At 39.6% G+C, this 60,948-nt stretch overlaps 3 protein-coding genes across 5 annotated transcripts; 2 read left to right on the top strand and 1 right to left on the bottom strand.

Annotated features, from left to right (window-relative positions):
• Positions 1-302: 302 nt before the first annotated feature.
• exo1 (exonuclease 1) lies at positions 303-24,325 on the bottom strand. 2 transcript variants are annotated; one of them, XM_042502349.2, is made up of 14 exons: positions 24,198-24,325; positions 20,030-20,226; positions 18,946-19,065; positions 16,771-16,894; positions 15,296-15,433; positions 14,256-14,468; positions 12,936-13,123; positions 12,675-12,777; positions 11,855-12,050; positions 10,865-11,051; positions 4,881-5,415; positions 4,652-4,741; positions 2,687-2,883; positions 303-556 (listed from the first exon to the last, which is right to left on the bottom strand). In XM_042502349.2, the coding sequence occupies exons 2-14, from the start codon at positions 20,188-20,190 to the stop codon at positions 445-447; spliced, it is 2,364 nt and encodes a 787-aa protein (XP_042358283.1). In that variant the 5' UTR covers positions 20,191-20,226; positions 24,198-24,325; the 3' UTR covers positions 303-444. The 2 variants fall into 2 exon arrangements, with proteins under 2 accessions (XP_042358283.1, XP_042358282.1); XM_042502348.2 differs by having other exon boundaries at positions 24,049-24,300.
• A 1,764-nt stretch (positions 24,326-26,089) lies between these two features.
• On the top strand, positions 26,090-40,057 carry tslig3a (tRNA splicing ligase complex subunit 3A). The gene is made up of 8 exons (XM_042502300.2): positions 26,090-26,244; positions 27,580-27,728; positions 31,112-31,246; positions 31,708-31,889; positions 33,214-33,294; positions 33,473-33,589; positions 36,180-36,347; positions 38,153-40,057. The coding sequence occupies exons 1-8, from the start codon at positions 26,207-26,209 to the stop codon at positions 38,795-38,797; spliced, it is 1,515 nt and encodes a 504-aa protein (XP_042358234.2). The 5' UTR covers positions 26,090-26,206; the 3' UTR covers positions 38,798-40,057.
• A 660-nt stretch (positions 40,058-40,717) lies between these two features.
• LOC121954487 (uncharacterized) lies at positions 40,718-59,186 on the top strand. 2 transcript variants are annotated; one of them, XM_042502003.2, is made up of 8 exons: positions 40,718-41,111; positions 49,109-49,254; positions 49,373-49,973; positions 51,342-51,981; positions 55,277-55,341; positions 55,452-55,548; positions 55,644-55,762; positions 57,313-59,186. In XM_042502003.2, the coding sequence occupies exons 1-8, from the start codon at positions 40,911-40,913 to the stop codon at positions 57,868-57,870; spliced, it is 2,427 nt and encodes an 808-aa protein (XP_042357937.2). In that variant the 5' UTR covers positions 40,718-40,910; the 3' UTR covers positions 57,871-59,186. The 2 variants fall into 2 exon arrangements, with proteins under 2 accessions (XP_042357937.2, XP_042357936.2); XM_042502002.2 differs by having other exon boundaries at positions 57,310-59,186.
• Positions 59,187-60,948: the final 1,762 nt, after the last annotated feature.

Here is a 60,948-nt window from a genome sequence, read left to right as displayed (position 1 = left end):
CATTTGTGAAGAGAGAAAACTAATTATACAAGTATTCTCTACACCCCAAAAGCCCATACTCAGGCTGACAGGTGAAGATACTTGATACTGTATGGAAGACATGCCGTAGGAAGCCAGCCACATTCCTCAACATGCATGTGGGGGTAGGGCATTTTCAGCAAACACTCTATGCATTTTTACTAGGCGACACATTCTTTGAGTGCTGTGGTGAAAGGTAAGACAATAGCAAGAAGATGTGATGCAACCCAGCTTCATACCACTTCCTAATATAGTTAGAAAACACAACATTAATCACAAGATATGCTTACATCACAAGACAGTTGCTTTATTTAAAACTATTCATTAAGAAATACAGGCTAATGAGAAATCATTCACATACGTGGTATGTTTAAAAGCTTCACTCCCACACAGCGCTCAGCACTGCGGGAAACATTCCCGTGTGCATCAGAAACTGCTGATTAAATTCATGTCCGTCTGAGGTGAGCCTGCCGGCAGGTTGTCTTTGACTGGAGACATGGGCTTTCCTTTCTTACTGGGAATCATCTTCTGGGTATCCCTGAAAAACACAAGAGGACTGCTTTAGAGTTGTTACAAACTATGTCACTCAAATGTTTACGCTAGTTGATCAATGCTATTGATAAAGCATTGGCTTTTTCCTTGTCAAAGTTTTATTGCACTCAGTATGCATGGGTGGTATCACAGTATTACAGTATACCAGGGTATTTAGAAATCCTGAAGGTTTGTTTTTGAACTCCACCATAAATATAGGCACCTCTCTTTCTGTTAAAGTCACTGTATTGTAACACAATCTCACTTTCTATTATGTCAATGGCAAAACTGCAAGTCATCTTTGATTATAAATGCTAATAAGTTGTTCCTGGCTGCAGCTGTATCCTGTGAACTGCATACTGTGGTATGACAACTGATGGTTATCATTCCGCCTACATTTGCTTTTTTGTGATGACAAAGACCTGAGTGGAGCAGGCTTGGCAATGCAGAATGTAAAATGAGAAGCAGTTATAGGGTACATCTTGATTGTATCTTAGAAACAAACAAATCCTCACACATGTCACAGTCATGACTGTTGATATCAGTCCCAACCAGGACTGTAACAGTGTATTTGCGGTGAGGGGCAGGACTGTGGCGCTGAAGAAATTTCCCCTGCAGCGACTGAGGTTGGTGCAACAGCATGATGCATGGTACTTGCCCTTTTTTTTGTTTTGTAAATGACTGCATTTATCCTGACTTAGTGTTTTGTAAACAAGTTTTACTGTTAGGCTTTTATAAGGTACATAGTAAAGAAATAAATTACAAAAGTGTTTTTTGTTAAATACAGAACACAGAGGGGTAACGTGTTGCAATGAGAGGTGCAGCCATTCTTTTTTGCAGAGACACTTTGGTGGTGTCTGGTTGTTATGAATCTGGTTTTAACAGACGGCGTCACATCACTCCAGTCCTCGCTTCCCTCCACTGACTCCCTGTTCGTTTTAGAATTGATTTTAAGATTTTACTAATCACTTTTAAAGCTCATTTGGGTCTGCCCCCAGTTACATAACAAAAATGTTAACCCCATATGAGCCAGTTTACAGCCTCAGATCTTTAGGTGGGGCCTCCTGGCTGTTCCAAAGTCGAGGCTTAAAACTAAAGGCAACGGTGTCTGCAATCAGTCATCCCCATGACCTTGAGATTTGAACTCCAAAATCTAATCAGGTCATCCTTGAGTCAAAGTGGATATTTGTACTAAATCTGAAGTAATTTTCTTAAGACATCATGATCACATGAATGGGATGGACAGACAGGCGTATGTGCAGAGAGATGGACAACCCAAAAACAGATTGCATCTGGCCTTGGCTATTGTTGCTGCTGCAGTGTTAAAAAACAAGTTGTGGTGTCAGCTTGCCATTCCCCGCAGTTGGTTTATCAATGGGAAGGTATTGTGATGCTGCAGTTATCACGCAAGCTCTACAGAACCTTCATGGCACGGAGGTCACTGTCCGGTGCACACAGCTGACTACTGTATGTACTGTGGATTGATTCACATAATGTGGACCCAAAGCTCACAAGCAAGAGTTCAGCCCCAAAAACATTTAGCTGAACGCTGTTTGCAACCTGCTGAGATTAGCACAACAAGCTGATTAGCGTGCGAGTCAGTCACACTAAGGCAAGCGCAAATGAAGTAGCAGAGCTGAAAGACCCACCTGCGGGTTCCTGTTTGGCTACAACAGCAACAGAGAGAGACAGCTGTGTGTAAGACGAGGGCAGTGTCTGTTGTAGGGGATGTGAATGAAAATGAGCAGCACACAAATGCAAAACCACAAGAGGACGAACAGAATGAACTGTGTGCCATTACACCCCGAGTCACGACTGGTTAACAAAGCTGTCATTCACCAATGCAGTAAGATGAATGTTTGTAAAGTTAAAAAATATACCGTACATGTCAATCATGTGTGCAGGCAGTGGGAGTGTAGGATGAGGCATCCAGTATGTATGGATACATCCCTGATAAGCATTCAGATGATGTGTTTTGAATTTTTGTTAGAACTATCAACTTTTATAATGTCCATCATGTTTACTTGGCAACTTTCGTTTTAAACAAGATTACTCAAACTATGTAAAGAAATGGAATAGAATCATATTCAAATATTCTCCTCATTTACAAAGAAACTTGAGTAAGTTTGTCTTTTACTTTTTGAAGCTGAAGTTCTTCCAGAGGCTGCTGATGGTGGCCTGGACACCAGGGTTGTTCTCGTTATTAGAGGAAAAGGTTTTTTTCCCTGAACCCAAAGATTTTTTCCTCAGTCCGCTGGCCCTGGCTGGGCCCAACTTTGGCACCTTCCCTGCAGGACTGTGGCTGCTGGACTGTGGCTTCAACAGACCTGAAACCTGGAGGGAGAAACACCATGCAGGAGAGATGAGATTAAAACAGGAAAACAAACACAATGTTTTACTGCTGAAAAAAATGACTTGAACTTCATTTTTTTCTTCACTGTGAACTGAATAACAAAATCCACAAGTGAGTGACAGTGAATAGCAGTCCCATGTCTGTATGAAGTACAGGGCCAGGACAATGTTAGCCAAGCTTAGCATAATCACCAGCAGCAGCTGCAAACAGCTAGCCTGGCTCTGTCCAGTGATATAAAGTACACATACTAGGGCTGGACCCAAATACTGGGGTATACGTTAATTGGGTAGGTATTGGTTTTTTAATTTAGGCATTAGGATATACTTTTCTCTTTTCACTGTTTGTGACTGTGAAAAGATTCTCTCCATACCCTTTCCCATGCCCAGATCCCCAAAAGCAGTCGCTGTCAGCCGGCCTGATTAGGTCACCTGCGCCTTAACAGCCTGAGTGAAGCTGTCAGGTGTTTAATCTCCACTGTTACCAGTGAATTGTCTCACAAAAATAGCATTTTTTTATAAACCAGGTTTTGTGTTTGTATTTTGTCACCTGGTTTATTGATAATAATACTGTTTAGCTCTTTGATCACCGGGGTCATAGTGACTGCTGGTAGCCTGAGCTAAGGAGAGGGGGATGGCTCAGCAGTCTGAACTCCTCTGACTGTTGCTGGGTGATCAGATACTGGTAACAAAGAAATGGAGGATTGGCAAGTATTAATTATCCTAGAGATAGGACTTAGGTAATTCTGGCACACCTCTATATATTTTGCCATGTAGATATTGATGTTGGCCTGAGGTTTAAGTGTAATTTCCCTCTCCTGGTTTTCCGTAACCCTATGCAGTGGATGAGTCTGATTAGGGAGGAGCGAGGAGGGGTTATCAGAGCCACCTAGACATTGACTGGACTGACTGAAACACTGGATAGGCTGTTGTACTGTGTAACTGTCAGAGTTAAGACACTAAAGTGTCTTGACTTTGTGTTTTTATGGGCCATGTGGTCATGGTGATGTACAGCCACTCACACTGCAGAAATTTAGCAGATTGGCCGCCTGCGATTACTGTCCAATGGTGTGCAGTCTCCGCCTACTCAGTGCACTGCAGGTGCACTGTAATAGTGCAGACCCACAACCTCCATTGCACCTCAGAGATGAGACAACTCTGTCCCTCTTGTCTGCGTATTGTACGTTACATACAGAACGGTGAGGCGGCATAACAGCGCCTCATCGTTCTGATGTAAGGCGCCGTTATGAACAGGCTGTGTGAAAGTGTCTATGGTTCTACAATCACAGAGCATGTAGACTAGTTGTTTGTAGAGTACGTATAGCTTTACTCAATTATTGTGGCAGTATATTAAATATATATTTATTTCCAGAATCAATCACTCTTTTTGACAGCATATTCATAACATGCTTTCCTTATTAAGAACATTACATGAAGAATTTATTAGTTGGATGATAATAGTAACATATCAAGCCCATACTAATGAAATTATTTTGGGGTTAACAGCTCTATAAGGTTGACACAACCCTCCTCCATCGCAAAGAAATTTTGGGAACACAATGGGCTTTTGCATTTCTTGATAGGACAGATTGAGTGTGAAAGGGGGAGAGAAAGGAGGGGATGACATGCAGCAAAGGGCTGAGGTCGGAACCAAACCTGCGGCTACTGTGGCGAGGACGTAGCCTCTGTACCTCTGCCCCCGCAGTTTGACAAATTTTACAAAATGTCAGATGTAACTCAGGCACGAACACACCTTTGATCCGAGCACACAGGCTTTCTTATCTGCTTCTGTTGAATGTGTGGGACTCTGCTCTGCCTCAAAATCTTTGCCTGAGCTCATTTCCTGAGGAAATACATGAAAGTCATGTAAGAACACAGAGACATGCAACCAAAATAGCCTTCTGCACTTTGCATACCCACTCATGGGCAAACAGGGGGTGGATAGAGATTTATAAAGGTAGTGGGGATTTCTATCAACATACACAGGCTGCATGGTTCTGGTGGGAGGAGGAAAAGCTGGAGATGAGGACTTCCTCTTTGTGGCAGATGAGGTTAGGCTGCGACTGGGAAAAGTAGGCGCTGTCCTGTGAGCAGGGGGGCTCTGGGTGATCATCCTTTTCCTCTGGGTTTCCATCGGTGGAGGAGTGACGTGTGGGTGACGTGTCCTCAGAGAGTCTGTGGTACTTTGTGGACGAGGAAAAACTCTCCTTCTTATAGTGAAACTGCTGCAGGGCACTCAGGCCTGAAGCGGACTTTGCCATTTTCGATGGTTCATTTGAGGAGGAGCTGCCAGACCAGTGAAACAGCCTGAGACCCTGACTGGCTGACCTGGGAGATGTGGTGCTCGGTGATGGAGGTGGGCTGGGGGTGTCTATGGATGGGACATCGGGACCATTGCTGTCTTTGGTCTGTGTGCTGAGAGAATTGTCCTGAGAGGGGCTCACAGCCTGAGGGGAATCCTCTTGAGCACACTCCTTAGAGCTGAGGCTGGCTGCTGAACTGACACGGCTGAAGAATCTAAACATGGGAATAAAAACAACCACATCAGGAGAATGTTCACTGTTAACCCTTCTGCAAGTTAAAGGGATAGTTCGGATTTTTTTTAAATGGAGTTGTATGAGGAACTTATCCATGGACAGCATGTTACAAACAGTATATGTCAGTCGGCACAACATCAGTTTGGAGAAGCAGACAGGGTTCTGACATGGAAGCTAAGCAATGTACTGCCTTGGACGGGTCAACCACAAAATGTATTTTAGCCACCTATAAAAATCAAGATCAGGTTAAATGTATGCTACATTGAGAGTATTTTCACTGCGTCACTTTAACACCAGACAGTGATTTCCAACAGGAAAAATGAAGCCTTTATATTGCTCCCTTCAGAGCCTGACTCCATTGAGAAAAACAGTAATTTAACCTCACTGAACATAGGAGCTGCTGGTCTGCCGCTGCTTTGATCAGTTAGTTAGTTTGTGTTATGGTGTGACTTTAGTGTTTTAAAGGGTTATTTCAGATTCACCAAAGGCAACAATAATACAAACTAACTAACTGATGGAAGCAGCAGAAGACCAGCAGCTGCTGTGTTCAATGAGCTAAAATTGCTTTTTTTTCTAAATGGGGTCTGGTTGCTTTGACGAAAGCATAGACGGCGATCTGTAGCAGTTATCAGCTTCCCTGTTGAAATGGGCCATCTGACAGAAAGGTAAGATGGTGAAAATACACTCAATATAGTGTACACTAGAGCCCATCTGATATATCAGATTACCTATATTAGCCTTTCACAGACATATCAGAGACTATCAGTATCGGCGTGTATTTTTACCGATATGCACCGATAAGAAAACTGTTTCTTATAGACCATATAACGCAGGAAACGATGCTTGGGTGGTTTAGAAATGGTTTCATTATATAGTTAGTCCAGCAGAGTGCACTCTGACTTCATTCTTTAGACTATTCTCAGCACTCTGACAGTGGAGCAGTCAGTCAAGATAGTTTTCACGGTAAGCCACATTGAAATATCTGTTCAGTTAATAAACAATGCCCTTTAAGGTAAAAAACAATGCAATTTTGCAAACTAACAAGACGGTCTAAGGTCCCAGGGTGACGGGAAGAGAAGACTACTAAAGTGCCGACTTTATTGCTATTTAGCGGCATTTCGGACCCTCTCGGCAGGTGTTATATTTAAAAAAGGACAAGAGACACATTTAACAACTTATTTAGATAATCAAGGAACAAGGAGGAAATATACTGTCATTTATTCCCATGCACGATGCACTCAGTAACTGCAGAACATTGCTGTAAGCGGTCAACAGGCCACCGTCTCCCCCCCTCTGTCCTCCTGAGCCGTGCGCGGGTGCGAGCGTGCATGCGTGTTCGTGAGAGACGGTGACAGGCGAATGAGAGGAGATGCTGCTCGCAATCGAATTCAGGTGTATTGAGTATTCAGCATGGTTATGTTGAAAGAATAAACTGATGTCTGATGTTTGATTGTTTCTAACTCCCAACAAGCAGAAAAACATGTTAATATGCAGAGATCACAACAAAGCCGTTAGGCCTACTTTGGGACTGTTCTGTAGCTGTGATGCTTCCTAACATTTTGGGGAATGTTTCACTCTGTAGTTCGACTATAACATTTGTGGAGGTCTAAACATGCTCAAAAACTCATGATTCTTGGTACGCACATCTGGACTGGTGAAAATTTTCATATTTTGGTGGATTTGGAAATGGGTATGGCAAAATGGCTCCAGAGCGCCCCCCTACGTGTAGCCCCAATGGCCTGTTTCACCTACAATTACAAAATCCAGTACACTTATGTATCGTGCCAAGCTGCACAAAAAAGCCTCTTGGACCTACCCCCCAAACCCAACAGAAAGTCTGCCATTTTGAATTTTGTGTGTGTGTTTTATGTGTCCATTCTCAACCCCTTGGTGAAGAAAACCTTCCCGACTGAAATTTCCCGTTATGTGGCGTACAATTTTGATGTTTTGCAAGAAAACAGGACATTATTGTAACTTTGGTGTACATTGTCCGATCTGCCTGAAACCTCATAGGCTTTATTAGGATTCCGCCTTGAACACATCTGTATGACAATATTGATTAGTCATAAAAGCGCCTCCTACTGGCAACAGGAAGTAAGCCTTAAGGGTCAATTATCATTGGATATACACAAGCCCCCAGGAAGTGTGCCATGCTCTGATGCAAACTTTTCATAGTGGCTGAAAGTGGAACTACAGCGTCACGTGATGCACACTGGCCCAGACAGACTTTTCCCCATTTGCTTAACATTGGGAAAGAGACGTCTTTAAATCACTGGATGATTTTTTTTTGAGACATGTTGACTTTTCAAAACGCATTTTTAAATAGTCATTATTCAAAACATAAAGTCCTAAAGACGTAAAATGCGCCATTTTCCGGATATAGAGATATTTCTCCAGACATAAAATGACCGCGCATCGGACCCGCGGGACTCCACCGTGTGCACGCGCATGTAACTCTTCTCGCTTCGTGCTGGGCGTAGTCATGGATATTTTTGAATAATAATTCATCATGTCAACCATCTTACAACACATCCACACACTGTTGGCTGTAAAGCCTGTAATATAGACGTCTTACCATGTCTGTACCATAGACTGTATATACGGTCTACGGTCTGTATTCAAACAACCGGTTACCAGTGAGCAGCGTGGAGCTCTGGTGACAGTTATTAAACGGTACTGAAGGGAGTATTTACTTAAAGTCGAGCTGTGTAATAATACATGGGACAATGTTACAAGGCACCATCTTTTATTATATTTTTGTGGGCACAACACTTTTAGATTCTGTTAATTTAATTTCGGTTGTGATTACAATATGATTCCCTGTTAAGTTGTATGTATATTTGTGTGTGTATAAAGAGATAGATATACCATTATCTGATCAGCACCGCTGTCGTTATACCGTTGATTAGTGGCTGTTGCTAAAAAGCTAAGCTACTATGAGAGGAATATTCTTGAACGAGTGCTGTTCGCTTCAAGCACTTGGGTCATCTGTGTGAGTGAGCCAGTGAGTTGGAGTCAGTGCTTGGGTACACTCGGCTGTCGTTAATCACTTCGACAGGGTCCAAACTCTTTGAGTATATTATATGACCTCCACAGAAATGAGAAACCTCTATAGCTTAAGTCCCACCAGTACCCCGACAAACGGGGGGGGGGTGTGTGCGACCCCTTAAAACGAGGGCTTTAATTTTTATTTATTCTTTTCTTTTTTATATCTGTGTGAAATGTCCAAGGGCATAGGGATGTTGAATGCTGTAAAGCCCTCTGAAGCAAACTATGTTTTGTGATAATAGGCTTTATAAATACAATTGAATTGAACTGAATTGAATTGTTAAACAAAAGTTGTTTGTTCAAGAAAGCAGCCTTCTTAGTACTTTTGCATCGTCATATTGGTGCAAAATCCACATAGAATTGATCTATTTTCATTCCAGCTCAAAAAAATTCTATATCAGTCACCATATCTGTGCATTTTTCCACCATAAAATCGGTTTCGGTCTCAAAAATCCCATATTGGTCAGGCTCTAGTGTACACTTAAACTTTTATTAAAAATTTTTAAGGTGGGACTTTTTTAGGCAGCTAAAACACATTTTGCTGCTGAGCCACTCCATAGCAGTACATTGTTTAGCTTTTGTGTCGGACTCCAATCTACTTCTCCAAACTGGAAGCGTGCTTACTGACATCTACTGTTTGTCATATATCAATTGGATGAGCACTCCAATATGGTTGTCAAGAAGTCAATACAGATACTAATCATAACTAAAAAATTCTATTGGATATGATACTCATTTGCAACAGTATTGATACCAACAGTGCCTTCTTCACCTCCTCACTTACACACAACTCCACACTCAGCAGCACTGCAGACAGGCAGGCTCACAGTCCCTCTCCTCACCAGCAGCTGAATACGTTAACTGTGGTCCACAACAGCGTCAGCTTGACTGTGGCATTAGGAGGAATTCTGAGAGGTTCGACTCGGCCATTCAACCCATTAATAAAACGTTGGATAAATATTGTTTTGCTGCTCACAGTTTTCCCTGTCACTGTGTGTGTGTGACAAGTGCCGCAGAAAAGGGGGGGGGGGGTCGATCAGAACATTGTGAAAACCTGGAGGGACTGACGAATGAGTCCGTCTGCAGTTCAATGAAGTAAGCACATCTTATCAATACCCCTCAAAGGTGAGGGACCAGAGCTGATTGCACATGCATCTTGCTGGCAGACTCCAGTTTTACATTATTGCATCCAACATGGAGAATGATGCTGCTTACGTTCATATTGGTGTGTGTCTGTAACCAGAAAGCAACTCGCAGTTACTCTATCCAGCAGTTTTCTCCAAGAAAAAGTTCCAATAACTTCCTCCCCCTAACGCCACAAAACGCCTCAGCTTGAAGCCCCATTACACAAGCATTTTTTCAAAAAAATTTTCATTTCCACTGAAATGCCTCAATCAGTGGATGTTTAAAGGGCAAAAGTCTTTTTTTTTTCATGTCAAGTTTCACTCTGACATGCAAAATCCTTTAAGGGAAAGGAGAACTGACAAGGACCAGAGAAAGCAATCGTATTGTTTCATCTATGTTGCACCACCCATCCTACTCTGCTGGAGCATATACTGCCACACAGTACAGGCAGAAAGTTTGCTGCTGAGACTCAGTCGCTGTAGCATGTTGCTGACTGGCTCAAGTAGCTCACCAGCAACAGAAGATTGGCAGCTAACTCTGCCAGAGGTCACAAATTTACCATTTTATGTGGTGGGGTTTCTACTTTGGACAGATCCAGGCTAGCTGTTTCTCCTTTACTAAGCTTAGCTCACCATATCCTGACTCAAGCTCTGGAGATGAAGCTCAAATATGAGACTAACCTCCTCCTCTCTTCTAATGTCATGCAGGGTTTCCCACACATTCATTCATTTACTGTTAAAGAATTTTCTTTAGACTTTTTCTTTTTGCCAGTAGAGCAGAGCCGTTTACACAGCTCTGCATCAGGCTAGCGACACTTTTTGTGTGTGGGTTATTTTTTTGGTGCGCCACGTTCAACGTCATGGAGAACAGGCAAATGGTAGAAAGCAGCATGGAAAGCTTTATGATGGTTTCTTTTCTTTATTTATCACTCAGTCAGTCTCTCTTTCAAACTCAGTGTAGAATAATGTGGATCATTGTTTTCGCGTTGCTTAGGAGAAGAAAGATGGTAATTAGTGGCGGCGTATCATTGCATCTTGCCAAGGAGCTGAAATTAGAGCACTCACCTAGGTGTTGTGTTTCCATCGATGCTGATCGGAAACAGAGGCAATAAATGCCCATGCAGATTGTACATGTTCCCATTGCATTAAAAAGCCATATGTTAGCAGGTGTGAGGTGTTTTTTGTGCAGAGGAAACTGGGCTAAACTATGTTTTGTTTTTTAGTTAATCAAGCTAGTTAGCCCTTATTGGGAGTCACCTGCTGCATGTGGTTTGGCCATCCTCCTCAGCTTCCTGGTTCCTCCTTTGAAGCAGGGTGGCAAAGCAGTTGCGTGGCCGGGGCGGACTGGTTAATGTTGGCTTGTCTGGATGCTGGTCTGACCTGGATCGCTTTTGACTGGAGCACGAGTACTGCTGCAGCACATCCTCGTCTGATACACTAGAGTCTATGGGAGGAAAAAGACAAGTACAGTTCAGAATTGTCTTCATTCCATCCATCCATCTTCATCAGCTTATCTGGGGCCAGGTCATGGCGGGAAGCAGGCTGAACAAGGCACTCCAGACATGCCTCTCCCCAGCAACACTCTCCAGCTCTATCTATCTATTTTTTGTAAATATTTTTAAATACTGTTTTTCTTAATAAGACAAACACTGAGACAATAATAAAACATTTAAAATGAAAAAAAGAAACAAAACAACATACAAAACTAGTCACTAATTCCTATGTGTACATGTCTATAACATAAAAACATAAGATTATTTAATTTTTTTAAGGAATTGCAGAAAAAATTAACACAAGCTGCAGTTCATGTTTAGTTAAGAAAATATGAAAAAATAGAGGTCTGCACTCTGAGGAAGAGCGTTTCTTAGCTCCGAACATCACTTATTTTCGCAGAATAAAATCCTTTACGGGGAGCTCCCTGGTGTGCGGACCTCTATTTTTTCACATTTTGGTTTATCTTGGATCCAGCACCCACTACTGGATGCATCTTTTTGATTCTCTGTGCGTAGTTAAGAAAATATCCCATTTTTAATTAATATACTGTAGCAACAAGTCACAAAAAACCCATTTATATCCTGTGGAGATGAGCAACTCTAAATCTATGCAGGTCAGTAAATTTTTCCACAACCTTACTTGTAATGATCATCAGCTATCATCACACTATCAGATGTTTGTGCAGCAGAGTATCTGTTTACACAGACTGTCAAATGAATACAGCAATCCAAACACTGCATGTATACAGCTTACCTCGAGGTCGTTTCACCTGCAGCTCTCTGCAGGACAGCCTGCGAGCATCCAGGCTGATGATTCTCTCCTTCCCCCTGGTGGACGGAGGCATGTCTGGGGAGGCAGCACATGTTGGCTTTAAGCCTGCTCCACCCCAGATACTGGGCCCAGTGGGGGCCGGTGAGCTGTTCCAGCTGCGACTGCAGGGTTTAGAGAGCTAAAAGGAAAATGTTCTAAATTAGAAGTTGTTCTAAATTAAATGTAACACTATTTGGATCATCAGGTCTCCTTTAAGCCTCTGAAACCTGGATTGAAATTAGTTTTCTTGGGGTGCTATTAGTTGCCTTTCACAAGCTATTTGGCCATTTGAAACCTAAGCAAACTGGTTTGATTTCTGTCATGGGGGAAAAAAGGCAATGACCTGCTGGGCTGGAAATGTCCCACAAATTGCAAGAAATTAGTAAAAGGTGACAAAAAAACTTACCTAAAGACTAGTTTTAAAAAAAAAAGAGGAGGATTAATCAAAAATGCATGACATAAAACAGAGGGAAATGTCCCAAAAACGAATTTAACATTTAAAGTTGTGTTACAGAAAAAATATATAACAAAATATTTAAAATAAATCTATTTTTGGGCACTTTTTGTAGGTCACTTTTATGTTTGTTTATTTTACTTTATTATGCTTATTTTCAGGTCATTCTCATGTAACTTTTTAAATATCCTTTTTGCTAATTTCTGGGCAGTGTCAGTGTTAAGTTGCTTGTTGCCTTATCCCTGTGGTTTTAAAAGAAGTCAAACCTATTTCCTCAGGTTTTATATGGTTAACTGACTGATTTGATACCTGTGGAATGGGCTTGTCTGGGCTGAAGTTGTCGATCTTCTCCATGGTGTTGATGTCGAGGTTTCCTAAGGCCATCTGGAGGCCCTTCTCATCTCCTAGATTACTGGATTCAACATCATCAAGGAAAAAATACTGTGCCAGTAATGAAGGAGAACTTACAAATTCCCATTTCTAAATAAAATATAACCAATGACACTTAACTGTTTCCAGTATTTTTCTAAAGGTGACACCATGGCAGGTGTGACTCAGGCAGAGGGATACAGTCCAGCGTAGCTGAGGATGGCCGGATCGATGTGCTCTGGGTAGGGGTTGAGCGGAACGACCTTCCTCCTCACGGGGTCAAACACCAGCTGGTAGAGGAAGGTGTTATTGGCTCTGATGAATCCCTCGATGTACTGCTCAGGAACAACTAGATTCATCTTGAGGTACTGGCCCATCTTTCTGATCACCTGACAGAGAAACCACAGCTCAATATAAACCACCCGCCACAAGCCTGAATTAGTACAATTACTGATTGACAACTTTTTAAAAATATTTTAGTTCTTTTCCTCCAGTCAACCAAGATTTTCTTTGGTTAACTATAGAGGCTGTGACACATCAGGCCCACAGTCGGCCATCCGCGCGTGTTGGGCCCGATGGTGTGAGTCCTTGGCCCTCGTCAACCTTTTTTCAGCTGATTCACCATGTTGAATTGGCGGCAGCAGCTGTGGAGTCTGTCGATAATGTCAATCACTCTGATTGGCTGTTCAGCTCAGAGCACAAGAGAAAGGGGAGTGAAAAATGTAAACAAATGGGGAAAATTAAGAAGGAGGGAGTGAGTGAGGTTGAAACAAAATTGTTATATGAGGACAGATTGTTTTTCCTTTAGCTATCAAGCAACAGAGACGTTTCCTGATGGGTTGTGTTGTTGTTCACCAGCGCACAGTAAATAAGCTTTGTTCTTTCAACATTGGGTTGTGTTGTTCATATGCTAACTATTACAGACTATTGCAGATGACCACTGTCTATTGGTATGGAGGGGTATTTCCTCCTCTCATGCAGGTGCAGAACACACTGTACACGCTTCTTGGCTATCAGTTTGGTGAGTTCCTGTGCAACTTTTTGGTCAAAATGGCGACGTGAGGGCAACACAGCGGTAGGCTTTTGTTGTCGCTAGTTCTCTTATTTTAGTTTTTTTGCACAAAGCTATAGATAAAATATTAAACAGTAAAATTGCAAAGTGAAGTTAACTGTGCAGGAGAGGAGAGAAGCACCCCATCAAATCAAAAATTGATTAAAACCCAGTAAAACAAAAAGCAGAACAAAAAGAACAAGAAAAAAATACATCAAAACAAAATAACATCAAATAGATTAAAAAAACATGTAGCAAAAAAGAAAAAAAAAAAGAAAAAATAAGAAAATACTTAGGACAAAATTTTGAATAATTTAAATGGGCAATAAATATACATATTATGCAGGTTTGGTGTGTCGGCACCTTAACTCTCCATGTCAGTCTATTCTTCTTAAAAGCGAGGAACATTTGGACACACTGCTTCAAATGAATGCATAATCCAACTTCACTCTCTCGCCGTCTGATCTCACCTTGAGGATATCAGGGTCTTTGGCCAGTCGCAGCAGTTTGCAGGCCTTGCCAAGGCCGATGCCATGTAGAGAGGCCAGGTAGTCACATCCAGAGAGGATGCACATGTAGCGAAACTTCTCCTCTGTGAAAACGTTCCCCAGAGAGCGACATCGGCCCATGTTGCTTTGGTCTATCTCCAGGCCGTTGCCTTGCTTGTCCATTTTAAGGATGACCTGCATGATGGTGAAAGGTGTTTGATTCAGAGGTCAGGGACAATGCAAGAGCAGCAGTGGTCTGAATAATAATATGGTATTTGCCAATATCACTATTTGTTCCACAGTATGATTACAATTCGTTTCAATTCAGGAGCCTGCGATCAACGAGACTACATCACATGCGCATTTAACACAATCTGCTGGAAGGAAGCTGCCACCCTTTCTGTTTTGCTTTTAACAGTAGGGTTCAATGTGTTAATTATGATGCAACTAAGGTCTGCACATAATGCGTTGTTTTTGTTTTTTAAATCACATTAATCACAGCCAACATTTCTGTCTTTTATAGGAGGCTCTGCCGAGCTGAGTTTTAAAGACAGAGTGATGATACTGGCATCACATGAAACTAAATGCTTTAAAGTTGTAAAATTCTCAGTGAGTCCTTTGACCTCTGACCTCCAGATATCTGAGAGAAAATGGGTTCTGTGGTTATTCATGAGTCTCCCCTTTACAGACATGCCCACTTTATGCTAGTCCCATGCAGTTTTTTTTTGCTCTCATTTGATTCGTAATCAAGAAATTCTGGTAAGGAGAGCTTTACCCTGTCAATGTCAAACTATTTTGGAATGCAAAATAATGTTATTAAAAACATTGTATCAAAAAATGCAATTATTGCAATTAACTATTGGAACTTTGCATTTTATTGCAATTTTAAAAATGTATCATTTGACATCCCCAGTTTTAACCATGGAAGATAAAAACAACATAAAGAACTGTAAATAACTGCAGCCTGTTCAGTGCAGTAAAGTTTAGTTTAAACTGGCACCTGTGGATCTGGTACTCGATACCTTTTTGCAGCCAAATGCCAGCAGGTCAGAGTCCTCTGTGATGACAGCCTGGGCCAAACCAGATTTAGAGAGGTACGCTAACTGAGCATCAGCTTCATACGGGGCCACAACACAGTCCACTCCTTTCGCCCTTGCAGCCTGTTTTGAAAAAAAAAGAAACAAAATTAAATATTTTCATAACCGAAGTTAACATGCAGCTTTGAAGAGAACTGTAGAGGGCTCTAATGGGTTTTGTGAACTTCTTCAAATGTATTCTGAGACTTCAAAATGATCAGGCAGTTTAGCCGAACTTTTAAATTATTACTGGATGGTAAATACTGCACAAGCCAAATTCAAAGAAAGTTGGGAGGTTGTTTGAAATATAAATAATGCTAATAAGGCTGTTGTAACAAGTCCTAGAATGTGTCTTGGCATTGTCTTGTTGGAATGAGCAGGGACGTCTCTGAAAAAGACATTATCTGGATGGCAGCATATGTTGCTCCAAACCTTATATGAAACTTTCAGCATTCATGGTGCCTTCACAGATGTACAACAAGTTACCCATGATGCCATGGGCTTACCATGTGGACACAAAGGTTGTCTCCCAAGGGGCCCCTCCCTGCAGCTCCTTACCATATGAAGAAAACATAATTCCGCATTCACTTTCTATGTACAGTATTCATCTATGGTTTGCTAATTTATTTATTTCTTAATGTATTTACTTATTTATTTACCAAGTTCAGCCTTGTACACCCAGGAGGAGTATCTCCTCTCTGACAGTCAAGTTGGTTCAAAGCCGGTCATCCTGAGGTGAGTCCTGTGGTTCTGTCAGGGGATGCAGTTTCAGCTAGAGAGCTGGTTGTTCTATCCAGGACTTTGACGGGTCTGGCTGGTACTTTGACCAACAGCAGGGCTAAGGTTTGCATCCTTGCCAGTGATGCCAATTTCATGTTGTGTGTGTCTAAAAAATGCAAATATTTTCGCCTGCTTTTCGGAAGTTGGGGTCAACGTTTTTTCTTTTAATGATTTACTTGGCTTTTACACTATTGGTCTTTGTCAGGTGGCTTATCACTCACAAAAGCTGCCGTGCTTTGGAATACACACACATAACGTGTAGAATCTTTTCTCTACTCCACTCTACAGTCTGTTTGACTATGTGGTGTGTGTTGTGTGTGCCAGGGCGAAGCCCTGCCCGAGCCGTCGAGAGTAGACCCAGACACAGTATGAAAAAAACATGATATGAATTACATATGCATATTTACTTTATTTTATTTATAAATAAAAAAACATGGCCCTGACTTTTTCTCTATGAAAAGTGACCTTAGATGACTGTTGTGATTTGGTGCTGTGTATAAAACAAAATTGGTCTGACTTTTCGGGGGTGTCTTATTTGGGGGGCAATATGATGGTAGAGGAAACATTGCATGTAGGGAGCAGCCGTCGAGTAAAGAAACTTATGATTTACTGTAGCCTGCCAGGAGATAAGAAGTTCTCACCTTAATAAGATTATGAGCCATGGCTGGGGTGATGTTTACACAGCGGGAAAAACAATCTCTGGCCTCGGACAGTTTGCCTTCACGTAGTAGCTGCCGGCCTCTCTGGAGGTTGCTTTCTCTGCGCCTAAAAGATGCATGAAGGAAACAGAATTAATAATGGAACACTTTGCACTGGGAGACGTTCTAACAGCACTTAAAACCAAATCTGAGTCGGATTTTCAAACAACATGAGAACTACAGAGAGATGATTAGTCCTAAAACAAAAAGCTATGTTTACAAAAAGACAACTGTGTGGAGGTAGTTATTCTGTGGTTCCACTGTGAGGAGCAAAGAGAAAAAGAGGACAAACTCTCTTAACTAGATTTTTAACACGTGGACCAAGCTTATCAAAAGTTATCAAAAGCTTGTTGATATCTCGCTGTCTTAAAGATAATGACGAATGAATTTCAGAAGAGCCGTGGCTCAGCACATGAATAGACTTCACTCTATCACCATGGGGCCAGGCATCATAACACTTGCAGGATATGTCCACAATCATACCTGAAACATACTCTGAATGTCCAACCATTAATATGTTTCATAACAATGTTGAACTATGTGTAGATTTAAAAAAAAAAAAAAAAAAAAAGCTCAATCGGGGACACCACCAATTTCAAACATAAGGATAATATTGTTACATTTTCTGAGACATTTTTCGTACCAAGAAAATCTCATACTGTTGCAACTCTAGTATGTGGCTCTGTGTAATGACCCATGTAGCCCTAACACCAGCAGGAAAGATGTCCACTCTCGTAAGCAACACAAATGCAAAAATGCGCCTATTTGGAGATTCTTTGGTTTTAAACCAAACGACAAAGTAGAGGGAAAGAATGTGAGGGAAGAGATTTGTAAGCTGCAGTGAGCAAGTCCAAACTAAAACCAAAGATCTCTGCTTCAATTTTTAAAACTCACCATACAACAGAATACATAAGACTGCTACTGACTGCATCCACAAAGCGCTGCCTGACCAAAACTCCTCCCACAGGGAACAATCCACCCTCATCATGTGGAAAAAAAACAGGCCTTTATCTGTCTTTTACCTATCATTCCATACATCAGTGTTATTAATTTTTGTTATTGAATTATAAGAAACATAAGCTGATTTGATCATATTACTGTAAAAATACCTCTTACTGCCTATACATTGTATCCACTTGTGGTTATTGCAACATATTGACTGTATATATATATATATATATATATATATATATATGCCTCACAGTGCTGGCAGACAGCAGTGAATGGTGGTTTTTTGTATGTGACTAAACTAATGCTGCTGATTTTGTTTGACATTTATCTATTTCATTTGCTGGTCTTACAGGGTGGTTTCCAGGCAAAGTCACCAACGCGTGCACACAGAGGGTAGAAAACAAATAAGAGAAACTGACAGCTTATGATGAAAACTACATTACTTGTTAAACTGCATGAACCACAGAAGTAACTGGTGAAAAATATTCATTATGTCAAAAGGGAACCAGTTAGCTCAAAGTGGATAATAATGATTTTCAGCACATTTCTGGATCATTTTCTGTTTTTTTTTTCATTTCTACTACTTCCTTTACTGCAGTAAAGGATCTGAGTACTTTCTCCACTATTGCCTGTTTGTTTAGTCACAGCAGCACACACTGCATCTCAGTGTACTGGCGTTATTGACAATCTCTCCTCCCCTCCTTAAGTGAGAAGCGCTGCTTCTGGGTAAATTTACGTTTTACCAAACATCTACCGCGCTATGTACCTTGGTTACGTGCAGTAGATATTTACAGATTTCTTTGCAGTAAACGTGAAATTCCCTGTGGTACCCGACCAGTGCCACTCATAACTCATTATCTGAGCCGAGCCGCAAGCTGGATAAAACAAGAATTGGTGGCCATCAAGGATCAATCAAAGAACAGAGTTATAATAACTGATGGTCATACGCTGCATTCCACGACACAACATACAGACCTGATGCAAAACGAAACGTGGTCAATCACTTTATGTGATGTAGTGACGGCAGTCTGTAGCACAGAAGGCATGTTTCAGCAGCCTGACCTCATTCAGAGGGTGCAGACCCCCCCCCTCCATTTCAAAAACAGATATACACCAATCACATAAATGATCTATCTTGGATATAAAACTGCTAACGACTGTACTCACTCTCTGCGAGCCTTTTCCACTTCCTGTTTTGAAGGCAGGTTACGTCCATCAAACACCAGAATTGGTTTGATACTAAAGGTCAGTAGCATGTCCACATATTTCATGCAGTACCACACATACCTGGGAATGGATACATTAAAAATTGTCAATATTGGTTTCCAGACAGTCAACTCTCATTACTAGATTACTGTTAGAGACATTTTTACAATAGAGGAAGTAGTTGTATATGGTTTAACTGTATTTGATTTGCTTGTTCAGTGCAGCATGCTGAACCCTGTAAAGCCTGAGCAAATTGGTTTGTTTCTTTCACAAAAAAGGGGAAGGGCAATGAGCAACTTATTAACAATATGGCCCAAGAATTAGAGGGAAATCTGTGAAAAAAAGTTACATGAAATAACCTGAAAATAAGCACAAAAAAGCCCCCCAAAAAAAGTGATTTTTAAAAAAAAATATGTATACTTTTTCTGTAACATAATTACGAATACAAAAATATAGTAAATATGAATATATTTTTGTTGCTTGTGTCACTTTTCTTAGGCTGTGTTCAGATGCCTTCCTTAAGCTGCTTAGCCTTTTGACCCTATGAAACCTATGAAACCTTGATTTCTTTGAAAATAAAAGAGAATGGATAAAAAAAGTAATGGCAAGTCTAGCAGGAAACATCCCAAAATTTCCAAGAAACCAGTAAAAGGTGACAAGAAAATCACCACAAAATCAGTGCACAAAAAGTATGGGGTGGGATGGGATATAAAAAAAATGTTCTACAACTATAGTTATAATTACTATAAGTTGAATTAAATAATATTATAGAAAAAAATGTTCATTTGACAAGTAATTATTTTAAGAACATTTCTGGGTCATTTTCTTTCTTTTTTTGTATATTTTCAGGTCATTTCATTGTTAGCTTTTTAATAATTTCTTGCTACTTTTGGCACCATGTCTTGTAAAGCTGCTCATTGCCTTCACCCCATGTTTTTGAAATAAATCGTACCAATTTTCACAGGTTTTAAAGGGTTAAAGGACATGTTAAAGCAGTTCTGAACATATTTAATTTTGCATTCAGCTCGAATAATTAAATGCTTACTGATCAGTGGGTTCCCCTTTAGCGAGTTTCTCTGCACATGAGAATGCTCCTTTGTGCAGCCAGCAGTACGTGTCCACAGCTACAGTCTGGCCTTTGTATTTCTTCACGCTGACGGGCTCTGCAGCATCTTTGATGAACTGCAGCAGTCCAGAGATTCCCATCCTCACCTGCTTATCTGAGCCACGCTGATTCAGAAACTGGAAGAGAAACAGGGAAATACTGATTAACACACATACTGTTAATCTTCTCACAATTTTGGTGAGGTAAAAGATTTACCCAAGACACAAAACAGCTGCACACAGGGGCTTCATATCCTCACATAGTAGCTATGTTGACATTGCAAAATTATCTTAATCTTTTTACATTTAGTAGGTCCTGCAGCTTACACTAAAAAGTTTGTACTATTGTGTAACAGTATGCCCTGAGCAGTTACTGCCACCGCGTGCTCCGTGGAATATCACGTTAACTGAATTTACAAGTTAGGAGCACATGCCAAAGTTGTGATTGTGCGTGGGACATTGGGTAATTTCGATGTTACCCGAGTTGCCCAGTTGTGATGTTTCCGTAACAATTTCAGGGCTGTAGAAATGGCAGAACGCATGGAAACAGTGTCAACAATTGCTGTAAAAAATGATATATTTTGTTCTTTTGTTCCTAATAGCTATCATTAACTTTAAGTAGTGTCACATTTTAGTATCTGCATCAATTAGCTGTAGCAAGCAAGCAAACTTTGAACTCTAAAGCATGACAGGCCAGTATACTAACACTGAAAACATTATTTTACAATACGAGTTGCTGACTTCGCGTCCTACATGCATAAACATGGCGGTCCAATCAATGTTTTGTCAGTGCTAAGAAACTTTTTAAATAATTTACATATTAAGTATCAATTTTTAATTGAATGTAAAGTGAAATATGGTATTAACATGAACTGCTGTCAATGTATAGAGACTTAGATTATGTTAGGGCTGCAACAACGAATCGATAAAATCGATTATTAAATGTGTTGGCAACAAATAAAATTATCGATTTGTTGTGTGTGCGATTATTACGTCACACGCTGACTGACTGTTTATAGCACATGCATGGCGGAGGCCGTTTCGTACAAAAACCAAAGGTTTGGGTGCACTTCACATTATGCAAAACAAGGAAGTGTGTGAGCTGCAAAATATGCAAAAGTGACACGGCATGGCACGCAAGCACGACGGTTACAATGCAGCATCTAAAATGAAAGAGAGGAGGAGGCGAGCTTAACCAGGTAAGTCTTGACAAAAAACCACAGGTATTTTCAGTTTTAAAGTAAGAAAACGTAACGGTTTGTTGTAAACACTGTTAACATTTAGTTTTGGAATTGTTTCATGTTTGATTTTGTTGTTATTTATTATTTATGATTTAATATTATTTTGACAGCTCAGGGATGTTAAAGCAACCGTCTGTTTATGCATCAATGATAATCTGTGTTTGAGCAAAGTGATGGCAGAAAATTGCTTATTTTATGATTATTTCTATTTTTTTTAAATCTGATTCGTCGATTAATCGAAAAAATAATCGACTGATTAACCGATTATCAAAATAATCATTAGTTGCAGCCCTAGATTTTATATAAAAAATAATGTAAAAAAAATAGAAAAAATATTTTTTTAAAAAATAATGTATATGACCGGAATAAACTGGATAAAACAACTATTAATCTCTTGTTTAAATGCTCTTCACATTAAAATACAACCCATCTTCTTTAGCTTCCATGCTGTGAAAAAAGCTCATGAACACAACAAAGTTGGACGAAAGACTTTCCAACTCAGAAACTACAATCCTCCGACATCAAATTTACACAGTATTTCACCCTCTTTGTCACATATCTGTTACCTTGGAGATAAATCACAATGCCAGTCACCGAACACACCAGAGAAGGAGATCAAACTCTGTGATGTACGTAGTTTTCAACCTTCTGAATGTTATTTTCATAGTTATGTCCTTTAGTTGTTTTCTAATTTTTATGATAATTTAGTTCATTTAACCATGTGAAACCTGGAGCGATATCACTTTGTCTGTCCTGCTTTCAGGTTGCTTCCATTGATTTTCAAAGAAATCGGGCTAATTTGCTCACGTTTCAAAGGGTTACCAATTCATTTAGTTTTCTGATTGCGATTTGACCGGTCATTAGTCACTTGAATGAGCTGCCATCAATCACTGTGGCTTCTGCCCGCTGTCAGTAACTTTCAATCAGCAGTCAGAGCAGTTCAGTTTTAGCGACCATACTGTCTATGGATGTGACATATTTTCCACAGTGCAGAGGATTGTGGGTCAGAATGACCAGAAAAGCATGCTGACTTGCAAACTACGAAATGCAACCAGATGTCGTAAAACATCCTGGTATTTTTGGCATACTGTATTTGATGTGCTCTATATCAGGACATACTAAATCTTTTTCTGGCATATTGAATAGCGTGGTGGTCTGGGTATTGGAGCGCAGAGTCAGACAGAAAATCTCAGGCAGCCAAAGGCACTGTCTCTCTCTTTTAATATTTTTGGGGGCAGTTTATGCCTTTATAAGACAGACACAATGGAGAGATAACAGGAAACGAAGATCCCCAGCCTGGCTTTTTCGACACTGATTGTAAGGTCTTGTAACTGTTTTAATTTTTATCTCATTTCATTACAAGTCTGAGGATTGTCTTTAGAAACATTTGATAAAATTAATACCATAACAACAGCATTTCCATTTTTCTGGTTGCTGAAACTATCCCATATTATCCTGTTGTCTGAAAAGAAACTGGGTTTGACAATTGATTTGTTACCCTGTTCACTTAATAATACATGGAATAACACAATCAACATTATATATATCAATATCTTCTGGTCATCTTCCTGCCACTTCTTTTTGGTTGGATACTTTTCAAAACATTTTGAAGAAGATGACACAGTAACAAAGTTATATATATTACTCATTTCTTACAATTCTAATTTCTTGGCTGATGAAAAGTATGTAATTTACTTTATTATTTTAACAAAATACGATATTTATAAAGTGCTTATAAGACTACCCTCCTTTTGTATATTAAAAGATACTAAAACTTTTGGAAACTTAAACTCAACAACTGTAAATCAGCAAAAACTATTACTACATTATTATAGCTACTGTTACTGCACTTTTGTTCTGTATATGAATAGTTATATTGTTGTTTTTTTACTTTACTTCTTTTTCTCCTCCTTTTCTTTCTGTAGTCTGTTGCCTTCCAAGGGATGTCAATTTGCAGTACTACTAACTCTGGCATATTTACATTTATTTTATACTGATGTCCATTAATATGTTGTGTCTCTTTTAAATAAACATTAAATTAAAATTAAATTAGATTATTTAGATATTTAAGCTTCTGTTTAGCAGAACCCAACGTTTTTTTTTTTAAATCGTCGCTCTTTATTTTCCTTAAATTGAATTTATTGTGCAATTAAATGTATTTTTATTTATTTTTTTATTATGAAATATAATTGAAATATAAGATAATGAAGTTCAAGAAAACAATCTGTATCTTGTGGTTCTGTTAACGGTCAGTTTAGACAAACTATATTGATAAAACCAAATTACATGCAGCCAACACATCAAATTCCTATTTTCGGGATAAACGTCTGTAAAGTAACGTCAGTTACCGGTTAACGTTAAGAAACTCTGCTGTCTTTATCCACCGAAACACAAGAGGGCTAAAGCTAGCTCACTATTTCAAATGGAGATCTCAGGTAACTGGAGACGCTCTTTGAGAATAAATGTGCGCCGAAAACCTTTAAAAGTATACATTCAATCTTACTGTGTTATAAAGCCGGTGTGTAACGTGTGTTAATAGGTCAGTAAATCTTAAATTTTGATATATAATGTAGAAATTCAACGTACAAGAAGAAAGTCTCCGTTCCGAGTGTAACACTGGTGTCATTATAGTTTCTTTTGAGTGCAGTGCACTTACAAACACAGCTGATTTTAATGATTAAAACTAAACGCGAAAATCAACTTATGTCAGGTAACTTACGTCAGTGTTAGCTGAACAAAGTGGACGGTTCCTTCGCTTTTTCAACCCTAACGGTGGTTTCAACCGGTGTCCGCGTGGGCTGCAGTCAGTCAAGGCGACACACACACAGAAGCGTTATAATGTCAACTTTAACGAATGCCTTAACTTACTTATTTTCTGTTATTTTTATCCGCACACCACGGCGGCTAGAGGACAGAAGCAGAGGCGAGTTTGGTTTTAGCGGCAAATGAGGACTCAGTATGAGCTGCGGCGATTGGCCAGATGGACAGAGAGGGCGGGACAAAGGAAGAAAGGGTGCGCTTAAAAACGTTACCGCCATACCGCGTTAACATGTTCTTGAATGAACGACCAGTTTCTTGTTTACCATGCTGTGGTACAACCATGGACGTATTATAGTGAAATCGTACAACTCAGACTCAACAATACCTATGATCTCACCAACTCATATGTGTCTATCACCTCATTAGGGTTAAATGACATACCCCCCCAACACACACACACACACACACACACACACACACACCTCCCACCCACCCCCGTGCCAAGCGCTATAGGTACAGCTAGTTCCCGCCCGCCCTCAACTCTACACCAAATGCAGGTGAGTATTCCGAGTTCAGCCTGCAGAGAGGCGTGTTTTTTTGTTTTTTTTCTCCTTTATTGAATACTACGACTGCTGCCACTACTACTACTACTACTGCTGCTGCTGCTGCTACAACAACTACTACTACTACAACTAATAATAATGTAATAGTAATAATAATAATAATAATAATAATAATAATAATAATAATAATAATAATAATAATAATAATAGAAATCAAAATAAATCTTATCTTACATTAAGAGATCAAGGAAGCACAGAAAAAAAGAAATAAGTAATTAGGAAGGGGAATATAGATATTTGTATCAAAAAGAATATTTCTTCTTTTGTATTCAAAAGAATATTTCAAGGCATTGTAAATATCACAGAGTGTAGATACAGACTTTATAATGACATTATATACAGTCTTTGGTAAATGCTCACTGTCCTCATGGCCTTCTGATTTGTCAGTTCTTTTAGTGTTTCAAAATACAGTTTCACATCAGGTTTGAACTAGTGAGTATTGGGAGGCCTCTTAGTCCACTCGCATTTATAGATATAAAACTCAGCTTATCATTTTTTTTTAAAATGCATGGCCTTTCTAGACCATTTTCTTCATAAAAGAAGATTTTTTTTCAAGTTAATCTTTGTCCCACATAATATTTCAAAAACATTTTAAACATCAGTCCAATTTTTTATTTTTTTTTTTACATAAATGCATTCATAGAATAGGCCTAGGTGTAGAATAGGTTCAGTGCCAGTATACAGAATACACAGGATTCAGAAATGGTTTATGATTACAATTGATGTTGGTTAAAAATTAAACTCAGTGAAAGCAGAAAATCATATTAATGTATAATATATTTCATAGCCTGATTTTGAAAAGCACATTTTGTGTGCAAAGCGGTATGAGTGTGAGTATTTGACACAATACTCGCAAAAAATAATATTGTATCAAAATCAATGTTGCTGCTAATCACTGACATATCCTAGGCTGTGATGGTTAAAAAAAGTGTGTAATAAAAAAAAAAAAAACACGTAGTATTTTGAAAATAATTCTCTTTTGAGTGTGTTTTTTTTCTTTCATCTAAAAACATAGTTGCATCATGACAAAAACCTGGCATTTTAGGGTTAAAATTCTGGAAATTAATAAATAGTTGATATTTATGATCAGGGCTGATGTTGGTTAAAACAAATAAACTCAATAAAAGTAGAAAATCACATTATTGTATAATTTTTTTTCGCTTGATTTTGAAAAGTGCATTTTGTGTAGAGAGTGATAAAATTGAATGTACTATTAAAGCAGGCCCTACTTAATATAGGTTTTTATTTATTTGTTTATTTATTTATTTATGTTGTTGTTTTTTGATAATCATTTGTTTTCTAAAAATAAGACAAAGTAGATCCTGTTTGTCACACTCCGGTACGGCAGGGGGCATTGTGCGCCTGAAAGCTGGTACTGCGTCCCACCAACAAAAACGCATCGAGGAAGAGTCAGAAGTAAAACGTGTATAAGCTGAGCTGGCTAATGTGAACACGGTAATACAAGTTTTTAGAGCCTAACTAGAGATTGTTGGGATGGAGAATGACATTCTTGTCTCTCTGGAAGATTTAGGGTAAGTTAAAAACTGTTTGCTGTATGGTGATAATGTGTGAAAGCTGACATTCCGATAAGCAGCCAGTCTTTCCTATTTTAGCCTGCGCTTTAACGTTCCAGTAACGTTAGCTTGTTTTTAGGAAAACGACGTACGTGCTATTGTTTCGGTTAACCAGACGTTGGTGGATTCTTTTTTTAATTGCTAGGCCTATTTCTGTGAGCCATATCCATATAAGTACCGGTATTCATAAAGCTGAGGGTGATTTTGCTTGTTGTGCCACAAGCTGCGTCAGCAGGCTGCTCCCTGATTCTGCTCATCAGGACGCCAACACATTCCTCTGTGTTAACCTGCTCACACCCACTTTATTAACATACACCATTATTCAATAAGTCTTTCTTGGTTGATGTCGTCGCTGAAATATCTTGTAGCTTCTCCCAAGTCAGTCACGGTCTTGAGCCCATTTCTGTGCTGCAAGAAATGCACGCTAACCACAGTTTCCTTTTGTTAAAGGGATAGTTCGGATTTTTTTGAAGTTTTTTTTTATGGGTTGCTTATCAATAGACATTCTATTACTAACAGTAGATGTCAGTCATCATGCCTCCAATTTGGAAAAACAGGCTGGACTCTGAGATGGAAGCTAAGCAATCTACTGTTGAGGAGGGGCCAGTTACAAAACGTATTAGCCACCTAAAAAAAAACCCTCCTAAAAATATCAATGTCAGCATGAGTGTATACTTTTTTGAGGGTGTTTTCACTGCTTTACCTATAATGTCAGACAGTGATTTCCAACAAGAAAATTAAGTTATTGTATTGCTCTCTGTCAAAGCAGACTCCATAGAGAAAAACACTGATTTAACATCACTGACCACAGGAGCTGCCGGTCTGCCGCTGCCTCAAACAGTTAGGTTGTTTTTGTTATTGTGTAACTTTGGCGTTTAAAAGGGTTAGTTCACGTTCACCAAAGTCACACAACAACGTAAACTAACTGAGACCAGCAGAACCTGTGTTCAGTGAGCTAAATGACTGTTTTTCTCAATAGAGTCTGGTGGTCTGGTGCTGACCCCTTCCACAGCTGTCCATTGCTTAGCTTCTGTGCCAGACGCTACCCTGCTTCTCCAAATTTGGGTCATGCCGAGTGACATCTGCTGTAGCTAACACACTGTCTGTGGATAAGTACTCCATACAATCAAGTTTAAAAAAATCCAAACTGTCTCTTAACATTTCCCTTTGTTAACTAACCAGTGAAGACTCTATTAAATAAGCAGATTTCATAGTGGGGTTTGATGGTGATGGGAGTCAAACAAAACCACAGTGCTTATGATGCCACTGTGGTTGGTGTGTGTGTCACTGCAGGTACCAAGGCCCTCTGTTGGAGGATGGAGCTCTGGATGGAGCTGTGAGCGGAGGGGCAGCTTCACCCGAGTTCACTAAGCTCTGTGCCTGGATAGTGTCAGAGCTGAGACTCTACTGCAAGCTGGAGGAGAATGTCCACGCCACTAACTGTAAGACATATCCATCACTGTCCAGTATGGTTGCAAAGTGAATACAACATATTGTTTGGTGACAAAAGAGTTGGACATCAAATGGTTCTACCGGTATCATTTCATTACCTTGCAAGCTGAAGGCTGATGATGATGGCAAAAAAATGAAAAATTACATATATACTCCAGTCTATAGTGCCATTGTTTGGTTAGATTGTCAAGTTTTTGATAAATAGACATTTGGACAGAGTGTGTTTATATTGACATGAATAACATGTTTATGAAATTTATCCTGGTTCTGACCAGATTCAGGATATGGTTTTTACACAAGCACAGAGAAATCAGGTCATTTATACTCCCACAGTTACGACAAATACTAGTAACCCTGTCACTGATTACTGCAGTCTGTGTGTGCAGACACCGTGAGCGTTACAAAAACAAACCGACAACGATCATTTCCTCTCTGCGTAGATCATCAACAGCTGTCTGCTCTGAGCCTGTCCACCATCATTCTCTCTCTGGCTGTGTCACACACACACACACACATAGCAGGGCTTTTTGCAGAGCTCCAGACCGTGACTGTTTAGATACGTTTTGCGACCATGAAGAAAAAGGCTACTGTCATAATAAAGAAGCTACTGTCACATAATTAAATTATATACACTGCTTTAATAATATTTAATAAAATATGATTATAAGGAAGTGAAAGTATTTTATAAAATGACATTTTTTGAAGTATTATAATTAAATAAATCAAAGCGGTGGTGCTTTTATTCTTAAGGACCACGCTCATCTCAGGCCAGAAGTGTTGATGTTTCTGTTGTGGACTAGAAGCTTCTGCTTAACAGTTGGATGTTAGCAGACAATTAAACAGATGCCACAGTGCCTTTAACTGTGAGGATTCATTCACTGTGAATGGGCATCAAACTAACAGCTCTCCAGTTCAGATATTACTAATATTTGCAAGTTGCTCTGGTCGCAAAATTTGACTAGTTACTGTTCCAGTAATCCCCAGCTAACATACAGATTAATAAAATGCGACTCTTTCAAACTCTATTTAAAATGTATTTAACTTTCCAGCGCTCCTGAGAGTGGTGGCCCTCGCTGCCGATGCTGTTAAGCTTCTTGCTTGCTTGTTTAATGTCTTGAAAACATACTAGGTCTGCCTAGTAGTTCTTACTTGGTGCATTTCTACAACTATTTGATTGTCTTGCCATGAGCTGAAAATGGAAAAATAAGTGATCTTGCTTAATTAACTCATATTGTGTGGCCGGTCATGTGACAAACAACTGGCCCTTAAAAATTTGTCTCAGGGCCACAACTGTCCCTCCAGCTAGACTTTGGACATACCTGACACAGGGGGATGAAGTGGATGAAGATCTGCAGCTTCTCTCATCACTGAAAGGCAAAACTGTGTTTCTTCTAGAGCCCGACTGATATATCGGTCAGCTGATTTTATCAGCCAATATTGACCCATCACAGACATATCAGTATCAGCTACGTTGTCTGATATGCATAAAATGAAAACTTTATTTTTAACACAATATAATGCACAAAAATATGCTTAGAGTAATTTAGCATTTAAAATTCCCAATTAAGTTTGCTGTTTCAGTGCAGTGATGTCATTTTAATTACACTGTTAGGGCCGTGTGAAACAATCGATTCATCAATGCATTGAAATATGATTTTGCCAATTCAATATTGATTCATAAAATCCGGAAATCGATTATTTCCGCCTTAATGACGCTCCCGTGGGGGCAGTGTGATTGGCGTTGTTCAGGGGTCAAGCAGGGCTGTTGTTTATTCATTAACTCATTGAGTGCCAGCCCTTTTATATAATGGACAGTGGCTTGTGCCAGATTTTCTGGCCATTCTGAGTCAACTTTCAAGACCCACAGAATATTTTTACAAAGACTCTGAAAACACTGAATAGCTTAAATGAAAGAAGAAACTCTCTTTTTCGTCATGGAAAAAACGTTGGTTTGCACCTTGTTCCATTCTTGATTTATCTGAAGTTGAATAGAGGCTAGTTTCATCAAAAAGATCACTTTTTTTCTAGAAAGCTGAGAAAAATGCATTTTTGCGAAAGGGAATCTGTCAAGCAAAACAGTGATTTGAATGCTATAATTTGCCTTCAATGAAATAAAAGACATCTGAAAATTGTATTACAAATGTTATTTTATTGTAAAAGAAATATGTACAGTACAATGCAACAAATCATGGCCCCAGTTCAGAGAGAGAAAACCCACAAAATAGAACCGGAGTCCTATTTCATTATTCCTATTATACCTCCATCTTTTGCACTACAACTACGAATCCCAGCAGCGCCACAATTACACACAGGTAGCGTGAGAGCGCCCCCCTGTGCCAGTCGCTAAAAATACACGTTGACATATATATCCCTCAATGGCACTCAAGCGTTGGCTTTTGAGTGACGTATATATACGTCAATGGCACTCAATGAGTTAAAATGGCGACAGTGGTGCGAGGTATCAGCGCAGACAACATTAAAAGCCGACGTTTGGATACACAAAGTTGATAGTAGTTACGTTGTGTGTGAGCCTTGTGAGTCAGTGTTAAAACACTGCAACAATACGATGAACCTACGTAACCATTTGATCCCCAGATGTTTTGCAACCCATTACTAACGCTAAAGCTGTGGATCACACACAAATACAGGTTGACAAATCCTGCATATATATATATATATATATATATATATATATATATATATATATATTACTTTTATTAAGTTTGGCTCAGGCAAAAATGTGCACTTTTCTGTACTTTAAATTTATTTTAGTTTTTAATTTTTGTTTAACGACTAATAATATCGAATCAGTATAATTTCGAATCGAATCGTGACCCAATGAATCGAAATTGAATTGAATTGTGAGGTTCTTGATAATACCCAGCTCTATAAACTGTAAAGTATTCTTTCTGCCTCCATTGCATATCCTGTCACAAGTATTTGATAATCATATCTAAGTTATGTGTGTGTGTATATATATATATATATATATATATGTGTGTGTGTGTGTGTGTGTATATATATATATATATATATATCTTAAAAAACTGGATAAGGTGTAAACATGCAACAGTATCTTGGCGTATTTTGGAGTACTCCAGCCAGCATGGTGGGCTTAGCCAGGTTTCTGGATAGGTTGTGTACATGTTCAAACACAAACAGGACACACAAAAACCAGATCATAAACAGGTTATTAATATGTAAACACACTGAATGTTGTCACAAATTGAGCAGTGAGTGTTTGAGGTCTGCCAAGCTGCGGCTAAAACAACTACTCTAACTGTTGATGGGGCTGGTTATGAGTGACACTCAACCAGCCTGTGTTTCTGTCTTGTGTCATTGTGTGTTGTGTGTGGCCTTGTTCCCCTTCCAGGTCCGAGCGAGGCGGAGGGTTTCCAACTGGAGATGAGCGGCCTGCTCTCAGAGCTCGCCTGTCCATACTCTGTCCTCACCAGCGGAGACATCACCCAGAGGTTCCTAAAGAGGACCGACTGTCTGCTGCTCCTTAGTAAGATCACAGCTCAGTGCAACATCTCAGTTTAAAAACCAACCTGAAATCTGTTATTGAGGAAAGCATTGTTTCCCACAGAATTAGCATCTTTGTGTGATGGGAACTGATGACAAATTTGGGCACTATTGTAGGTCTGTGAATGTAGCACAGGTGGAATTCATCATGGCTTTTTTTTTTCAATCCATCACCATGTTTAATACTAAATTCCATAAGGATTGGCCATGTCAGAACCTTGCAATCACATCCCTTTTCAGGGCTGAATGCAGGTCAGGTTTGTTGTAACTGTACTTTAAGGTCACAAAGTTGGGATCAACTCATCATAGCTGTACCCAACCTCCACCTGAGCAGATGTGTAATCAGATATATCTAAAAAAAAAAAACACCTGAGTAGACCAACTTCTGTTAGAAATTAAACTTTTCTTGTGATTCAAATGTAAGCAGTCCTCTTTTTCTCCCAGCTTTCCTGGTGTCAGAGCTGGAGGCATCAAGGATGATCCGGGTTCATAAGCCGGAAAAGAAAAGCCAAGAGTCAGGCAGCCCCATGTTCCAGGAGCTGAAGGGCATCTGCATGGCTCTGGGCATGTCCAAGCCTCCAGCCAACATCACCATGTTCCAGTTCTTCAGTGGAATTGAGAAGAAGGTCAGTTTGTCTGCTGCCACACAGACATCATGTACTCTGACAAGAAAATCTCAACAGGGACCTTACTTTCCTTGTGCTGCTGTTAAACGCCTTTCACACGTATTTCAACCTTTAAATCCTGAGCAAATTGGTGCAATTTCTTTCAAAAACATAGGGAAAAAGGCAACAGATAACCTGGTGAGAAATGTTGAACAAATTGCAAGAAACTGGTAGATTTAGACATTTAAAAAACAAATAAATAAAAGCTGGGGCAAAATGTCTAGAGGAAAAAAACAAAACAAAACAGGGAAATACTATATTCATAAGACCTTTTCCATGTCGTGCCCCCTTTTAAACTTTAAACCTGCACTTCAAGTTGCTTGACAATAGTTACACAAAAACACAACCTGGACAACCTCAGAGCAATAAGACTGTAATGTTTTCCCTACAGTAAACCTGTGGATTGTTTGAATAAACAGCTGCAAACACCTGCACTTTTTTTTTTAATGAAGCTGAAAACACATGGCTGTCACTACAGCAGCACATCATATTATATGTGCCAAGTGCCGCCCCAGCATCTAATTATTTATTTATTTATTTTTACAGTGTAAGATTAAATTGACAGTGCAAATTCATAAACAAATTCATCATCAAACTGTATAAGTGGCAGTTTAGCCAACTTGGCTGATTTTTTGAAACTGTGTTCACCTGATATGAGGTGTCGTGCTGCAGTGAGTCAACCGGAGACCACACGCAGTTATTTTAGGGATGCATGATAAAATCAGCATCGGCAGATATTGGCTTTAAAATAAAATACCAGAACCGGCCAAAATGCTTATTTCTACCAATATCACAAACCAATATGTTGTTTTTTTTTTTGTTTTTTTTTTTATTAACATCGACCCTAAGTTGAAGTATTTTCCTTATTTTGCACAATGAATGAATATTACATGCAGTGAAAAGCATTGTATTTTATGTCTCCATCTGCTGGTGGGCCATCATTACAACAGTATGCAGAATATGATGTTAATTCCACTACGGAAGAGACTTGATGATTACTACAGTTAGGTGGGATAAAAGTAGATATATTGATATCAGGTATTGCTTATGGACCAAATATTGGCAAAAAAACAATATTATGCATCCGTGGGTTATTTCTACTGTTGCTAAGAGATATGTACTTCTTTTACCTTGTATCAGCTTAAAATCTTGTGTGGACATTCACAAATGAAACTGATTTCTCATTGAAAGAGTCTTCAGAGCTGCGGAGCTCCTATTTCTAAATGTTTACGTATACACTTATAATACACACATTGTCGTATTTTGTCACAATTTTGTCCAACAGCTGAAAGAAGCCATCAGTAGAGCTCCGCCAAACCACGTAGGAGAGCCTCTGATGAAGAAGCCCCTGGGACCTGTGCACATGGTAAATACTGAACATTTCAATGGATCTGAATCATCTGTTTATGGATGTCTCCCAGCTCTGATCATATTCAGGATAAAGTCTTCCTGTACATGTTGCATACATGTTGACACACAATGTCACTGCATAAATGAATGACAGTAAATGAATTTTCTCTTTTCCATTTTCCTAATTTTACCAGGAAAAAATTGAAGCTATAAACCAAGCACTTGTAAATGAGTATGAAGTGAGAAGAAAAATGTTGTTGAAGCGTCTGGATGTGACAGTGCAGTCCTTTGGTTGGTCTGACAGAGCAAAGGTACGTGCAAACTTTGAGTCTTCCTGAATCTGAAAAGGCCATACTGCACTGATGAAGCTTTGTTAACAGTGGGGCCGGATCCCAAGTCTCTTATTTTTCATTTCCTCGCTGCTCAATCCTCGCGTGGATCGGAAGTCGGTCTTGATGTGCCATCTTGAAGGACGTACCAAAGCGTTTATTTGTGCCAAGGATCAAGGATCGAGAATCAAGGAGGGACCTCTGAGAAGCAATGAGCAAGGACACTCGAGAGCCGTCTTTACGGAAGTCTTTCATTGGTCAGCACACCCCAGTCAGTTATTGATTGACAGTTTCCCACTGGAGTGAAGACTCAAGTTTATCACTCCTGAGTTTGATATTTTTTGATATTTATTTATCAATATTTATCATTTATCTCCTGATTCCCTATCCAAAAACCAGAACAACAAAAGGGCCAAAAACAACTGTCTTCATTTATGTTTTCACGATCGATTTGCTCCATCTGTCTTAAAAATGGAGACAGTTAAAGTCTGAGAGTCTGTCTGTCAGCAGGAAACCCTTTTTACTCTCATTTATATTTAGTCACACGTGAGGCTGTTTATCCCTGATCATCGAGATTAACATTCTGGGTTATTAAATAAAGAATTTACAAACAGAAAATAAATAAAGAGCCTGCAGATGCCAATAATGAACAGCGTTCTGCGACCCTAAGCGGTACAGTATGAATACAGAGTGCAGATTATGTGCGGGTGTTTGTTAAACAGAGAAACTCTGCTGCTGTGCCACTGACAGGCTGAACTCTACCTGTATTATTAGGCTTTTATTATTTTATATTATTTATCTGTTAGTGTAGATGTGACATCAACTCTATCAAAAGTCTCTGCAGCGGTTGGCGACTGACAGCTGATCCAGTTGTGGTCAGCTGCAGTGCTGCTGCTATGCGTACGCCATTACACGCTGTGCGTATGGCACCAGTACCAGAGGGTGCACCATTACAGCCCTAACCCAATATCATCATCATCATCAACCGTAAAGTATTGCATTAAGTCTCTCAGTGAAGGCCCTTTCAGACACAGCACTGTCGCTGGTTCAGTGAAACAGCAGCTGCAGCACCAGCTCCATTTTTGGTTAATATTATTATAGTTGCTTCAGGCTATACAGTCTGTTGCCTCTGCAGAGCGACGTTTTTTTGACACTTAAGCTCATTGAAACATACCTGCGTTCATCAGTGAGACAGAAACATCAGTGGTTGCTGTCATTGGTACAGAACTCTTTCAGAATCTGTCATATAATCATATGATAACGTCATTAATGACCTGGCAGCAGGTGATGCAGTTTCTCTGCAGAGCAGCTGCTGAAAAATGCCTGTTCTACAGGCCAGCTGTAGTGGAACATATATGCAGAGTTTGTAAAGTTTTGTGGCTTTTCCTCTGTTCTATGTTAGCTTCACATTATGCTTAGTGCACCCAAACTTCCAGCAGCGGCCCAATCAGCTGATCAGCTGCTGCCATCATCAGAAACGGTCATTGCTTCACAAGAGGCTTCAAAGGAAACGTCTCATGTCTCTTAAAAGCGTCTGTGCTCATTTCCTCTCTCCTTTCGTGGTTTCCTTGCATCTCTCCATTCATCCCTGGTGGGTGGGGCTTAGACCCAAGGAAAATATGCAAGTGGGGAAGCATGGATACAATGATACATGATAACCCAACTTCAAGCATCTTCAAGCATCGTTTTCTTTAAAAATTGGCCCAGACACACCAGTATGACATTAACCCTTTGGGCCCATTTTAATATTACACACACTTGTATCGCTCTGCATACTCAATGCGCTTTTCAAAAACAGGCATTAAAAAATACTATACATTAATCTGATTTTCTGCTTGGATTGACTTACTTTTTAACCAGAATCAGCCCTAATCATAATTATCAAATATTCATTAATTTTCAGATTTTTAACCCTTTAAATGCCAGGTTTTGTCAGGATGTCCCTATGTTTTTAAATGAAAAAAGAAAAAAACACAAAAAAAGAATTATTTTCAATATACTAAATGCAAAATAGATTTTTTTTATGATGACAGCCTGGGATATGTCAATGATTAGCAGCAACATTGATCGTGGCAGAGCACCTAGTGAAAATAGTATGTATTTTCTCCATATGCCAAATATGGTAAAAATGATGTAATCTGGAGGAAAAAAGTAAAAATGACAAATTCCAAAGGAAAGCGCAGAATGACACCCAGAAATAATACAATGCATGGTTTTTATGCTTTGATGGCTTTGATTGTCCTCTCAGGCCTCTCAGCAGTTTTTGTTCAAATACATGTGTCGAGCATGATGGGAAAACTCCAGTAGCTGTGCCTCTGCTACCAGATGCTGCTGCAAAATAAATTAATGTTTTATTTTTGTGCAATACCATTAAAATCTTCCATCCAAAATGTACTACATGACACAATAGAACAAAAATAAATGCTCATGATGATTGACATTCATGTTTCAGGGGAAACCAATTATCTCTGCAAACCACACACTGTAAATATATACAATATCTGACTTTATCTGGCTTTTTTTACAGCTTTCTAAAAATGAACCGGACTTCCTCTTGTCTGTCTCGTTACAGACGCACACTGAAAAGTTGGCCAAAGTTTACCAGCCACTACGTTCTGCTCTTGGCACCCAAAGTAAAATCTCCGTCGCCCACCTCCTCGCTGCCCGACAAGACTTCTCCAAGATCCTGCGGACAAGTAGTGGCAAGATAAGAGAGAAGACTGCTTGTGCCATTAATAAGGTAGGTTGAACAGTGCAGTCACAACTGTTTTATCTTATATCAGAGATCATTCTTACACAGTGTTTATGCCTCTGCACCAGTGATGGCCATAGCCAGAGGTATTATGTTTATGGGTCGTCCATCAGTCCTATTCTAGTGAACCCGAAATCTTAAGAACACCTTGGAGACTTCGCTTTGACTTGGACTCTAGTATGAACTGAACAGATCTAGTGGTCAAAGGTCACCATCATTAGGCGGGTTTCCATCACAGATTTGTGCAAAACTTAAGCGATATTTTCTGTTACCACTGAGTGATGTTCTGTGACTTCCCCTCTGGTGATAACATTCCAAGATCATGGCAATGGATATTCAAAACATTAGCAGTTTTATTGCTAGCCGTCATTATTTCCAATCCAAGGCCACGTAGGCATGTTATGGAGTGATAACGGAAAGGCAAGTCCCCTTATGCGTGGAAGCGACAACGTAGTAGGGATTTCTTGGAGGTGATGGTGCACGATTTCATAGAGGAATTGTGGATTCAAAATTTCTGGATGATCCACTCAACTGATGAAGAGTTATGTGATGAATTAATGCTTCTTTCATAGCTGCTTTGAATCTAATATCACCATAATTTCTTTGTCTTGTGAAAGAATTAATTTTTTAATTGACGTGTTTCCATTAGGCACATTTTATATTCGCAGATTCAATTTGCATAATCTGAAGGACTTGAAAACCTTCCTATGTGACCATTCATTTGTCTTATTCTCATATTAACACAGTATTTCAAAAACAATTAAAGGGAATTTCCTTAAATTTGGCACAAACATCCACTTGGACTCAAAGATGAACTGATTAGATTTTAGAGGTCAAAGGTCAGGGTCATTGTGTGTGTCTGTCTCATTCTCATGAATGCAATATCTTTATCCAATTACATTTTATTTATAAAGCCGATCATCACAAATCACAGTTTGCCTCAGAGGGCTTTACAGCATACGACATCCCTCTGCCCCTTAGACCCTCACATCACCTAAAGAAAAACTCCAGGACGGACAGACGTGCAATAGATGTCGTAAATCATATATATATATATCTTATCGTACAATTAAATTACAGTAATGACAAAGAGGAAAGAGAATGAGAGAGATGCAAAGCAGTAATGGTAACAATAGCATACCATGTAACAATAGTGATGTAAAATTACTAAATGCACTCTGATAGCATGTGATGTTACATGCAAATATCGTAGGTGTTGATAAGAGTCCCATGTATATCTTAATAGTGGATGCATGATGCATAATAATGGCAGTAGAAGGTCACGTTGAGCAGGATCACAGCATCTGCGCAACCAAGGCCCATGACACAGGCGCAGCCTCTGACAGGACCATAGCACAACCAAGACTGTGATCCAGGCGAGCCAGAGGTACAGCATCAGTACAGCCACAGCACGAGCACAGCCAAAGGCAGGGTCACAGCATCAGTACAGCCATTACCACGATCCAGGCGCAGCCAAGATTGCAGCCAAGATCCTGGAAAACTACGAAACAAGGGAGCAGGAATGCTCTGGAGAGGCAAGCAAGTTGGTGTAATGCAGTAAAAAGACAAGAGCATTTGCAAAGACCACTTTGAGGGAATACTTCAAGTTTGGCACAAATGTCCTCTTAGACTCAACAATAAATTGGTAAGATTTTGGTGGTTAAAGGTCGATCTCATGAAAAGACTGATGGCCCTTGATACATTGTGTACTGTCACACTGCCAGTAACTGAAGCTCATCCAAACACCAGGATTCTTTTGAACATTTGTGTTTGATTGTTTGTCCTTTTTCCAGGTTCTAATGGGCCGAGTGCCAGACAGGGGAGGCCGACCCTGTGAGATCGAGCCTCCTCCTCCAGAGATGCCCTCCTGGCAGAAGCGTCAGGACGCTCCCCAAGGTGGAGGACACTATGGTGGGGGTGGGCACGGAGGTGGCAGGGGGGGCTACGATCACTACAACCAAGGTGGCCGAGGAGGATATGAGAGAGGAGGCGGACATGGGGACAGAGGAGGTAGAGGAGGCGGTGGCAGAGGGGGGAAGGTGCAGGGCAGCTGGGGAGAAGGAGGTGGAGGAGGGAGAGGTGGTTACAACCAGGGCCACTATCAAGATGCAGGAGGGAGAGGGGGCTATGGAGGAGGAGGGAACAACCAAGGAGTCTTTCAGGACCCTGGCTACCACGGAGGCGGAGGAGGCGGTTACCATGACAATTACCACCAAGATGGAGGCTGGCATTCAGAGAGAGGCGGGGGTCGAGGAGGTCGTGGGGGCAGAGGAAGAGGAGGCAGAGGAGGAGGAGGAGGAGGTGGACAAGGGGGAGGGTGGGGAGGAAGAGGGGGCCAGAATTTTAACCAAGGAGGACAGTTTGAACAGTTCTTCCAACATGGCGGGCAGCACTACAGCCAAGCTGGCTTTAATCAGGGCAGACACTACACTAGTTGAAGACACAGTGAAGGGCATCGCAGCAGAGTCCACTCAAACATCAACTCCTCCTCATGCGTGAACACATTTTAAATGCCTTATCATCAAAGTTAGAGTTTTTGTAATGATGCACAGATACCATATACACTCAGTACTAGGCTTGGGCAGTATACAATATTTCACACCTTAAAGGGATATATGGTGTATGACGTTATGAGTATGTGGCGAGTGTGCTACTTACTTTTAGCTTCTCATACTAATAAATACACAGTAGAAACCCAAAAATGTTAAGAAAATGAATATTCTCACAACTATCTTCCTTATTAAACAGAGAAATACAACTGTACACCTTCTGAGTTCAACTTTCTCTCAGTCACCGAAAGCTGATGAGGCTTAGTTTCCTTGTTAACATATCATAAAACATTTCATTCAAACTTAACAGAAACAAAATAAAACTCACCCAAACTGTCTTGGTTAGTTTTGCTAGTAATCTAGTGAGTAAGTTCACTGTTCCAGCAAGCATCGACTCCAGTTTGGTCCAAATAAATCCTTAATTTACCAAGTTTGCCGGCTGTTTACAGTTCTGTAACTTCTCCCCCCACATATAGGTGTCGCTGTGTCTTTCAGCTCAGCTGACTGTTCCACCAGTAGAGACGGGAGACTGAGCTCTGGTGGTGCGAGTGACTAATATAGAAAAAGGGGGGAACCTATATTTATGACGGCATTAAAGACATACCTTCAGGATATGTAAATACCCTGGTTTACCGTAATACTGTGATACCGCCCAAGCCTACTCAGTTCTACAAAGGCCAGGTCTAATATAGTCCTTTGCTTTTTCATTCTGGTTAGTCAATGTTTTCTCTGCATCTTCAGTACAAGTATTCAAGCCAACTGCTGTGCTTTAAAGGGTTCGTGGGTTAGTGGGACTCTGCTGTTTTGTCCTCATTTTGACACTTAATTAGCCTCATATTGGACATGTTTTTGAAAGACAGGAAAGGGTACTAAGATTTCAGTGTTAATGCACCCACTGTGTATCTGACATTAGAAGTGCACTCTTGAAATCCTAAATAGTTTCATTGAATTTGATGATGATTAAAAACAGCTTCATCTTTCCAGTCTTCATTTTTTTTCCATAGATTTGACTGGAATCTCCTTTGTTACTTATTTAAAATGTGTCATCTGATACTGCTCATGGAGGATTGTCTTCTTCATACAGATATGGATGTTGGAAGGTTTGCATGGGTGTGTGAGTGAGCAATAAAAATCTAAATGAGAACATCATCACTTTTTTATTCAGTGGTCTGTTTAAGTCAAGGAACTTTAAAATACAGGGTTCATACAAGGTGCTTAAATTACTTGAATTTGATGTTCAAAGACTTAAGTTTTTAAAGTTTTTAAAACTTGATCCTTGAAAAGGTACTTGAATCTAATTTAAAGGGGGACAGACTGTATATATATGTGTGTGTGTATATATATATATATATATATATATATATATATATATATATATATATATATATATATATATATATATATATATTGTATGTTACTGTTTATGAAGTGCTGCCGACCTCTTGGCCAGGTCACCCTTGTGAAAGAGATCCTGAGCTCAATGGGTTTTTTATGTTTATAAAGGATATATATATATATATATATATATATATATATATATATATATATATATATATATATATGTAAACTATATATATATATATATATATATATATATATATATATATATATATATATATGTGTGTATGTATGTATGTCTGTGTGTATATATATATATATATATATATATATATATATATATATATATATATATTCTTGACATGCCATGCCAGGTTGCTCACTCTCCCATGTTGTAGAAAGAAAAAAACACTTGCAGATTTCAAAGGGTTTAATGGATAGATGGCCGTGGACCAAACGTAGACCTTTATTCTGAAGTAATTCCTCCGGAAGTTGTCCTGTGTCGCTGTTGTGTTTCCGGTGGCGGCCACAGTCGCTGCAAATCTAAGAACCAGACTCGCAACTGTATGAAAAACAGCGCATAAATGTGGAGATAGTTTATTGTCTTTAATTTGGTGTCTTCGACCTGCGGTACGGGAGTCAGACGGCCCTGCTGAAGCCGAAGATGTACCGGCGTGGTAAACGTGCACACGGGCCGCCGCCGTTTGGACCTCCACCTCCCCATGTTCCTCCGTACAGACTCGGAGGGTCCTGCGGTGTGCCTTCTACTGGACACCTGCCACCTACATCTTGCGGACCATTTCCGACCTCAGCGCCGGATAGCCATTTCCTCCACAGCAGGCCACCGACAGGACACTTCATCAATGTACGTACCCGACAGGCTAACACAGCTAGCTCTGCTGGCTAAGCTAGCTAGCTACACATTTCATTTAAGGGGCTGCTAAAAGCTATATGCTAGCGAGGAGAGGAGGAGATAGACGTGATGAATTGCTGTAGAAGAGTCGCCTGAGTACACAGCATCATCCTGTTTACATTTCTGATCTCGAAATCGGTGACGTGACCGGCAGAGGTAGCCGAAATCTCGGTGGTTTCAGGTCATCTGAAAGTGTGTAGAAATACAGTTTTATTTATAGTCTGTGGTCTTCACTCTTAAATAATTGCGCACCCGTACCCCCCAGCTTTACACCTCGTCACTTAACCCTTGTTTTGTGCAATATTGGAATTTCTAGCTGAGCTTCTACAGTAAGTCTAAAATACAAGGTGGAAAGAAAGTTGTTACATTCATACTTTCAATTGCAAAAAATGCTCAATTGAAACCCATTCAAACTGCAATTTTCTGACCCCATAGCCAGCAACGTATAAAAACGTGCACTGTATTATTTCTGGGTGTAATTCTGGGCTTTGCATTTTTGTCATATTTGGCATGTGGAGAAAATAAATGCTATTTTCACTAGGTGCATTGTCACAATCAGTGTTGCTGTTAATCATTAGTATATCACAGACTGTGGTAAGTAAAAATATCTACTTAGCCTGTAGTATTTTTAAAATTACTCAATTTTGTGTTATTTTCATCTAAAACGTAATGGCATCATGACAAAAACCTGACATTTAAAGGGTTATATTTCTGCAAATTAGTGAATATTTGATATTTCTGATTAGGACTGATGCTGGTTAAAAGATTAGCGCAATGAAAGGAGAAAATAACATTAATGGATAATGTTGTATAAAAAGCTATTTATGTATTTGTTTTTTACGTGTTTTTCGGCTTTCATCAATAAGTTAGTAGCTCCGATCTTTTCCTAGGTACTACTGGCAGTGCTTGTGTAAATAAGGAACACATACAAGCATTGCTCGTCATTATTTACACACTATACTATACATAGCTAAGTAAAAATGAGATGTTTTAGTGTAAATCCTCAAACATTTTGTATCAGTACTCACTAGAGCTAGAATACTATTTCTTACTCCTGGTTTGATACTATCTTGATACTTGGGAACTGATTTGATATGTATTGCGATTAGTAGGTATTGCGATTCGATATTATACACTGAACAAAAATATAAACACAACACTTTTGTTTTTGCTCCCATTTTTCATGAGCTGAACTCAAAGATCCAAAACATTTTCTACATACACAAAAGACACATTTCTCTCAAATGTTGTTCACAAATCTGTCTAAATCTGTGTTAGTGAGCACTTCTCCTTTGCCGAGATAATCCATCCCACCTCACAGGTGTGACATATGAAGATGCTGACTAGACAGCATGATTATTGCACAGGTGTGCCTTTGGCTGGCCACAATACCAGGCCACTCTGAAATGTTCGGTTTTATCGCACAGCACAATGCCACAGATGTCGCAAGTTTTGAGGAAGCGTGCAATTGGCATGCTGACAGCAGAATGTCCACCAGAGCTGTTGCCTATGAATTGAATGTTCATTTCTTTACCATAAGCCGTCTCCAAAGGCATTTCAGACAATTTGGCAGTACATCCAACCAGCCTCACAACTGCCGACCCCGTGTAACCACACCAGCCCAGGACCTCCGCATCCAGCATGTTCACCTCCAGCATATTCACCTCCAGGATCGTCTGAGACCAGCCGCCCGGACAGCTGCTGCAACAATCAGTTTGCATAAGCAAAGAATTTCTGCACAAACTGTCAGAAACCATCTCAGGGTGTTCTGGAAATTTGTTGTTAAGTACAACACTGAGCCAACAGTTGTCTTTCTAATAGTTTTATTCAAGCATTTGCGAACGGACACCTGCTCTCTCCAGCATGAGACGACGCAAAAGGAAGGGCCCAGAGCAGAGGAGATGCAGGAATTAAAATACAGTGCATTATCTTGACCTGGTTGCAGTTTGTCCTTCAAACAGGACAAACATAAACAATGACATGATTTGTCACACAGTATACGTCATCATGCACAGTACAGAGAGAACAGGGATTTACACCAAACAGAGAGTGCTACTCAGTATGATGTGAAAGAGAGAGAGAGAGGGAGAGAGAGAGAGAGAGATGATGATGATGAGAAATGGGAACTCCCATTACAAGGGAAGCTAATCTGCATGCTCGTCGTCCTCATTGGGGTCCTGACCTGACTGCAGTTCATCATCGTAACCGACTTGAGCAAATGCACTTGGGCAAATGCTCACATTCGATGGTATCTGGCACGCTGGAGAGGTGTTCTCTTCAGCGTGTGTGGCGTCACGTGGGTGAGCGGTTTGCTGATGTCAATGTTGTGGATTGAGTGGCCCATGGTGGCAGTAGGGTTATGGTATAGAATAGAATAGAATAGAATAGAATAGAATAGAATATTCCTTTATTGATCCCCCCATTGGGGGAAATTCCAAATGTTACAGCAGCATGAAAAAAGAAAAGTGAAATGTAACAAAGAAAAATAACAATAACAATAACAATAAATAAGTAATAAAATAAGTATGTACATAGAGGAAATAAGGTATATACACATAATAATAATTAAGTAATAGAATAGTATGTACACAAAAGATGGGGCAGGCGTATGTTATGGACAACAAACACATGTGCATTTGATGGTATTTTAAATGCACAGAGATACCGTGACGAGATCCTGAGGCCCATTGTTGTGTCATTCATCCACGACCATCACCTCATGTTGCAGCATGATAATGCACGGCCCCATGTTGCAAGGATCTGTACACAATTCCTGGAAGCTGAAAACATCCCAGTTCTTGCATGGCCAGCATACTCACCAGACATGTCACCCACTGAGCATGTTTGGGATGCTCTGGATCGGCGTATACGACAGCGTGTTCCAGTTCCTGCCAATATCCAGCAACTTCACACAGCCATTGAAGAGGAGTGGACCAACATTCCTCAGGCCACAATCAACAACCTGATCAACTGTATGCGAATGAGATGTGTTGCACTGCGTGAGGCAAATGGTGGTCACACCAGATTCTGACTGGTTTTCTGACCCCCAGACCCCCCAGTAAAGCAAAACTGCACATTTCAGAGTGGCCTTTTATTGTGGCCAGCCAAAGGCACACCTGTGCAATAATCATGCTGTCTAATCAGCATCCTCATATGCCACACCTGTGAGGTGGGATGGATTATCTCGGCAAAGAAGTGCTCACGAACACAGATTTAGACAGATTTGTGAATAATATTTGAGAGAAATGTCTCTTGTGTATTTAGAAAATGTTTTAGATCTTTGAGCTCAGCTCATGAAAAATAGGAGCAAAAACAAAAGTGTTGAGTTTATATTTTTGTTCATTGTAATTTATTTAGGGCTGTCAAGCGATAAAAAAAATCTAATTAATTACATGCTTTGTGATTAATCTTAATTAATGCCATATGTCATTTTTTAAAAAAAAATAAAAGTATTTTTAAAAATTAATTAAATTTAAGTTTAAATTATTTTCTGTGCCATAAAGCTACTGGATTTTGGACACAATTGTGCTTCTCAATGGTGGCTTGTAAGCAGTGTCAGAGGTTGTTGCAAGTGAGTTAGTCACAGGTAGAATTACTCAGTTTGCGTGAGAACGCCTGGTTGAGTCTGGCCTGAAGAGGCTAGCTGCAAGAGCTAGCAGCTAGGCTGTGCTAGCTCAGACCTCCAGGTTCACTGCTAAATGCTTTGCTTTGTGGTGATATTTCAGGCTTGAAGTACTCTGATGATACGAAACTCCTTACTGCAGAAATTGCAGAGAACAGTGCTCCTATCAACAGTTCCATCTTAAGCGTTTTTTAAATGCAAATGTTCCATTCATGGGGCCAAGCAGCTTTGTGTCTTCTGCCTCCATCATGTCTCAAAGCCACTGTGGCCTTTACAGGTCAAAGGGCACCACAGAGCGTGAGTTATCAGAGTTAATGTTTCTTAACGCGTTATTTCTTCTGTGATTAACTAATCCAAATTAGGGAGTTATTTTGACAGCCCTAAATTTATTGTGAAAGATATTTACTTTTAAACACTAGACCAGGGGAAATATTCGATCATGCATAATCAAACCATACGTAGACTGTATATCATGAGAAATATTTCCAAAAACAATGTACATTTCATGTCAGTCAGTCTTTCGGACTGTTATTTCAACATTATATTTAAAGCGCCACAGGAAATGAGACTCGGGGATTAGACACAACGGAGGATGTGGAATGTTTTGTATTCTTTCTTCGGTATTTGGCGGTTTATTACAAGAAGGAGATAATCTTTGTTTGAGAAAAGGCTGCAGACAGCAAGAAATATACTGCTAAAAAAATTTGAGAAATGCTACATCACAGCTCAGACGCAGACGACAACCTCCTGTTGGCGAGACAGAAAAGACAGCGCAAGAAGGTAAGCTAATCAAGGTTATTGATTCCCTTGTTACAATGGATTTCATCAGCTGTAATGTATTTTAGCTAGCCAATGCTGCTGGTCAGCTTGATATAAATCAGACAACTCAGCAGTACCGAAGATATAATATGTCGGTTAGACAAACCGAGCATTATGCATTATTCTCAAGTAACGTTAACCATCTTCTGGCTACTGAGGGGGTTATTGAGATGGCATATCTCACTTTTCTCTGATTTATTATTCTTGAATATTCCCTCTAGTGGGTGAATAAGTCACATTCATATTTTAGTTAAAAGCGATGTGTCATCTTCGAATGCAAGACTGGAGTGTTGGCATGTTTGTTAGTGTGGCACTAGTACTTTTACTTCAGTAAATGATCTGAATATTTCCTCCACCACTGCTGTTGCTCACTACATGTGCTGTATGTGTTTTTCAGATCATTCACTTTTTTCAAGCGTTTTCCCAAACTGAGAGAAGCTTAAAGAAAAGGCAGCCTACATGGAGAATGTACCCATTTTGGCACTGCAGGAGTACCACTGTGACTACTTTAACCGTTAAGGCTGGCATTCTGTCACTTCATGGAGTTTTAGATCGTAAGGAACTGTTCTGGAGTTTGGATTCAGGAATGGCTTGGAGTTGTAAGACTGTCCGTAGAACAGCAGATGTGCAACGCAAAAGTTTGCAGGAGAGAAGTGGTTGTAAATGCCTTTGGTAGACTGAAGGGCCAGTGGCTTATGAAAAGGCTTATTATCTGGGTAAAGTCTATGTTATGTATAGGATGATGTGCTCTGCTTTGTCAATACTTTTTTGTAACCTTTGTAATGCTTTGCATTTGTATTGACCATAAATAAAACATTTTTAGTCAATTCATTTTTAGCTCTTTTTTAAAACAATGCTTGGGTTTTGGATTAATGCTTGAAACTACTCAAGATCACATCTCTAATGCATTATGAGGACATTCATTGTGAATTGGAGTGCATTCATAATGCTTTATGAATATACTCATAAACACAGAAAATGCTCATTTGTGTTTATGGTTTTCGGGGGCTGCAACAGTTTCTTTCCACTTTCTTCCCCTTTTTGACATGCATACATTGTCTTTAGATGTCAGAGGGTGTCAGACTTAAGTCTTTTAAACGTATTTTTAAAATATTGTAGAGTACAGTAAGTTAAATTACTCATGATAGGGCACAGAGTCTTATAAATGTGTGAATATGTGTTACACATTACTTAACACCAGCAATGATACATAATGATGAAGCATAAATTATTATAAATGCATCCCTATGTACCCATTTTACTCAACACATACAATGAGAAATTATAATACTACATGGACTGTTATAGCACACTATGAGTTCTTACTACAGTTGATTGTTGGTGTGTGTATAAGTGAGTGTAAGTATTTATGATGCATTATAAGCCCTACCAGTTAGCCTCTAGTTTTGAACTAGTCAAGAGCATCCATAAGACACTTGATACAAATAAATCGTGTGTCTTATCTGTTTTATGACTGTTGATATAGTGCATCAGTACACATAATGTTTGTTTAAGAGTGTAGTCATGAATCACTATGAATGTATTGTAATTTACTATGAATGCCCTCATAATGCATCATAGATGTGGTCTTCATAGAAAGGGTTACCAATATTTTTATATTTGCTCAGCTAGGTTAAACAGGGTTCCCAGTCTACCTACAGACAGGAGACACATTTTGAACATGCAGCAGTTGTGTTGTACTTACTAAATTGTCACTTTTACGTAGACTGCTAACATGACACATAAATTTGGTATTAATAGACAAAATGACAGTGTTTGGGGTAGAAAACATATAATGCATATAATCAAACAGTGCCAAGCAAACTGCCTAAATTGTATCAGTATTAGTTTAAGAATATGCTATATTCAGAATATTTTCACCACTTTACCTTGCTGTAAGACAGCCCTTACCATCGGGGCTTTGAAGCCGTTACATCAAAGACACCAGACTCCACTGAGAAAAACATTTTACTCCAGTGAACGGTGGAGCTGCTGCTCTACCACGAGTCTAGTGATGGTGATAGCACAGTAGTGTCTGATTTTATGTGATGAAGTGAAAATGATTTTAAATATACACACAAATCTTGACTGTGGAAAGTGTTTAGGAACCTGGTTTAAAACAGAGGCATGTGAATTTTTGCATCAGCTGGCTATATGCTGGTATCACATGTAGTTAATAGGCAGATGAAATGTCCAATGGGAAATATGCCAAACAAATAAATACATTTATTTATTTATTTTAAATGTATTATTTTGGATCAAATTAACTACTGAGAATTCAAACACCACTACAAAATGGCGTACACACTATATAGTGCACTATATCCGTGATAGGGGACGGTTTCGAACACAGCTATAGTTTCACTGTGTATTACTGTAATTTTGGTCAGACTTGGTTGTGGTGAAAGTGTCACCTAATTGTGTAGGAAAATGTTTTTACTACAGGAAAAAAATAGTGCATGTGATTTTAAATGTAACATGCACTAGCGGATGTGCAGAGAGAAAAGTATTTGGAGCTCTGTTGTTAAGTATTCAGTGTACACTTATTGCTCACAGATTAAAAACAAATGTTGAACACGTACAACTATTTCAAATTGTATATCAAAAAAGTGTTATCTTAAAGGAGCAGTGTGTAGGATTAAGGAGCATTCTATTAGCAGAAATAGCATATATATCATAATTATACCTTCATGAGTGTATACTCACCTGAAACTACAAAATGTTTCTGTTTGCCTAAAATAAGCCCTTCTTGTCTATAGGTAGTGTGTCCTCTTCTACAAGCCTGTCTTCTTGCGCTGCCATTGACATGTTCCCACATGAGCCTAGAATGGACAAACCACACAGCGACTTAGAGAGGGCCTTATGCCTTCTTATGACAGTTGAAGGCCACCTCAGGTTCTGCCACAGTCAGTACGTTTACATGCACAGTTTAGCGGAGCTACAGTTATAGCTTGATTAGGTTATTTAATTGGACTCCTGCCCTTGTCCCAGTATACAATCACCGGGAATCGATTTATTCCCGATCGATTTATTGACAAAGTATGTCCTACTCCGCCATGGCAGATGGAGATATGCCCCCAGCTAGTTGCTGTAAACCTGTATTTTTTATACATAAATTATTTATGCTATTGACTGAAACACAATAATAACGGTTTATTTAAAATAAATTTTGGGGTAGAAACCAGCACGTCACATACATGTAATCAAATGGCACAGAGTAAACTCTGCCTTCATTGATTAGTTTTAATCCACCTAAAAAAATCAATATCAGTTTAATTGTGTGCCATATTTAGAATATTTTAGTCGGACTGACGCAATAATTCCACTTTTTCTAACATGTAAATGTACTGACTCTTTGAAAGTGAAGAGTGAGAGGAGGGGTATTCAGTCGATTACAGTCTGCAACCTCAATGCTAGATGCCACTAAATCCTAGGCACCGCTCCTTTAAATATGTCTTTACAGTTTTATTTCGTACAGAACTATAACATGAATTCTGACTACTCTCAGCCCCACTGTAGCAGCTTCTCCATAGACCATAGTTCAGTGATTGCTTTGGGTGGCAGCCAGCAGATCGTCCCTCCCTCACAACAACCGCACATTCAGGTCCCACAGTGGAATCCAATTCCTGTGGAACATCATTCTCCAGACAGCAGGTATATGTGTGAATGTGTTAAATGTCTTCTTTAAGTTAAAGCAGGAATAGTTGCACTAAAGTTTTAGTGTATATTTTGAATTTGCTGTTGTTTGAAACAAATGCATGCTGCCTTTCAGTGAACGAGCTGGTGAGGAATTCCTGAGATGCATTGCAGCCAACAAGCCTCTCCCAGACTATCTCAAAGGGAACATGGCATACAACCTGGCTGAAGCATTTAACTCGGCTAATGTCCTGAAAGAAGCAGTCAAATCGGACCCCGAGTTCCAGAAGCATGGGACCAGGAGCAAAAGCCGCAGTCGAAGCCGCGGCAAATCTAGAGGCAGGAGCCGTGGCCGAAGCAAAAGTCGGCCTCCCAGCCGAAGCAGAGGACGAAGCAAAAGTCGTGTTCGTGGAAAGAGTCGAGCACGAAGCAAAAGCAGGGCGAGGAGTAGAGGCAGGGCTCACAGTAGGAGTCGGAGCCAGAGCCGAAGCAATAAGAGTCATATACGCAGCAAGAGCCGGGCCAGGAGGTCCAAGTCGCGAAGCAGCAGTGTAGAAAAGGGCCATAGCAAAGACAAAAAGAGAAAGAGGAGCCCCAGCCACAACTGCAGCAGCAGCGTTAGCAGCAGTAGCAATCTCACAGGGAATCGTCTGTTGGAGGGATTGAAGCTGGTCATGGCTAGCAAAGAACTGGAGGACCGATTGCCCACCCTCAAGGATGCTATCCTCACAATTCAGGTAGAGAGCTCATTTTTCATTCTCCAACATGTCTTGTTTCAGTCAGTTATCAGTGTGAGATTTATGACTAATAGCATGTTTAAACCATAAACAGTAGTATGTCTTGTGTGTTCATGAAAATAGTCTAACTTCATGTAGCTTGATTTAAAAACATGATGGCTGCAGCTCTTAGGGGTTGAGATGATGATGATCTGCCACACACTGAAATAGGTGTTAATAAGGTATTGGGATGTTGTTGTACTGTGTATAATGAAATTACAAAATCTATTTTAAAAGATCAGTAAGTAAAGCAGAGCCAAATTACCCCATTTATAACCTTTTAGTACACACACTGTGCATATTGGTAGATGCTTTACAAATGTGACGCTTAATGTCATTTGAACATCTTTAAAATTCGTTAGTTCATTTTTTGTTGCTTCATTTTTTGTAACACAGTGATAATCCGAGTGGGAATGAGTGTTCACCATGTTACATTGCAAAAACTGCTCAGGATTGGCTCATGGGATATGACAAAAAGCCCCATGATGGGGCCTCCTTGGATCACACTTGGCTCTGACCTTTTAAGACATGGATACAGGGTCTCTAGCAGGTGTCCTGTGGTGTCTGGGCAACCAGACCATTGGCAACAGATCTTTTAAATCCTGTGTGTTTTGAGCTTGGGTACTAGTACATCCCACAGATGCTCGATCAGATTGGGATCTAGAGAACTTGATGGCCAGGTCGGCGCCTTGAATTATTTGTAGCATTCTTCAGACCATTCTTGAACAGTTTTTGTGGAGTTGCATGGTTCATTGTCCTGCTGGGGGGCACTGCAATCGAGAAGTACCGTTGCCATGAGGAGGTGTATTTGGTTTATAACAGTGTTTGGGTGGGAGGTGTGTGTCAAGGGGCATCCAAAGGAATGCCAAGACCCAAGGTTTTCCAGCTGAACATTGCATTGTAACAAGATGATCAATGATATTCACTTCAAATGTTTTGGTTCCAGTGTTGTGGCTGATTGTTGTATATTTAAGCATAACTTTCTGCTAACAGAGAGTTATGGAAACATAGGTGTCAAAAGCTCACACCATAAACAAATATTTTAGAAACACATATAACATAGCACTTTAAAAAGTAGTTAAAATATTTTATGAAAGCACTAGAAACAACACTTCAAATTGCAGTTATGGGTTGGGTTTCATGCATCTCCTGAGTTTCTGCATGAGTCTTTGAGCTGACTTTAATGCATGGGTGAACACTGTCAGTTAAAACAATTGTTTAATATAGATGTATTATTTTGCAGATTATTTAATGAGTAGCAAAGCAGGATAAAGTGAAGGAGCTACAATCTATTAAGTGTATATCATTGTTGGGATCTCCCCTATACAGGCTTCAGATGAAAGCAAAAAAGTGGAGAGCATACCTGATGATCACAGACACCAGCAACATGACAGCAAGGACAATTCCACATCTTTGGAAAATGACAGTATGCTCCTTCCTCACGAGAGAACAGGCAGCGACTTCTCTTGGCTGCAGGCAAAAAGTGAGGACAACTCTGCAGTACTGAAAGCTAAAGAGCTTGAAGATGAAGAGTCATTTTTGTATGGCAATGAAGATGCTGAAGGAAAACAAGCAAATAAAATGTCTACTGCGCTTTTTGCAACATTTTCCCAGACTGGAGAGCATGCCAAACTACAGGAAATGGATAGTTCTGGCAGCCAATTCTATCAGAACAAGTCCATGTTCAGTAGCTCTGGGGATCTGAAGCAAACCCTTCTAATGACTTCCTCAAACATATCCTCTGCCAATCTGGATAATAGTGAATGTGAGAAGATCAAGAACATATTAAAAAGTCTGGGCACAGTGGACATCAGTGATGTCATGGGTAAGATGCAGGGGCAACAGGAGGTGAAGAAGCCGACTCCTGCACTTCCTGTTTCAGACCGAGCAGCAGCAGGCATAGCGCTGCCAGCACTGAGCAACCCCAATGTACGGCAAGCTCTGGAGTCTTTACAGTCGCTCATCAAAGGTGAGAGTCCCGTATTTAATGAAGTCAACAATAGATTTTTTCTAATTTCCTAGCCATGCCTTCACACTGCAGACAATCTTTTTGATTGAGTTTAGAGTCTTGATTAGCATTTGGTTATGCCAAAATTTTGAACTGTGGCTGATATGTATGCAGTTACAAATCTTTTCAAAGGCACGTTTTTGGGGTTCAAGCCCCAAAGAATAAGAGCCCCACTGAGTTTGTGCTGGTTTGTCCTCTTCTGCTGTGACTCAATTTGCTGTGAGCTGGAATAAGCTAGAAACACAAAACTCAGACCAATAACTGGAAATGATGTGCAAATGCTTTCCAAGACTTGTGACCCCACGGCCATGTGGGACTATACACATCTACTATAAATGAGCAGGATCTATCAAAAAAAAAAAATTGCCCCCATCAATCAAAACTTTCGCAATGGGTGGGATTAGCAATCATCATAAATGGTGATGGATCTCTTTGGTACTTCTTGGGGAATAAGCATACCAGAGTATGCTGAGCTCAACCTATATTGTAGAGCTTTGCTGCCCAAACCCGATTGGGGATGACCAGACCCACCAGGTTTGGGCCAGGCCGGGCTGTAATTTGTCATTATTCCCTTGGGCTTGAATCGGGTCATGTTCTCGCCAAATTAAAGTTTATTTATTGAATATTGGTTACTATTGAAAAGAATTGTTTTATATAAAATGTAGTATACTATAGGTCTATTTTTACTGTACAAATCTGTGTTTTTGATCAAGCTCAGGCCCAAAACTGCTGCTGTGGGTGGGGCTTGGGTCGGTCTTGTGGGGGTCAGGCCTGATTTTTGTAGCCCAAACAAAGCTCTACTATATGGGGCACAAATGTGTACCTTTAAACCTGAGGGTCAGAATTTTATCATTTTTGGTGCACGTGCTCAGGGGTCAAGTAATAACCAAAGTATGAAGTGTCATAACGATTTGTACATGTAGCTGTGGCCTGTTTAGCACTGCTATGTTATGCCTTTGTTCAATATGCCATGAGCTGGAATGAGCTAGAGACGTGAAACTTGGCAACTTATGAAGCATCAAATTTGACTCTAATCAGCCTGATGGTTATGCAGTAAGTGACAGCTGAAAAGTGAAAACTTTGACAGGCCACGCCCCTCACACCATAACTCGACTCAAGAGTTCCTATGTCTCATTGTCCTCTACAGACTCTGACAATTAACGCCACCATGATGAATTCTTTCTTGAATTTTTATGACGTGAAAAAAAAAACAGCGTGAATGGACTTTTTTGTATTTTGACTCCATCAACACTAAACCTGAATTACAGTCTTTAGAGACTAAGATACACAATCCTACCACAAATGAGCAAGGCTTGTCAATAAACTATCAATCAGAAAGTCTTAGCCAGCGGCTTCAATAGAAATTAGCCATAACTCAGGCTGTCTTCGAGCAATCCTGATTAAACTCAGCGGAGACATCAAGTTTAGTTTAAAATCCCAAAAATGGGAGCAAAAGGCGGGACTTTAACTGTGCAGTTATTGCAGTGCTGCATGTATTGTAACTATAAAACTTTCTCCTTTTTTAGGAAAAAAGTAAAGCAACTGAAGTGACTTAGCACACCTTTGTGAAGCCTGAAACCTGGTCACTGTAGTTTACAGCTTTGATTTTTGGCAATTTAGCTGCTTTCATATGTCGGCTGAGAATGCTTAACCCTATATTTACCATTGTTTATGATCGTTATGTTTCAAAAAAATATTGCATATCTTCTTTATCAGACCAGTTACTGAAAATCGTTATCAGTTACTCATAACATACACTTGTTCTTATTGTTGGATCTTTATCGGATAAGGTTGAATTTGTCAACAAATCACATGAAAAGACCAGAACCAACAATGAATTGATCCTACTTGTCCTGAGTTAAAGCCGTCTTCATCATCACAAACATTTTTATCTGAACATCATTATTCAGCAGCTGAATATTGTCAGCAAATGCACTGTTTACTTCCGTTGAAGCAATGTTTGTTAAAACCTGCAGAGCCCAGCTGTTTTTTTTTTTTTTAATCAAAGTTAATATTTGTGAACTGTTTCATATTTGTGAATGGGCCTGGGTATGAAAGAATAAATAAAGTCCGCACACTAGTGCATGCTCCCATGAAAAGTTATTCGATTACCTCCACACGTGTAATGTTTCCTCAGACATTCCTTCCCTTCATATCTATTTTTGCTTGGTCCAGCACCCAGTTTTTATCACTTTTGGATGTGGACGCTGCTTGAACTTTTCTTTCTGAATGGGCCTAGTTGCCACAGACCGGGTTGGGAAGTCAATGGATTCAGAAAATTGAATTGAACATTGTGGTTTTTGGTTTTATTTTGAGATTTCTTTACAAATACTAAAATAGAACAACACCAGCCTCAATGGTTAAAAGGATCTCTTAATAAGTTCCAGCTACCCAGTCCATCCTTTAAATGCTGGTCTACTACTGAGTCTTTCTTTATAGCTCACTGAGCTCAATTTTAGCAACGCCACAGTAACAAGAGTGCAGTCACATCATGCCATCTGGAAAGTTTATCGGGATCTGTAAGCCTTCAGTTTGTGTTGTCCTTAGTTACACTAAAGATAAGTTTTAGTAAATAGCAAATGTTAGATGTTACTTACCAGTCTAAAGAAACATTGTGAGTTCAGCATCAAACTGCATCTCTTTACTCTCTCAGAGCTGTCTCCAGTGTTGGAAAGTCACACAGATATTCACTCTAGTTTTGCTTCTTCTTACATTGCGTCTCTTCTTTGCTACCGAACGTTGCTTCTTTCCGGGAGCCGCTTGTGATGGAGATAACGGGCATTCTCGTGGAGCTTCTGCCATCGCTGTATTTCTTATACACTAACTAACTAATTCACTGAGACTGTAACTTCTAGGCTCTGCAGTACAATACATAGGCATCTTCGACATAACGCCAACAGTGTTACTTTTTCACCCTCTGTTGAAAGGGTTAGTTCATTTTTTAATGTTTTCAACTAAAATTATGTCCAGATCTTACATAATGTACCTTTAAGATGACAGTCACCTGCATGAAATATTTACTTTGGTGTGCATTTACTCGTTAAATGTCTCTTTTGGATTCCTAAGATGTGTCAAGTTGATTTTGGATCTGTTTTTGTCCAGCTGACAAGAGTAAGATTGTGTGACAGCTGAATGTGGAAATGTGCCCAATAAGTTAGAATTTGATGTCACCTGGCTTCATGATTTAGTTTTTCTGTCTTTTTTCAATGTTATTGATGTCAAATACATGACATGTTTTTATTTTTTCTTCCTGAAGCAACAAAGGAGAAACGGGAAAAATGTGATGGCATTGGCACATCTCAGACATCTGATAAACCCATGGTAATATATGTCCAAGCAGTGTCACTGGCTATTTCACATCTGTGTAATGAAGTTTATTACACTGAAGAATGACGAAATTCCTCAATTTTGAAATGACTTGTGTTTCCCAGGCATATGATGATGAGGAAAGGAAAAAAGACAAACAAGCCCGGAAAAATAAAATGGAATCGTTGGTGAAAGAGCTGGAGGGATTGATGAAACAGGATGGTAAAGCAGTTTTCTCTGGTCCTGTTGTCCTTATTGCTACTGTCCACTCACTAACATACTTCATATGTCTCACTGCCTTTCTTGACTTTTTGCAGGATTGAGTTTTCTGACACCAGTGATTGGGTTTTACTGCCAGAAATGTGAGGAGTTCATTGGAGATTTGAACTGTGCTGAAAACCATTCAGCTGCCCACCTCCATAGTAGCTCCAGCAGTGTAAGTAAAATCCCTGTTTTCATACATGTGGTGATATTTTCTATTTTTATTAACAACAAATCCCATGAAAGACCCAAGGCAACAATTACTAGAAACTGCTATGTGTGTATCCAAAGCCTGCTTTATCTGCTTCTTCTGTGGCATCAGTGAGCAACTCTTGTGAACACAGACACACACACACACACACACACACACACACACACACACACACACACACACACACACTCTGGTTTATTTTGGCTCAGTCACACAAACACAGTCCTGCTGCCTAGAATCACTGAAGAAAAATATAATAGAGCTGTTTAGGACCCTGTGTCTACCAGAATGTTTTTTGCCCAGCTGAAAACAGCAGGTGTGCCTTAGGAAATGCCCAGCTCAGAAAATTTCCCCTCTATTGTTCATGTAACGTGACGGTTGGGGTGGGCCATATATTGAATATACTGGAGGTATCTACATGTGATGTATAAAATAACTATATCGCAAACATTGAGAATACGCTCCAGACCATTACAATGTAGTAACATTTTGCGACCATGGAGCACTGCTGAGATTTGCAGATAGTTTTAATACCTGAACTGGAGAGCTGTTAAGTTTGTTTACATCTTATAGAGGGTAAATCCTCACGATTAAAGGCGCTGCTGCATCTGTTTAACTGTCTGCTAACATCCAACTGTTGACCGGAAGTTTCAAGTCCAGAGGAAAAACATCAACGGTTTCTGCCTGAGATGAGCCAGGTCCTTCAAAATAAAAGCACCATAAGCCCTGCTCTGATTTATTTAATTATGACAATTCTAAAAAAAAAGAAATTTCATCATAACAGTACTTTATTTAACTTCCTTATAACGGTATTTTATTAAATGTTATATCAGCTTATCGCAACTTATTTAATTTATAGGTCTATAATCAGAAGGAAATTCTTCGGATTTGCCTGATTTTAGTATAACAGAAATTATGATTTGATACATAGATCTAGGAAGGACTAATTTATTTGACATATATCTTCCAATTTATATATCAGCCAATTTACTCCAAGAAGTTGAATAAAATTCATTGGGGAATCCATCCATACCTTTCTTGAGTGCAGATGTTTTAATTGTTTGCACTAGTTCAGTTTCAGATATTTCAGATTTTGAATATTTGTTTTTCTCTGAAGAAAGTTGTTTTAATTTAATTCTGTCTAAAAAAGGAATTTGGGTCTAGTAACTGCTTTTCTGATTTATATAAGTTTTTGTAGAAAGATTTGAAAATATCAATATGTTTATTATTCCTGATTAATACGTTTGATTCCTTGTTTTTCGGGGTTATAGTTGGTTTCGCTTGTATTCTTCTTGTAAAAGAGAAAAAAAAAAGATTTACTAACATTTCATGAATGAAACCATTTGATTTAGTAACCCACTGGCTTTTCTTCAACTCTCAGGTCAAACATTTTATGAAAAGAAAAATCTGTTCAGATTTTGGGGTTTAGTGACCATCTCTGTCTTAAAGTCACCATAAACTTTGCTTTCCTTGTCTTCATGCTGCAAATTGTTTTTCATGTTTTATTTTAGCAGAAAGTACAGATGGACAAGCATGCTGGAGACAGCAAGGGACACTCACGTCATCTCAGCAACAACACTCCTCTCCCCCACCCGTCAGACAAGAGAGATCACAGGGACTACATGTACAGTAGAAACTCAGGAGACCACAGGAATCACAGGGACTACCAGTGGGACCACAGGGACGAAAGAGATCACAGAAGCAAACACATTGACGATGGCAGGAGCCACAGGGCTGTGCAGGAAAACATCTCCCTGAAAGAGGAGATGAGGAAGGAGAGGATGCTCATAACAGTATCCCGGGGTCTGACACCTCCTCCAAACACCAAGGTGAAGGAGGAGGTGAAGGAGCAGACCATTGCAGGTCATAGCAAAGTCAAAGCAGAAGACATAAATAGCAAGGGAAAGTCATCCAAAGGCGGTCGAGAAAAAGATGGCAAAGAAAAAGAAGAAAAAGATGAAAGCGGTGACAGTAGTGACGACGAGACAGGAAAAACATCAGGAAAAAAAACATCCAAAAAGAAAAAGAAGAAGAAGGAGAAAAAGAAAAAGAAAGAGAAGGAGAAGTCGTAGTTGTTGTATTAATGCTTGTCACTTCCCACATCCATACAGGACTGATCCCCGACATGATGTTGGTTGCAATGTTTTCAGCTCACTTCTGGGAATCATGTTGTCCTTTCTTATTCTCTTTCCTCGTTAGTTCAGAATGTGTTGCTGTATGTAAGCCATCACATCCTGCTTTCCTGTTTTATTTGTGTATAAATATTCATCTTTTTCAGTAGCATTGCTCCTGGGTGTATATTTTTCAGCAACCAAAAGTATTTTAGTGTTACAAATGCTGTGCGTATTATGCAGTTGAGTTCCATTTTCTTAACTTAATCTGTATTTTTATCTGAAATACAAGATGACACACAAGTCTGTCTCCTGTGGTGACTTTCTAAAATAAACGAGTACAATGTGCACAGGATCATTTGGTCATTGAGTGATTAGATGAATGCTTTATCTGTCCAAAGTGTGTTGGCCTTGATCAGTTACTGAAACGCAATCCTTGACCCGTAGTGATGGAAAGTAATTGCTGTTGAGAGTAATGCTCAACGGTTATGCTGTTTAAGTGTCTCTTTGAGTGAAAGAAGTGCTCCATGTATGTTCCTGCGGGTGTTGCAATGTTCTACAGAGTTCAAGGGCCATATTCACAAACATTCTGAGAACACTCTCAGAGAGCTTCTTACATTCTCTAAAAATTTCTAGCCAGGAGTCCTAGCCTAGGAGTGATTTAGGAAAAGTCAGAGCAACTGCAAGCGAGGCAGGGACAGACACTTATCTTATTAAGAGGGTGTGGTTGACCCTTTTGCTAGGTGCGATACATTCTTCTAACAGATGTGATTGGTTGTCACAAACATGGCCTTTTGTGAGCCTGCAAGGTGTGGACACCAAGTGGAAATGAAATGAAGTGCTTCACAATATGAGACTGTGAAAGTGCTTTTTGAGTGATCACACTGCTGACGGCAGCTGCTGACTGACCACATTCATCACTGCTGCACTGATGCATTTTTCCAGTTGCCAGATATCTTAGTGTTGTAATCACTTTATGTCTGGCGGTATAGTGTAATTGCACTGGGTGGAAGATGTGAGATGTGATCTCTAATGAGATTGATCACAAACTTTCTCCCTGCATCTGTAATCTGTAGGGTTTCATTATCTGTCATTCAGCATTTGGAGAATATTTCTCTGACCTCTTGTCTTCCCACCATTTTCTCCTCTGCTTAAGAAACTCTGAAACCTCTTTTAAGTCCTCTTCCCTGCACCTTATGAGCTCTCTTGAGGGCTAAGACGCTTTGTGAATGACTTTTAGCTTCATCTTTACAATCTGAAATTAGATTAAATAAATGTCAGTGAGCATTTTCAGTGATCCCTCAGGCGTTAATTGGTTTTAAGTGATTTTAAATAAATCTTTCAAAAGTCCTAAAAAATGCTAAGACAGTGGAAGTTATATTTTAGTCACGTTTTTGTCCAGACATTGCTTTGTAAAATCTCTATAACTGGTAACATCTATGTTTTTATGTAATCTACTGATGCTGCATTAACGTCACACAGCTCATGATAGTGAAGCAAAAGCACTTATTCTTTCTTCTCAGCTGTGATGCTCAGAGAAGACGATCCACTGTTAGCTTGTTTTTACTGCACTCTAGAAGACATGGGTAAGTGCAAATTCAACAAGAATCAGCTATTTAACTAAGATTCTGCAGCATTCCCGAGAGCAGTAATTGGCCACGCAAAACAGGAGCATGGAAACCCATATGCAGAGCAAAAAACAAAATTAAGCCAGGTGTTTCTGAGCTCTGCTCTAACCCCTTTTCCGGCACAAAAAGTCATGTTTCATGTAACAATAAAAACTGGTCTACATTGTCCCGAACAGAAAATTATTGATGTGGGTTCATGTTTTTTTTCCTGCAGTTTTGGTTATTGTGAATTTCAGCTTTTCCTCTCTGGACGGAGGTTTTTAGTCCCAAGGTGCAGAACAAAGCGGTATAAAAACAGCTTTGTCCCTGCTGCTATCACTGAGCTGAACAAGTTGTTGCCTTATCTAGAATACATGTATTTATTTGTTCATGCACTTTTATCTATTTTTTATATTTTTTCTTACATTTAAATCTTAAACCTGGTTTTTATTCTGGCTTTTGAGATCTGTTGATTTGCTGATTTCTTTTTTTTAAATTTAATTTAATTTTTTATTTTAATGGATGGTATTTCACACTCTTTTATGCCTATTTCTGTTTTATTGATGGAACCTTGAGCACTGTTAATGTTAATGTTTTAATATTTTACCTTTGTTTATGGCATGTTTGCTTCATTTTTCAGGGGCTGAGTTGAGGGTGAGGGTGGGCTCTTATGTACTAGGAGGTTTTAAATAACCTTAAGTTTTTCTCTTTGTTTCCTGTTTGTTCTGTTCTGTGGCCTGCGTTTTGAAAGGGACGCTGCAACCTCACTTAACTGCAAAACAAATGTACCTATGGGTACAAATAAAGTAACCTGAACCTCAACCTGAAATTTGCCTTAATACAATTTATTAATCTTCTTAATACACCTTAGTTGAACTTTACTGACTCGTTCACAGGAGGCACTACAGCAGCTCATCACTGATTTAATCAGTTTATTTTTTCAACAGTGATGATCTGCAGTCAAACTTAATTAAGTCATCATTAATCTGTTCAGACTTCTGTTTCATGAGAAAAAACTCCTGACATCATGAGATTCACATTTAAAAACAGATCATTTTTTTCTGTTTGATCACTTAAGGTCACCTTAGATCATAAAAAACAAAGAGTTTAAGAATCAAATAAGAATACCAGTGAAATACTATTTAAAAAGATTTCAGAGAAAAGAAAGAAAGAGGAAAATGGTCAATGGTGGTGGTTAGATGGCATACGCTGGTCTAAACAGATGAGTTTTGAGTTTGGATTTAAAATGTGGGAGTGAGTCAGTATTACGGAGGTCAGGTGGGAGAGAGTTCCAGAGCTGGGGAGCAGAGCGGCTGAATGATCTGCTCCCCATGGACAAGGCAAGCAGGGGGGACAGTGAGATGGATGGAGGAGGAGGATCTGAGGGTGTGGACGGGTGTGGCAGTATGGAGGAGGTCAGAGAGATATGGAG

This window comes from Plectropomus leopardus, chromosome 13, assembly GCF_026936395.1.
Source record: "Plectropomus leopardus strain MGB_pleo_1.0 chromosome 13, ASM2693639v1, whole genome shotgun sequence".
Lineage (NCBI taxonomy): Eukaryota > Metazoa > Chordata > Actinopteri > Perciformes > Serranidae > Plectropomus > Plectropomus leopardus.
The sequence above is the reverse complement of the archived record's forward strand: the minus strand, read 5'-3'. Positions and strand labels throughout refer to the sequence as shown.

Coding starts and splice junctions, on each gene's coding strand:
- tslig3a (XM_042502300.2), top strand. CDS start 26,207: ATGGAGAATGACATTCTTGTCTCTCTGGAAGATTTAGG. Junction 33,295..33,472: donor CCCTGGGACCTGTGCACATG/GTAAATACTGAA, acceptor TAATTTTACCAG/GAAAAAATTGAAGCTATAAA. Junction 33,590..36,179: donor GTTGGTCTGACAGAGCAAAG/GTACGTGCAAAC, acceptor GTCTCGTTACAG/ACGCACACTGAAAAGTTGGC.
- LOC121954487 (XM_042502002.2), top strand. CDS start 40,911: ATGTACCGGCGTGGTAAACGTGCACACGGGCCGCCGCCGTTTGGACCT. Junction 41,112..49,108: donor CGACAGGACACTTCATCAAT/GTACGTACCCGA, acceptor GACTACTCTCAG/CCCCACTGTAGCAGCTTCTC. Junction 49,255..49,372: donor CATCATTCTCCAGACAGCAG/GTATATGTGTGA, acceptor GCTGCCTTTCAG/TGAACGAGCTGGTGAGGAAT.
- exo1 (XM_042502349.2), bottom strand. CDS start 20,190: ATGGGAATCTCTGGACTGCTGCAGTTCATCAAAGATGCTGCAGAGCCC. Junction 19,066..20,029: donor AAAGGGGAACCCACTGATCA/GTAAGCATTTAA, acceptor ATCCATTCCCAG/GTATGTGTGGTACTGCATGA. Junction 12,051..12,674: donor CAGACAAGCCCATTCCACAG/GTATCAAATCAG, acceptor TTTTCCTTTTAG/CTCTCTAAACCCTGCAGTCG.